Source organism: Saccostrea cucullata, unplaced genomic scaffold (genome assembly GCF_032062105.1).
Source record: "Saccostrea cucullata isolate Sc308-1 unplaced genomic scaffold, CSIRO_AGI_Scuc_v1 ctg1114, whole genome shotgun sequence".
Classification (NCBI taxonomy): domain Eukaryota; kingdom Metazoa; phylum Mollusca; class Bivalvia; order Ostreida; family Ostreidae; genus Saccostrea; species Saccostrea cuccullata.
Window position 1 is genome coordinate 181,777 of NW_026927494.1, and position 57,573 is coordinate 239,349.

At 34.2% G+C, this 57,573-nt stretch overlaps 3 long non-coding RNA genes across 5 annotated transcripts; 2 read left to right on the forward strand and 1 right to left on the reverse strand.

The window, feature by feature from the left end:
• Window positions 1-6,636: 6,636 nt before the first annotated feature.
• On the reverse strand, window positions 6,637-10,346 carry LOC134274649 (uncharacterized). Of its 3 annotated transcripts, none has more exons than XR_009993661.1 (4): window positions 10,178-10,346; window positions 9,629-9,732; window positions 9,050-9,483; window positions 6,637-7,014 (listed from the first exon to the last, which is right to left on the reverse strand). It is a non-coding gene; the product is annotated as an uncharacterized LOC134274649 (long non-coding RNA). The 3 variants fall into 3 exon arrangements; XR_009993660.1 differs by having other exon boundaries at window positions 6,638-7,014; window positions 9,050-9,475; window positions 9,637-9,732; XR_009993662.1 differs by lacking the exon at window positions 6,637-7,014 and having other exon boundaries at window positions 9,474-9,490.
• Window positions 10,347-10,559: 213 nt separating this feature from the next.
• LOC134274655 (uncharacterized) lies at window positions 10,560-19,412 on the forward strand. Its single transcript, XR_009993664.1, has 5 exons — window positions 10,560-11,101; window positions 11,364-11,670; window positions 12,023-12,045; window positions 18,989-19,053; window positions 19,316-19,412. It is a non-coding gene; the product is annotated as an uncharacterized LOC134274655 (long non-coding RNA).
• A 10-nt stretch (window positions 19,413-19,422) lies between these two features.
• Window positions 19,423-23,340, forward strand: LOC134274654 (uncharacterized). Its single transcript, XR_009993663.1, has 6 exons — window positions 19,423-19,523; window positions 19,614-19,751; window positions 21,705-21,810; window positions 21,917-22,022; window positions 22,251-22,389; window positions 22,688-23,340. It is a non-coding gene; the product is annotated as an uncharacterized LOC134274654 (long non-coding RNA).
• Window positions 23,341-57,573: the final 34,233 nt, after the last annotated feature.

The following is a 57,573-nucleotide window of genomic DNA, read 5'->3' on the forward strand; positions in this document are numbered from 1 at the left end:
TTTTTTATGCACACAGATGCAACTCTACTCCTTATACATTTTGTGTTCTTATTTCAAAATAACTTTTGAGTATACAAGAAGTCTACACAAGATACATAATTTGTATAATGTTTTTTTTTTTATTTCAATGAGCACTATTAAAGGTACCTTAAAAAATAGAAATATAAGGTAACTGTAAATTTCATTAGAATTCTTTTCCTCTAAATTTTAATGTGATTGAATTCTTAACAAGAAAAATAAATCAAGGATCATTGTCTAAATGCTTATGCAGTTTTCAAGTCCAAATAGCTAATTTTTCCCTTAATTTGATATTTAATTAATACAAACCAATAGAGATACAGTTTTGACTTCTGATTATCATGTTTATTAGGTAAATTTTAATGCAACATTTTGGTTAAGTGGTAAAGCCGCCAGTTTATCCTTGATTTCATTTTACAGAGAGCTGCAAGACTTTAAAAATCATTCAATTATAAATGTGTATCACTATGGGGTTCTGTAGTATTTATGGAAAATCAAGAAAAAGTCTTACATGAAGAACATGAAGAATTTTCCATGCAATACGTGTTGTTGAAAGTTCATTGATATTAAATGGTCTGTAATAGAAGTTATATGACTGAATTGTAAGTGAAATAAACTGCATATTTTCAAATAAGACATTGTGTGATAACAAAACATTTATTTTTCCTTTAACATGTTTAAATTGAATTATTCATTACTCTAGTCTAATATAAGTAATTGGACATTGAAAGCTGATTTCATTATTATTTAAGAATGCTTAAGAATCAATTAATTACAATGGAATGAATACTAAGATACTGAATGGTCATAAAAAAGATGAAAAGGTAGTTCAAATATGAGGGAATGGCCACTGACATATGAATGAATAGTCACTGTCTTACTGAAACAGGACAAAATTGTTACTATGAATCTAGTTAGAAATAAACGCAAGTTGATCAGAAGTCAATTTAATATTATGTTAAATAATTTATAATGAAAATGGATAATCTAGAACAATTATGCACCAATATGCAAGTTTTTAGCCCCACCCAACCCCCCGATGCCATAATTTACAGAAACCTGAATATGTACTACCTCAAAATACTACATTAGTTTATATTTGTGCTCCAGTGGTTCATGAGAAAAAGTTTAAAACATGCTACAAAACTATCTAAATTGAAAAAACTCTGTGGTCCATTTTTTGAACAACCTTGAATTCAATTCATTAAAATATACTTTGTGGCTAGTTTAGTTGAAATTGACAACCAGTTGTTATGTAAAAAGCTTACAGATTAACAGACAGATGGACCCCAGAACAAATGTATCTGAAAGCTCAGATAGATGAGCTAAATATAAAAAAAAAATAAATTACCGTTTGTAATGCATTGATAATTATTGTTGTTCACTATGCTAATATTTTAAAATGCCTGGAGTCAGGACAAGAAACCCTGCATGTCATTCTACCATTTGGAAACTCCCCTTTCAGATCATACTTCAGGCCCAACATTTCCTGATCCTGTACGTCTATCGTTAATACGTCCGTTCTATAATATAAAGATAAAGATATAATATTTAAGTAATATACATAAAATCTAGAAAAATAAATTCTGAAATAAAAAGCAGAGCACTAATGCTGTCAACAAAATTATGAAACCCATCGAATTGCAGCCCCAGTCCCTACAGTAGTGTTTACAATAAAAAATTAATATAACCTCCTTACACTTCTGTACTGGATATCTTGCAATACTGTTGTTCAGCAGAGCCACAACCCTCTCGTACAGCAAGAATCTAACCCCACTCGTTTTGGCATCTCGAATTGAGAACCATGACCCAGGGGATGAATATAGATTCTAAATAATACAAGAGGCCCATGGGCCACATAGCTCACCTGAGAAGCTTTTACAATTCTGTCCTTTACTAGATTTACCTCTTGTTATACATATTGTGACCCCACCCTACCACACTGATCATAATTTAGACAATTTAAAATCTAAACTACCCCAGGATGCTTCCATATAAGTTTCAGCTTTTCTGGCCCAGTTGTTATTCAGGAGAAGATTTTCAAAGACGTTTCCTATATATTTCTATGTAAAACATTGATTCCCCACTATGGTCCTGCCCAATCCCCGGGGGTTATGATTTGAACAATTTATAATCTACACTATCCAAAGATACTTTCACATAAGTTTCAGCTTTTCTGTTACAGTGGTTCTTGAGAGGAAGATTTTCAAAGATTTTTCCTAAATATTTTAATGTAAAACTTTGATTCCCCATTGTGGCCCCGCCCAATCCCCAGGGGTTATGATTTGAACAATTTATAATCTACACTATCCAAAGATACTTTCACATAAGTTTCAGCTTTTCTGTTACAGTGGTTCTTGAGAGGAAGATTTTCAAAGATTTTTCCTAAATATTTTAATGTAAAACTTTTGATTCCCCATTGTGGCCCCGCCCAATCCCCAGGGGTTATGATTTAAACAATTTAGATTCTACACTATCCAAAGATGCTTCCACATAAATTTCAGCTTTTCTGGCACATTGGTTCTCGAGAGGAAGATTTTCAAAGATGTTTCCTATATATTTCTATGTAAAACTTTGATACCCCATTGTAGCCCCGCCCTATCCCTGAGGGTTATGATTTAAACAATTTATAATCTACACTATCCAAAGATGCTTCCACATAAGTTTCAGCTTTTCTGGCACATTGGTTCTCGAGAAGAAGATTTTCAAAGATGTTTCCTATATATTTCTATGTAAAACTTTGATACCCCATTGTGGCCCCGCCCTATCCCTGAGGGTTATGATTTGAACAATTTAGAATCTACACTATCCAAAGATGCTTCCACATAAGTTTCAGCTTTTCTGGCACAGTGGTTCTTGAGAAGAAGATTTTCAAAGATTTTTTCCTTTATATTTCTATGTAATTCTTTGATTCCCCATTGTGGCCCCTTGTAATCCCCGGGGGTTATGATTTGAACAATTTAGAATCTACATTACCCCAGGATGCTTCCACATAAGTTTTAGCTTTTCTGGCCCAGTGGTTCTTTAGAAGATTTTTTAATGATCCCACCCTATTTTTGTCTTTTCTTGATTATCTCCCCTTGCGAGGGGGATATGTCCCTCCATTTTAACCATTTAAATTCCCTTTCACCCAAGGATGCTTTTACCAAGTTTGGTCAAAATTGGCCCAGTGGTTCTTGAGAAGAAGTCGAAAATGTGAAAAGTTTACGGACAGACGGACGGACGACGGACACAATGTGATCAGAAAAGCTCACTTGAGCCTTCGGCTCAGGTGAGCTAAAAATCTTGTAAGAACACGACTGACAAGGGAAGTAAAATATTTAAACCACAATAATACCCCAATCCTGCAGTATTGGCAGCTAATCCCGCAGTATTAGCCTAATATTGTACTTTCACCAATTTACAGGCCAATCCGCAGCTCATATAAGAACTCGAAGCATATTCTAGTAAAAACTCATGGAGAATACCTTTGCTGCTGTACAGGCATGGCTGTTGTCAAGCCAAAATATATGCAATAAAAATAAATAACATGTACTCAGGAGACACAAAAAGTTTTTGGTGTAAAATAACTATTTAATTAAATATATACCAGTTAACGGTTCAATTTCTTTTTCAGCGTGACAGCTGTACACAAAGTTTTATCTTCTTAATAACATGAAAAAGTCACAGTTGGTAAATGATAACCCGGTCTACTTGTTTCAGCAGTGTTTGAATGCGACATGTTGCCGTCTCGTCTGTAATTTGCAAATTGTCAATTGAAAAAAATATTGAAGTTTGTATCCTCTGTCCAGATAGAAGAGCAAGTAACATGACCAGTTTCCATGATAACAATTTCAAATAAATTCCATTTAGGTTTATATCCATCCACTTTTATACTAATGATACATACCAAACTTCAGTATATTGTGGTAAAGAAGTTTTGTAATTGAATATACTTTTCAAAATCTTTTTACAACAGGGTTCTTCACCAATTAACAGATTTTCGTTATTAGCCAAAGTAACTGTATTTGAAAGAGCACTTTAATCCGTGTTAAGGTTTCGTCAAAGGTCAACATGTCTAAAAATCATTTTTACAATTGCTCCAAAAGTATGTGTGTTATGAAGTCAAAACGTATACATTTTGTAAATATTTCACTGATTAATAGATAGAAAGTATTACTTGATTACAAATATTTTTAGAAAGATATTTTTTGAGAGAAATTGCATCAGAAAATGTGCATATTTTTAAAAAATGCACCTGCTTTATTCTGTCCTTTTGATGAAAACCAACATTGTAGAAATAATATATGTTTATCATTGAAGGGCAAGTTGGACGTGAATGGTCTTACAGAAAGTTATTGAAAGCATGACATGTATAAAGACAAGACCCCTATAGAATCCGCCATTTGCAGTGTACTTTCACTTTCAAGTCTTAACATTTGGACAAAATAAACATGGAAAACAACTTTCCAGAGGATATCCAAGTCCAACTTGCCCTTCATTGATAAACATATTTTGTTTCCGCAATGATGGTTTTCACTAAGGGCACGGAATTGATTAGGTGTATTTTTTAAGAATATATGCATTTTTAAGAAGAATTTTTCTCAATTTTTCTCAATTAATATTATGCCAAGTATTTTTTTTATCAAGTGATACTTTCTTTCTGTTAATCAATAAATAATTTATAATCTGTAAAAGTTTTAACTTTATACCTTACATAATTTTGGGGCTATTGTAAAAATAAATTTTTGGACATGTTGACCTTTGACGAAATCTTAATGCCAGAATTACCCACACCTTTGTCCGAAAGTTCCGTAAGAAAGACCAAAATGTATGTTAAATTTCCAACAAAAAAAAACCGGATTAATCATAGAAAACTGACCATCTCCGTAAAGAACTTTGTACTGTTTAGATGTAGATGATCTCCATGATAAAAAGTTATTTTGGTGACGTTTTTCTGAATTGTCTATTTTTAACCGATCTTCAGTTCAGTATATCTACCTTGTCCCATATCTTGTTATGTTGCTCGGAATTCGGAATCTCGACAATGTTTTTCTTTAGTGAACATACAACGGATGTGCAATGAGCATATTCATGACTGTTGAATAATAATGCTGAGTTGGCAATTATGGTAAAACACTCTCATTTGGTTGTGGAATGACCTTGACAGTGATGAAGTATAACCAACATATAAGCGTATGCCAGGAAATATTAGTGTACATTATTGAAAAAAAAATATCCCCATCTCCTGAAAGTGAACGCGTCATAAAAACAAGTTCAAACAAAACAGTTAAAAGAAGGATATGGAAATAACGAACAGTATTCAATCACGTCCATTAAACAAATGTACAAAATAAGAGCAGAGCAAACACGGACCTCCGAAACATCAGAGGTGGGATCAGGTGCCATGGAGGAGTGAGCATCCCCTGCCGACCGGTCACACCAAGATACTTGGGAAGTTTTCAAAGAATGATTCGAACAGTTAGAGGAATTCAGATGCGTGGTGTCATTAGAGGACAGTGTTTCCTTGCTTTATAGTTTGTAACTCTGGAGCCATGCCGAATTCACTAGAAATGCACCAAGCGGAGTCACATTACAATGGCAGATGCAACGCAATCCTATTTCAGTAAGTGTTTTTAAATTTAGAGAAATATTCAGCTCTGCAATCTTTAATGAAACGCAATCCCGACATTTTAATTGAAAAAAAAAATTCAAAATACATGTATATGGAAACATAGCTGATTCATGTTAATCTCTTGCCTGAAGGAGACGAGGATTTTCACAAATTCAGGAACAGATCGAACATTGGACGTAGGACGCACCAACAAACATAGATGCCCTCACGAATAAAAAAGACATATTTGAATTCAATTGTCGTCAAGTCTCGGTATCAAGTTTTTATTCAGCTAGATATGATCTGAACATGATTAAAGAGAACATCACCTTCGAATGCACAAAACAAATTGCATCACGATGAGGAAAAATAAAATGTGCAATCAGCAACAACAAAAATTTCGTAAATTTGAAAATGCAGTTATCCATTTAAGATTAAGTGAATTGTAATTTTCTTTTCAAAAACAAAAAAAGTATCTTACTTTTAGTTTCTTTATGTCGGCAGATTAAGGCTGAATGACATTTTCAAGATCCAAAATTTCTTTTTAAGTTCTCTTCTGTCTGTTGTTGGACCTTGATTTTGCTTTCACTGCGTGAAAATTTGGCTTTACAAAACAAGTAAAGATAATGTAAATTTATTATTTACAATGCCTTTAATTGGCTTTTCTGAAAAAAGTCAAAGTTGGAAAAGGTAACCTTTACATTAACTTTACATGCACTTAAATATGATGTAATGTCCCACATTGTCTTGACTTTACAAAAAAGTAAAGTTAATATTTACAACCATTAAACACAGTATTTAGGATATATTAAATCTGATAATTAGAGACCTTAAATTTAATTAAATACCATCTTTAATAACCACAATCTGATAATTACAAACCTTAAATTTAATTAAATACCATCTTTGATAACCACAAAAGTTAATAATTTCCGTTTTCCATTCCAGTGAATGAAGCCTTATTCAAATTATGAATAAATTTTTTCTTCCAAATTGATAAGTTGCGGAAATGTAAACATCATAATAAATATACATATTAAGAAAAAGCTGATTTTAACTTTGTTTATTACAATACAAAACATTATTTTTTACAAACAAAAGATCAAAAGCATCAAGATTCTTGGCAGTATATGTTGCACACATCCTATCCTGCAAATTACATACATATCAAAGACAGAGTACATTTCACAAATATGTTTTTTTTTTTGTATGTGACATGTTTTATAATAAAACCAACTGTACATTCTTGAATTTAAAGTTGTGAATCAACATAAAACTATGTCCTCTTTCTTGTGGATATTGGATTTAGTGGAAATCAACAACTGTCAAAATGCTTTTGTCACACCTCCCTTTTCAGAGTTCAAAACTTTTCTCCCCATGCAGGCATTTTCCTAATGCCTTTCCTAAAAGAAAAAAAAAAGTATTTTTTTCAGTGCCATGCATAAATATGAATATTTTCAACGGCGTCTGTGTTATCAGAATTCACAATACCATGATTAATAAAAATAAAAACAAGGCATAACCTTACTGATAAATAAACAGTTCATACATGACCTTTAACCTCAAAAAGCAAAAAAATGTAAATTTATTAATTTAATAAGATGAGTGGAACTCTTGTTATTGCCATATTATATGAAGAATCAATGGATTATGTCATGTATCCCTTATCACAAAAATCCTATAAATTACAATTAGAGAAATATGTTTTTTTAACGGTACTACACAAAAACAAAGATCAAATCCCTGAAATATTGAGAAATCATAGGTTTCCTGACTACTCAGTTGTCAGTTTACAAAGAGAACAATATAGTGCTACATACCGTATAAGTAAAATTTTTATCGAGGATTTAATTTTGGCATTATTAGCGAGGGTGTTGAGATCACTAAAATTAAATATCGCTAAAAATTAATTGCGTTTTATTTGTTATAGTTTCTTAAATGTGCATTTTAAAGTCGCTAAAATAGCATTTCGCTAAAAACAAGCAAATTCAAAGAATTGTGGTCCCCCGCTTTCGGTGTCTTTGTCGGTGAGATGTTATTTTGTATGACATTTTGTGTAATATGAACATCCTATCATATGTCATTTATTTAGAAAGTTACATTGAAGTTGATTTTTTTTTGAAGGATGAAAACCCAAATACTGACCGTATTAAAAAGTTATGGCCAAAGTAAAAAGTTTTTTTTTTAAAAATAAGTCAACTCCAAGGTAAAGATCAAAGGGTCAAAGTTGTTGATATCCAATGCAAGATTTTCTCACAAGGATTACATATGTGAAGTATGAGAGCCCTAGTGCTAACCGTTCAAAAGTTATGGTCAAGGTTATAGTTTTTTCCATAAGTACGTAAATCTTTAAGGTCAAGGTCAAAAGGTCAAAGTTGTTGATATCCAATGAAAGGACTTGCCACAAAGAATACATATATGAAATATAAAAGTCATAGTATCTACCGTTCAAAAGTTGTGACCAAAGTTATAGTTTTTTTAAAAAGTAGTTAAAACTCCAATGTCAAGGTCAAAGGGTCAAAGATGTTGGTATCCAAAGAAAGGTCTTCTCAAAAGGATTACATATGTGAAGTTCTAAAGCCTTAGTCCTCACCGTTCAAAAGTTATAGTCAAGGTTAAAGTTTTTTTCATAAGTACGTAAATCTCCAAGTTCAAGGTCAAAAGGTCAAGGTTGTTGGTATCCAATGAAATGTTTTTCCACAAGAAATACATATGTGAAATAAAAAGATCCTAGTATCTACTGTTAAAAAGTTGTGCCCAAGGTAAAATTTTTTTTAAAAGTAGTTAAAACTCCAGGGTCAAGGTCAAAGGGTCAAAGTTCTAAGTATCCAATGAAAGGTCTTCTCACAAGGATTACATATGTGAAGTTCTAAAGCCTTAGTCCTCACCGTTCAAAAGTTTTGTTCAAGGTTAAAGTTTTTTCATAAGTACGTAATTCTCCAAGGTCAAGGTCAAAAGGTCAAGGTTGTTGTTATCCAATAAAAGGTCTTGCCACAAACAATATATATGTGAAATATGAAAGTCCTAGTGCCTACTATTCAAAAGTTATGGCCAAAGTAAAAGTTTGGAATTTTTGTGTAAAAGTGGGTCAAACTCCAAGGTCAAGGTCAAAAGGTCAAATTTGGTGACACCCAAAGAAAGGTCTTGTCACAAGGAATACACATGTGAAATATGAAAGTCATAGCTCCAGTAAATCAAAAGTTATGGGCAAGGTTAAAGTTTTTGTGACGGACAGACTGACAGACGGACAGACTGACGGACAGACGAATGAGATTTAATGTCCCCTCGCTTTCGCGAAAGCAGGGGACAATAAATTACCAGTTTTAAAGGACAAATCGTAAAATTTGCATCTCGCTAAAATTTCCACTTATACGGTATTTAGTTTAGCTGTACATGTATACAGAATGATACTGAAGTAATGGTTTAGGATATATATACCTTTTTCCCCAATCGCATGTTTCAGCTCATGAACTTTTTCCTGATATGGAACAGTAAAAGGACTTTAGGTGAGAGTCCTTCAAATTGAAGATGACAATCATGCTGAAATAGAATTCATACCGTGATTAACATTTTGTACATATGGACAAATATAGTCAATATTTTTACACCAAAATTATGAGTTTGAAGCAAACTGCTGCACTTGGTCACCAGAGAATGAATTGATTTTGAAAATTAATACACAGTGTAATCACAAATAATAGCTATGAATTGACAAACACCCTTATGTTATTTTTTATCAAGAATAATCTAAATTTAGTTCTAAACAATACTTGCCATTTATAATATGATAGTTGAGAACCCGCCTCTTCTTCATGACAGATCTTTTAATTTTCTCATGGTAGGCTGAGTAGCTTGAGAGGTAGGCTGAGTAGCTTGAGACTATACAAAGGAAATTGAACATTTTTTTTTTACAAATATATGACGATATTGACTCCCGAGCAAGTCAAGCACTAAATAATGTAAATGTTTGTTCAAGTAACAGATTTCATGAAATTTATTATTAAAATGTGCTTGTACCATAGAACACTGGGATCCTCAATCTGGGTAATCATGTTTTGTTGTCTTCTTCGCCCCGTCTTGATGTTTTCCCTTCAACAATCTGCATACTGAATTCACTATACCTGTGTTTTAAGAAAATGGACACAGTTTAAAATAAAAATGATATAAATAAAAATAAATAAACTCTCAAAGTTGAGAGTTTATGTATATAGGTGTAGTACTTTTCTTAAAACATTATTTTTCTTGCCTGATCAGAATCTTTATTAAAGCAACTTTTAGAGTGAAGTTAACATGGTTAATGTAGATACAAATTTTTAATAAATTATTTTACATTTTTCAATCCGGAAGACAAGCCCCTATGATTCATACACCTAGGCTTTACAGAATAAAGTGACGCACATAAACATTTAATACCCAAATTATCAAAAGTACTTATCTAATATACTAGCAGAAAATAACAAACAAAGCGTCGTTTTCCGTGACTTTGATTAGTTTCATTCTTTCACAACATGCATAATGTACTGATCTGAAAGTGAAAGTAAAAACGGCTGGAAATCGTAAACAAACCTTTAGAGCATGCCAACCCGGGAGTTCGAGCAGTTGTCAAGGCAAGAATCTTCTTAAATCTAGATGAAGTGTCAAAAAATTACCACTGGTTTCAAACTTTGTCAAAATAACGATGCAGACCCGCTCAACTTGATTTGAAATGATTGGCTATTCAACCGAATACACAGTGCCATATGTAATAATGGGTTATTTGTTATATTTTAAACTGTAAATAAATTAAATATGAAATAACTTAATAAACAAACTTACTGCTAAAAATAAATAATGAATTTAAACTTAAACTCCATTTGATAATTAAATTTATTAAACTTACTTCACACTGCATGGTAGCTAGTACTTATTTTAGATTTAGAGTTATGTTTTCCTAGTTAGAACTCTTTAGTTCATTCAGGTATTTTCAGGAGAACCAGTCTAGGTCAAGTATAGTCGATTGGCTATTCTTGTTATGGAGAGTTTTTATTGGTAGGTCATTGAGGTCAAATTCCTTAGTGAGTTTTCCTTTGTTATTTTAAATTCACTTTGAATCTAGCCATAAGCCAGAGCGCTAGCTTATTATACTATTGTCTGATTTACATAGTTTGATATATTTCTGTGACTGGACATTAGACCTGATTACAGTAAGTTCTTTATTTTCCTTTACTAACATTTTGAATGAATGAGTATGAATGAAATATAGTATTTGATGAGTTAATGAAAATGTGTAAAATCATATAGTAAATGGTTTAAATGAATAGATCTGTTTTTAAAGTTACACTGATATAAGAAATATGCTTTATGATGAGATCTGACCTTAAGGAATATGTAAATATTGTATATATTATAAGATTTAGTCAATACAACCATATGTTGTATAATATAGGTCAGATATAATGGTTTGGACGTGACGCCCTGATTTTTTAGAGGACAGCCTAGGTCCACAACTTGGTATTTAATTATATTATTACATATTTTTGAGAACTGTAAATATTTTTGGTAAATAAGATATAGATTTACTTGAGTTTATATGCATATGTGGAAATATGGTGAAATAAGAGTTATTTCCCTTTTGTAACATCCATGAAGTGATAATGAGTAAATTAATAGAAATATCAGTGTAATATAGATTTTATGCTAATGAAGTAATTTGTGATAAATGTATACTTATGTTAATGTTATGAAATATTTATTATGTTTACATGTTTTGTAGGGTTGTTTATCCATCTATATATTTATTGTCATCAATTAAAAGAACCCACATCCCGAACTGAGTTTTCATTTCAATTACTTGGGAAAACCCGGTTACAAAATTTGGCGCCCAACAATGGTGTTTGAATATCCCGCCGGAAGATGACGTCACAGCGCTTACCGGAAGATGCCGGAAGTTACCCTTCTTTATAAACATTAGGCCTCATGTCGCCTCATACAGTGTTGTGATTGTGTTATATAATTCATTGGACTGAAGTGGATGGTTCCATGGACATACAATGTAAGACTTCGCTACCAAACTACGTGTGGTAAGAAAGCAGAGACAAACATTGCAATATTGCATAAATATTTGACTTATTTATAACAATTGTTGACATATAAACCACGTGGTTATCCGAACAGCTGATTTTCCATTTTTAAGTAGTACTACGAACAGCTGATTGTAGTTGGTATTTGAGCGCTCACATTCACAATCATATTGTTTGTTATTTTGTTCTCAATTATTCCAGGCCTGTGTGTGTTTATTTAATACTCTATCATGTCTTTTTCATAGATTTTTTTTACAATGATATAAAATTAGAAGTTGGTGAAAGAGTGGAAGGAAGAATAGTAGATAAATAATACCTATTTTCTCCATTGACCTTGACCTTTACATTACAGAACAGGCAGTTGTACAGTTGTTGGTAAGCATTTCATTGGTTTAGCATTACTGTTGGTTTACATTTTCAGTTCTATTTTTTTTTGTATATTATTTAGGTTTATTGAAGTCTAGATAAGACTTGGTTAGTTTAGCAATTTAGTTTAGTTAGTTGATTACTAACCTCTGCACTTAATTTAATTTAAAAAAAAAAATTAAAAAGGTCTTAAATAAACAGATAAACAAGACAAACAAATAAATTAAACAAATAAACAGTAATAAAGCTGGTTTAAAAGAGTAAATCAATAAATTAAAATTAGATTCAATTGATTTAAAATAAATTAATTAAAAAAAAAAAATAAAGTTTATTAGAATTTCATATTCAGAATAAATTGTAAATCATGTAAAACAGGGTTATAAATAAAAGGTATAAATCAATTACAACAAATTAAAAAATAATAATAATAAAAAGATAATTAAAAGGGTAGACTCCAGGTATAGTCTGTCTGTCAAAAGCATTTGGTTGTGTGTCTGTCTGTGTTAGACTTGAAATCATGGTGTAAAATTTAGACAATTAAGTTTCCTTTCCGGGAAAACGAATTGTAATAACAGTTTGTTTTCATCACTGTTCAGCGGAACATTTGTCGCGTTTGTTTTCATTAAGTCGTGCGGTTTCCTTTGAATTTGACGCGCAAAATTTTTTTTTTTTACTGTGCATATATATTTTTTTTTCCATCTTCATGAAATCTTGTGAATGAATGCATTCAGTTTCCGGAATTTATTTGCACTACTGTCTGTCATAAATATATTCAACCTGTTTATTGCAAACAAAGAAATTACAACCATGTTTCAAGAAAAAAGGAAGTTGATTCTATGACAAAAACATTCACGGATCTTGGTCTACAACCAAAAGCAGGAACACCAGAGGAATTTAAGAAATGGCTATTTGACTACGCAACAGCAGTGAAACCGAAAGTGAAATCTGAAGTATCAACACATGGTGCAACTAGTGCAGAAGCAACACCTCATCATTATGCCTTAGAAAAATTTCCAAGATTACCTTCATTCAGTGGACAAAAAGGAGAAACAAACTTTGATATATGGAAATACGAAGTCCAGTGTTTACAGAAAGAAAACTATTCAGATTCTGTAATTAACCAAGCCATAAGGAGATCGGTCAAGGGGGAAGCTGCTCGAACTGTTATGGTTTTAGGACCTGATGCAAACATTTCGGATATTTTGACGAAATTCGAAAGTGTTTATGGGACTATTCATAGCAAAGCTACAGTACTTTCCAAATTCTACAGTGCTAGACAGCAGGAGGATGAAAGTGTAGCTGCATGGGGCTGTAGATTAGAGGACCTTTTGAATCAAGTTATAATTCAAGGACTCGTACAAGCTTCAGCAAGGAATGAAATGTTGAAAAACATGTTCCATGAAGGACTCAAAGCAGAATTAAAGGATGCTACCGGATTTATGTTTGACAAAATCCCAAACTTTGATGAATTAAGACATGAAATTAGGATTAAGGAAGAAGAGCTGAATCTGAGAAAGAGATCAAGGAAAACCGAGAGAACACAGGCTATTGCTACAAGTGATGATTTTCAAGAGATTAAAGCAATGATCCAAAATCTAAACAGAAATGAAAAGAAAAGTTTACTCAGCTGATAATGACCAAGGATACCAACAACAGAGGTCAAGTCAATATGCATCACAACGTTTTAGGGGAGCTAGGAACAGTGTTCAACCAACAACTTACAACACAATGAGGCCACCACAAGACACTTTTCAAAGAGGCCCTGTAGTTTGTTATCGTTGTGGGCAAGAAGGACATGTCAAGTGTGGATGTCGTGTACTCTTAGACCATAACAGGAGATCTTTAAACATGAGGAGGCCTATGGCGCGACGCGGCAGATAGGTCTGATTAATCAACAACGTCATAATTTGGTAGGAGAGCCATGGATTTTGATTAGGATTGAAGATGTGGAAACGCATGCACTTTTGGACACTGGTTCAACAGTTTCTACCATGGCACAAAGTTTTTATGAGGAACATTTTGCTGATAGACCTATTCAGAACATAGAGGAATTATTTGAATTGAAATGTGCAGATGGCAGTATTTTACCATACCGAGGATGCATCGAGGTGAAATTACATGCAGAAGGCTTAGGAGATGGGAAACAACATAAGGGACTTTTCCTGATTGTTGATGACACGGATTATCATTCGTCAGTGCCAATTCTTCTTGGAACGAACGTTCTTAAGGCCTTGATAGAAGATGCTAAAGCAGAACTTGGTGAAAGATTTCTACAGCGAGCAAAACTCCAGACAAATTGGTATCTCACATTTAGATGCATTAGTTTGAGGGAGAGATTCTTAAGGAAACAGGATCAAAGACTTGCTGTTATAAGATCTGCTCACAGGGAACCTGTTATCATTCCACCCAACACTACGGTGAATATTGAAGGGTTTATGGACAAGAGGTTTCCATATAACAACACCAGTGCCATTATACAGCCGATCAACAATTCAAGAACAATAGCAGATCTAGATGTTACACCAACTGCCATCATCTATGATTACCAAAGCAGAGACTCACTACCAATCATAATAAGCAACATCACAACGCAGACAATTAAAATTCCTCCTCGGACAATAATAGCGGAAATTCAGCCAGTTACCATTGAAAGATTAGATGAAAATGAAGAGGAAAAGAAAGAAGCATTACAGAATATAGATACTTTGAATATATCAACAGGAAATTTGACGAAGGAACAGTATGAGGAAGTGCGGAACTTACTTGCCAGAAACAAAGACATCTTTGCATGGAGTCCAACTGATATCGGATGCGTTACGACGGTCAAGCATAACATCGAGCTGACTGATGATACACCATTTAAACAGCGAGCCAGAAAGATTCCACCAGCTATGTTTAAAGAAGTTCGAGATCACCTGACACAACTTTTAGATGCAGGCATAATACGACCATCGAAATCCCCATTCTCTAGTAACATCGTATTAGTTAGGAAGAAGAACAACGAGCTGAGAATGTGCGTGGATTACCGGAAGTTAAACAGCATTACTAAGAAGGATGCATATGCCTTGCCTAGGATCGAGGAAATTTTGGAAAACTTAGCTGGAAATAGATACTTTACAGTGCTTGATGCCAAGTCAGGGTACCACCAAGTAGAGATTAGAGAGGATCACAAGGAAAAGACAGCTTTTACTGTAGGTGCTTTAGGGTTTTATGAATTCAACAGAATGCCTTTCGGCTTGTCCAATGCACCCGCCACCTACCAGAGGTTGATGGAAGAGTGTTTGGGAGATCTGCACTTAAATATCTGCTTCATTTTCTTGGATGACCTTATCATTTTCTCAAAGACACTAGAGGAACATCTGGAAAGATTACAGCTTGTGTTCAACAAACTTTAACAAGCAGGATTGAAACTTTCCCCTAAGAAATGCAGCTTTTGTCAAGAGAGGGTTAAATACGTCGGCCATATTGTATCCGAAAAGGGAATTGAAACAGATCCTGAGAAAACAGAAAAAGTACTCAACTGGCCAAAACCGAAAACACCAGAAGAAGTTAGGAGATTTATAGGTTTTATTGGATATTATCGACGATTCATCCCAGATTTCAGTAAATTGTCAAGACCATTAACATCATTATTTCCAAGTCCAACCAGGAAAAAGGGTAAAACAACACAGCAGAAATGGAAATGGGGAGAAGAAGAAGAAAATGCATTTGAGAAACTGAAACAACATCTAGCCAAGCCACCAGTTCTTGGATTTCCAAACTTCCAGGAACCTTTTGAGCTACATGTTGATGCGAGTCATCAGGGATTAGGAGCTGTTTTATATCAACAACAAGGTAAGTACAAAAGAGTCATCAGTTATGCCAGTAGAAGTTTAAGCAGATCAGAGAAGAACTACCCAGCACACAAGTTGGAGTTTCTTGGATTAAAATGGGCAGTAACAGAGAAATTCCATGATTATTTATATGGACGCAAAACAACAGTATATACAGACAACAATCCGCTTACCTATGTTTTGACGTCAGCAAAGTTGGATTCAACAGGGCACAGATGGCTGGCAGCTCTATCGAACTTTGACTTGGAAATTATTTACAGACCAGGTAGGAACAACTCTGACGCAGACGGACTGTCTAGACTGACTGACAAAACAGACTCATCAGGTATGAGTATAATAATACCTAGTACAGTCAAAGCCATTTGCCAGACCATCCAGAAACAGCCGTATATTGAGAGCCTGGTAATAGATAACAACCTGCAAGAATTTGACGACACAGAAGTACCAAAAGTTTTTGACCATCAGATGAATTGGGCCAAATTACAAGATGAAGATGAGACTCTGAAAGTTTGGAAAAAATATGTAAGGAGTGGAAAGAGACCAAGAGCAGGAGAATTATCACAGAAACTTATGCCTCATGTTTTGTTTAGAAATTTTGACCATCTCTTCATTGACAACAACATTTTGTATAAAGAGACCAAGATTGATGATGAAGTTAAACATCTCCTTGTAATTCCAGTCCAACAAACCAGTTTCATTCTTAAGGAGATTCACAACAGACTAGGACATCCAGGAAGAGACAGAACAGTTTCATTGTTGAAAGATAGATTCTTCTGGCCAGGAATGCTGCAAGATGTAGAAGACTGGTTGAAGTCATGCAGCAGATGTGTACAGAGAAAATCTCAGACGAATCAAAGAGCACCACTAGTTAATATCACCACCACCTATCCATTAGAGCTAGTGTGCATGGATTATCTCACGTTAGAACAATCAACAGGAGGCTACCAACATATTCTCGTCATAACCGATCATTTTACCCGTTACGTTCAAGCAGTCCCTACCAGAAATATGACAGCGAAGACAACAGCAGAAGCTTTATTTAGAAATTTCATTAATCATTATGGATTTCCTTTCAGACTTCATTCGGATCAGGGGGCAAATTTTACAGGTAAGATTATTAATGAACTTTGCAAAATTTCAGGTATTCAGAAGTCCAGAACGACACCGTACCATCCCATGGATTATTTAAATTTAATCCCACACAAATCAGAGTTTAGGGCAACGGTATGACAGAGCGTTTTAACAGAACCCTTTTTGACATGCTTGGTACTTTAGAACCACATCAGAAAAAGAAATGGAAAGAGTTTGTTGCACCTCTTGTTCATGCGTATAATTCGACACGACATGAAAGTACTGGACAGACTCCGTATTTTCTCATGTTTGGAAGACACCCCAGACTACCTATTGATCTGGCATTCGACATTAACCAGAAGGACTATGGGAACCTTAACAGTTATGTCAAGAATCTTAGAGAACGAATGAAAGAGGCCTATAAGATTGCCAAGGAATCAGCAGACAAAGCCAGACATAAGCAGAAGAAAGGGTATGATTTAAGATCTAGAGCATCAAACATACAGGTAGGAGATAGAGTCTTAGTGAAGATAGTTTCTTTTGACGGAAAGCATAAGATAGCAGACAGGTGGGAAGAGCAACCATATATTGTGAAAGAACAACCTAACAGAGATATACCAGTTTATGTAGTTGAGAAAGAAAATGGAAAAGACAAACAGAGGGTGTTACACAGGAATTTATTGTTACCAATAGGGTACTTAGACAATGATTCTGACAATCATCCACAAACCATACAACGACCAAAGCCGAGACCAAGACCAATACCTACACCAAGGTCAAGACAGAAAAAACAGATACCAAAGGAAGATGCAGAGAGTGACTCAGAGAGTGAGATTTCATACCAGCTGGTAAGACTTCCTAATAATGTTGAAACCAACATTACTACGGATGGAGGTACGCAAGAGATAGTTGAGACAAATGAGCTGCCACTGGGAGAGACTGAGGAATCCGGACCTCAGGGGGAGGTATCAGAAGAATCTGACACTCCACCAGTCGCAGAGGATGATGATCATGTGCAACAACATGATGAAGATGTTAGCGAAGAAGCTGCTGCTGCCGCTTATGATGATGATGATGATGATGATGACACAGTAGAACCAGTTACTCTCAGAAGAAGTACAAGAGAACGACAAAAACCAAAGTATCTGTCAGATTACCAATGCCAAACCATAAATCAAGATTGGAAGGATAAGGTAATTATGATACAGAATCTTATGGCAATGTCAGACAAGAGGTATGAAAGTGTTTTTATCAATTTGATTGCTGATATCATGAAGACATAAATGCAATCATTATTTTAATCATGTTTTTAAATTTCAGAACGAAATGACGGGGACGTCAATTTTTTCAACAGGGGGGAGTTTGTAATAATGGGTTATTTGTTATATTTCAAACTGTAAATAAATTAAATATGAAATAACTTAATAAACAAACTTACTGCTAAAAATAAATAATGAATTTAAACTTAAACTCCATTTGATAAATAAATTTATTAAACTTACTTCACACTGCATGGTAGCTAGTACTTATTTTAGATTTAGAGTTATGTTTTCCTAGTTAGAACTCTTTAGTTCATTCAGGTATTTTCAGGAGAACCAGTCTAGGTCAAGTATAGTCGATTGGCTATTCTTGTTATGGAGAGTTTTTATTGGTAGGTCATTGAGGTCAAATTCCTTAGTGAGTTTTCCTTTGTTATTTTAAATTCACTTTGAATCTAGCCATAAGCCAGAGCGCTAGCTTATTATACTATTGTCTGATTTACATAGTTTGATATATTTCTGTGACTGGACATTAGACCTGATTACAGTAAGTTCTTTATTTTCCTTTACTAACATTTTGAATGAATGAGTATGAATGAAATATAGTATTTGATGAGTTAATGAAAATGTGTAAAATCATATAGTAAATGGTTTAAATGAATAGATCTGTTTTTAAAGTTACACTGATATAAGAAATATGCTTTATGATGAGATCTGACCTTAAGGAATATGTAAATATTGTATATATTATAAGATTTAGTCAATACAACCATATGTTGTATAATATAGGTCAGATATAATGGTTTGGACGTGACGCCCTGATTTATTAGAGGACAGCCTAGGTCCACAACTTGGTATTTAATTATATTATTACATATTTTTGAGAACTGTAAATATTTTTGGTAAATAAGATATAGATTTACTTGAGTTTATATGCATATGTGGAAATATGGTGAAATAAGAGTTATTTCACTTTTGTAACATCCATGAAGTGATAATGAGTAAATTAATAGAAATATCAGTGTAATATAGATTTTATGCTAATGAAGTAATTTGTGATAAATGTATACTTATGTTAATGTTATGAAATATTTATTATGTTTACATGTTTTGTAGGGTTGTTTATCCATCTATATATTTATTGTCATCAATTAAAAGAACCCACATCCCGAACTGAGTTTTCATTTCAATTACTTGGGAAAACCCGGTTACACATATTTGGGTTACTGTTCAGAGTAGATCGTTCGTTTTACATTCGAGAAGAGTTCACATATTACTTGAATGAAGAGGATAACATAATACTGAGCTGAAAATTGTGTGTAAAGTATGTTTTAAGTGTAGTTTACAATACAGGCTGTAAATGTGCTGGAGATTGTATTGATGTTGAAGCTTGTAAACAAACCAATAAACGTAGGACTTATTCACGGCAATGTATGGGAACCAGAGCAGGGAACCAGTCTAGAAGGCAAAGAAAATTCCGCCAAGTAAACAACAAAGAAAGGGATTTGGGATGTTGTCAGTTGTATACATTATGTGGGCCGGTGACTGCAAGGTAATACATGTGTCTTATTTGTTAAGCATAATTCGTTTCATTTTATTATGGAAATTTATCCGTCCCAACCAGTGGCGTAGCATCGTTTTTGAAAGCGGGGGGGGGGGGGGGGGGGCAGAGAAATTTTTTTTACTTACCTAAAAAAGTTGACAAGCAAAGAAAAAAAAAGGTTAAGGTTGCCCAAAGTCGAAAATCCTATTTCGTGGTGGTGGTGGTGGTGGGGGGGGGGGGTAGGTAAACTTTTTCTCAGTGACAACAAACAATCATGCTTTGAATTAACACTTCCTATAGTGTAAGTTAGGTTTGGAAAAAAAGTGGGGTGGCCAGGCCCCCCCCCCCCCACTGGCCCCCACGGATACTACGCCCCTGCCAACACTGGCAGGAATAGATAAGATAAGATAGATAAGATATGTTTTATTACTAATTCAGTGCCCAAATGAGCATAAAGAGTACAAACTTACAAGAGAAAGGCCTAATATATAGTTGATAGAAAAAAGGAAACAAAACAAAACATTTAGACATACATGATTAACCTATACAAACATGTACATAAAATAGACATATGACTTTTCAATGTATACATATATATCATATTGTGGAATGAGGCATTAGTATTTAGGCCTAATGGCAATAATTAATGTACATGCATTTTTGAGTTTATGATGTTTATAAGACAGATAGATAAAAAAATAAAAAATGCAAAGTACATTAGTAGTAGAGACTGAAGTACACATGAATTGAATAATTATGTATATCCTAACATTTTTACTTTTATCATTTTTTAATGAGATTTTTTCTCTTCATAAAAGATTTGGATAAAAAGTCACATAGTTTAAATAATATACTGTGATCTTCATTTGCCATAATCCATAAAATTTTTTGATTGTTGGACAGGGTGTTGAAATTTTTATAATTGTCACTTAAAAAGTTAAATAAAACTTTCCTTTCTTCATTATATAAAGAACAATTTGTAAGGAAATGGATTTCATCTTCAATACAATTTGAATTACAAAGAGTACATGTCCGTTGACTTCTTTCTAGAGGGATCTTTTTCCCATTAATATCTTTTGTATATTCTTATCTACCACGTTCAATTCTTAGTTCATGTGCACTTATTCTGAATTTACACAGTATTTTCCTCTGTTCAAAAGACTTTAAAGATAATAAATATTTCTCAATGGCAAAAGTATTCTTCAACAAAAAATATTTATCAAGTTTACCATGAATTTGACCCTCATCATGTATTTTAAGCCAATATTGGTAAAAATGCTTTTTGATAAGTTTTTTCAGTAGTCCTTTAAATGTGGTCATATTTAACTGTTTACAAATGGGTAAATTAAGGTCTAGTTTTTTACATAAAAATTTGACAGTGTCATACCAGTTATTGATGTCAGACTGACTAAGATTTTTGCACTCTTTATATGCACAATATAGTAAAGATGATTCCGACATATTTTCTAATCTATGCCAATAAGATAGTAAACTAATAATGATGGAACAAAACATGGGTAATCTGCCAAGTTCAGATAGAATAGCAATATTTGTACTCTTTTTACCAACACCAAGAATAAATTTACAAAATTTGATATTCAATTTCTCTGCATCCCAATCTTTGTATATAGTGTAAATGTCTTTGTTTTTTTCAATGTTACATTTAGATAACATGCCCCAACCTTCACAGCTGTATAATGATATTGGTTTGATTAGATGGTCAAAGAGGTGTAGCTGAGTTTTTATAGATGGTTCTGATGATTTCAAATCTTTGTGCACTTTGATGGAGGCTTTCAAAGCTTTTTTAAATAATGTTTCTTTTGCTTCTTTAAAGGAGCCGGATGAACATGAACATGAAATATAACTAATCTGACTTCAAAATTCCTTGCTCTGTTCCCCCCAGTACATGTAACACTTCGCTTTCATTTTTTTTTTAATTTTCATTGTATACTTTTTTTTTAGAAGCAAGGAATGTGGAGCTAATGCATGCTGCTAAGGATGGAAAGGTCTTGTGTTTATTGGTTGTTCCTGAGACACCAGTCACAGTTGTACCTTATTTCCATTTTAGGTAATGTCTTTTGAGTTTTTTTAAGTAGATGGAACAATGCATTTTTTCATTCAATATAAAGCTTTGCTCTCATTTTAAAAAAAATTTTCATTGTATATTTTTGTAGAAGCAAGGAATGTGGAGATAATGCATGCTGCTAAGGATGGAAAGGTCTTGTGTTTATTGGTTGTGCCTGAGACACCAGTCACAGTTGTACCTTATTTCCATTTTAGGTAATGTCTTTTGAGTTTTTTTATGTAGAGGGAACAATGCATTTTTCATTCAATATAAATGTAAAATTATAGAGATAACTTTTTTTTCAACATTGTTGGATACTCACTACATGATTTTATCTAAAGAAAAGTATTTAAATATTTCCTCACATTTTTTAAAGAGGCCAGGTATGGTGAAGAGATAATTCATTTTTTATTCAATATCTTATTTTCCATGCATTTGTACAGGGAGTCTATACAACATGTATACACTTGAGAGGTGAGCGTCAGATTTAATTTTGAAGATGGATGACTTTCAGATGTTGTGATGAAGATTGTTGAAAGAGATTATCAACATAGAACCAATCCATATGAATGTGCAAGTCAGGTGAGGATTGGACTTCAACATTTAATCATGAGATGTTTATATACTGCTAAGCTTAGTGAAAGCACACCATAAACATTTTAAGTATCTCGGTAAGTTTCATGGATATTACAGATGTATCACTATCATATGTTTGACATTGAGTTGCTTTGTCTAAATTTCCATTATGTTTAGTTATACATGTTTTAAGTTACTTAAGTATGTCTTCAAAAGCTTGTGCTTTAATTTCAATAGAAGTAATGAAAACCTATTTAAAAATTGTATTGTTTTTCTTTATAATTTTGAAAATTATTATTATTAGGACTTTTACAACACCTGAGTACCCAGATGACTGTTGAACTAATTGGTGAACAAGAAAAGATGTCAGAGAGGGGAATCCAATACAGATGTCATGATCAAGAAAATGTACTGTTATCAATGATATGATCAAGAATTTGTAAACTTGTAGCGATTTAGAATATCTTATCTGTAATATAACTCTTCAATACTTAATTGTTCACACATTATCATCTTATCTATATATGAATCGCCCCCTCTTATATAACCCCCTGCTTATCATAATGACCTGTGTATTGATTCCTGATCTTAAGGATCTTATAATTTGCTCCTGATTGTCAGGAGCGGATCTTGAGTACATGTATATATATATAGTGCGACAGAATTTTAGAATATGATAGGAAGATGGAAATATAGAAGACTTAGTAGATAGAACTGTTAGAGATAGATAAAGTTACTTACTTACTTGGAATATTACCTAATATTTCTTGGATTTATATGTACATATCATTATTTAACTTGGATTTTATTTTTAGTGAATTATTTTTCCTGAATGTTTCTACTTGTGATGTGCTGTGTAAATAAACTGTAGACTAGAATTTCGGCATCTATTTTCAAGATATGAGGAACAATGATAAATTGATTTATTCATGCAAACTGACATTATGAAATGTGTTATAAGACTGCCCGATTCGGCGCTACAAACTAACAGTAAACTAGGAAATATCTTGGAGATTTATAGATGAACATGAAAGCATTCATGGTTTTAAATGTTATTCATTCAGAGTTTTTGCACAAATTCAATTTTCAGTACAGTTATTTAAACTGGGTGTGTGATTTTCAGTACAGTTATGTAAAATGAATATGTTACATGTACTTATTTTGATTGTCAGTTTCTCAACAGGACATAATTGTAATTTATTTATTTGCAGAACAAAACACACAGAACTTTTTTTTCTCTTTGTGCATCATACACGTTTTACACCATCTTGGTTACATATTTTACATTTATGACGTGTAAATCGAGCAAACACTGAAAATACGTGAAGCTGGATACATATGCAAACATGCATCTACCATAACCTATTACATATTTTCCAAGGTGTGTGAAGTCGAGCACATACATGAAAATGTGTGAAGCTGGACACATACACAAATACACATGCATCTGCCACAACCTATTACATATTTTCCAAAGCGTGTGAAGTCGAGCACATACATGAAAATGTGTGAAGCTGGACACATATGCAAACACACAAGCATCTACCACAGCCTATTACATATTTTCCAAGGCGTGTGAAGTCGAGCACATACATGAAAATGTGTGAAGCTGGACACATATGCAAACACACCAACATTTACCACAGACATAAAAACATAGTCTAAACTAAATCAGGCACAGACAGGCACACGGGGTGAAGCTGGACTCGTACATGATCTCATGCATTTTGCAAACTGCATCCCCGCATCTATTCTAATAGATTTTTCACCATATTTTGTGTTTGTGAATATGTAAAATGTATCATTTTGCTTTACAAGTTGAAGATGTTATTAGCCTGTGTATAATAATCGCAAATCAAATAGCCTTTTATGTAATTTTTTCCACATTTTTAATTCAATTTAAACTGCAAAGTTTATTTTATATATGTACATGCACCATAAAGAATAAATATTGAACCAGTATTATATTTTAAAGTGAAATGGGACCTCCATTTCATAAGCAGAAATGTGAAATTTATACTTGTCATCTGTATTTCTTTTTTTCATTTTTTTCTCACATGTATCTGAATGTTTAAAGGAAAACAAAAGTCTAAGATAGCTCAATATAATGTTTATATTCAAGGTTACAACTGGATATTGTTTGTGCTGTATATCTGACTCATCATATTATGAGAAGCAAAAATACAGAATATTTTAGATCATTTTTGATTGGAAAAAGAAAAATATCAGTATGCCAATTTTTCCCATTGTTATATTTTTAATTACTTTATCATTAATATCAATGTACATACATGTATTAAAAATCTATGCCATCCAATTCAGAGAGTTGTAGGCAATCCTGGTGCAGATAATATTTTTTTCCTGTGTTTTGAGTATAGTGGGAATACATTGTATGCGAGGAATGATTATTAATGGTTTTGGTTGTATAATTGGCGTGGCCAAAGGAAAGCCAATGAGAAATATTCAGTAATATGTTCATATCACTCTAAGCCAGTGCTCTTCAATACACACACATTTTTTTTTTGCTTTATATATATCATATTTGTATAAATATACTGGTAATGGAAATAACAAAACTGTTCAAATGTATTTTAATTTTGATTTTTTCATACATGCAAATATTATAGGATGTTTGTGCATTTTTAACTATTGCACCGAATGCACGTCCGGCATTCTCCTTTGAGACATTATTTACATAGCGACGGACACAGATTTTCCATAGTTAACCATCTATGGTTTTTGCCTGGGCGGTTTTTAATGTCAGTGATAGGGATACAATTTATTAAATGTAAAATATTTTGCAAATGCATTGCAGTGCTTTATTGTTTCACATTCAATGTAATGTATGTTAAATATTTATGTTTTGTTACATGTATCAAAATAAACGCCAGCTGCCCCAACTAAGCTAACCTGGCTTACATCATAGGTGTTGTATTATTTGAGGTGTAGTCTGTCAAATAATGATGAGTCGAGTGTTGGAATCTGTAGATGACTATTTCTAATACTAATTTCAACTGGAAATGGATACAAGATAATTAAAAAAATATATGATATTTATCTTAAAATTCTAGGTACTGACTAGATTAGATTCTTTAAACTAACTGTGAAAATCCAAAGAATAAGTGTATCAAACAATAGTCAGCATTCAAATAAGACTTTTATAAAATATGTATATTTAATGAACTTTAATATGGCATTAAAGGTGAAAGGTTATATTTAATTATCTTTTCATGTAAGTAAAGGTTACCTTTTCACCTTTACTTTTTGTAAAGTTAATACAAAGATGACCTTGCTTTTTGGAGCACCTTTAATGAAATTTACTTCACAAGTAAAGTTTTGTAAAGGTGTTTTTTCAAGCAGTGTTTCTAGCACATCTCTGTGGTTAGGATGGATATCCTTCGTTTCACTCTGATCTGACACAGGGCTTCCTTCTTTGATGACACACAAAATTAAAACAATAATTAATTTGCTAAATTTTGAAAACTGCAACAATAAAGAAATCATTTAAATCGAGGTGGAAGAATACAATGTTCGTGTTTTCATGAGTTCATTCGCAGTTGGACATCAAATGACGAATTGTAATATTTTACAAGTCAATCGAAGACATTTCAATGGGGGCGAGAAGATGGTTTTCCGGTGTTTAATTTATGGATTTCAAATTGTAATTTATGTGACAGAGCTCTATGACGGGTCCGGAGTTTTGCAGATAACCAGTGGCCGGGGTGAATCCGTCACCAGGTGCAGTCAGAACGACAGACGGGGAGGCAGGAGAGCCAGTCCCTATACTCTCCCCCTAGCCATAGAGCCCCTACCACTGCCACCAGCAAGCCCATCTTCACAACCATCCCTCGATGACAGACTAAATATCAAGTTTGGTATTTCGCCTCCAGCCTTTCCCGGACGGGGACCTTTCATTACACCGCCATCATAACCACCCCCTCCACCGTCGATATCTCCGCTCCCACCAACATCACCAACTAGGTACCTGTTCTCTCGTCACCTATCATTAATGGTGGTGTGGGGACGGAGAACATTAAGCAACGCAACGTTTGCTGGTACGAGGATGTGACGACGTATTACCTCATACAACATCTGTCAACAATGCAGGAATTGGCCAGCTTGTGGAAGGTAAATTCAATTTGCAGATTTTTCCCCCCTTTTTTTTATTTAGTTTAATTTTTAAGGTCTTCCGTTTCAGACGGAAGACCTTATAGTGATTCTACTGTTTTTTCTTATTATTATTCTTATTATTATTTTTTTCCCCAAATCTTGTCGGCAGGATTTCTCAGAGATGGCTGGACGGATTTTCCTGAAATTTTCAGGGATGATGGAGAATGAAAATACCCCGAGACGTTTTTTTCATTTTCTCAAAATTCACTTCCGGTCGCCAGATATGTCCGATTTCCGCTTTTTAAAAAAATATTTAATCCGAGTGAGATCTCAGAAACGGTAAGAGATTAAGGCACCAAACTTACAGGGATGATAGATCTTGATAAGTAGGCAAATCCAATTGGGTTAAGATCGTCCGCCGTCACTTCCGGTCGTCACAGGAAGTGTTTTTAAATATCGAAAATTTCAACTTTTCTTTTTATGCGCCCGGATCGATAGATCCCGGGCGTATATTGTTTTTGTCCTGTCTGTTTGTCTGTTTATCTGTTTGTCTGTTTATCTGTTTGTCTGTTGTCAACTTTAACCTTGGCCATAACTTTTGAACAATAACAGATAGAGACTTTATATTTGGTATGCATACTCCAATATTAAAGTCCTTTCAAATGACATCAAGGTCAATGACCTTGTGACCTTGATTGTGACCTATATGCTAAAAATAGCTTTTCCCACTATTTGTCATAACTTTTTAACCATAGGAGATAGGGACTTGATATTTGGTATGCATACTCCTCTAATAAAGCCCATTCAGTTGACAACAAGGTCAATGATCTTGTGACCTTGACTGTGACCTATATGCTAAAAATAGCTTTTTACACTTTTTGCCATAACTTTTGAACCATAGGAGATAGGAACCTCATATTTGGGATGCATACTCCACTGATTAAGATCTTTCAAATGACACCATGTTCAATGATTTTGTGACCTTGACCTTGACCTAGATGCTAAAAATAGCTTTTTACACTTTTTGCCATAACTTTTTAACCATAGGAGATAGTAACTTCATATTTAGGATGCATCCTCCACTGATTAAATTCTTTCAAATGACACCATGGTCAATGACCTTGACTATGACCTATATGCTAAAAATAGCTTTTACACTTTTTGCCATAACTTTTAAACCCATAGTAGATAGGGACTTCATATCTGGGATGCATACTCCACTGATTAAGTTCATTCAAATGACACCACGGTCAGTGACCTTGTGACCTTGACTGTGACCAATATGCTAAAAATAAATTTTTTGAACTTTGTTTCCGCCGGGCGCATAGTGCTTCACAAACACATCTTGTTTGAAAGTTTTTTAGCATCAGATTATAGCATCTTACTCGTAGTTTCGAAATAGGTCAGTCCCACCGGAAACAAAAACGACAACTTCCGGTTATTAGAGAAAAACTGCATATTTTCAGTATTTTTCTTTCCCATAAATATTTTTTATAGATGAAGTTTTCGAAATGATTTTTAGAAGTGTTATTCAGACTGCAAATGACTACAGTAACGTCAAATATCATTGGAAAATTCACTTCCGGTCGCGTGATTTCCTGTCCTCAAAATGAATAGTTCTTAAAGCTATATCTCTGAAACGGTAAGAGATGTAGACACCAAACTTTTAGGAGTATTATATCTTGACGAAAAGGGAAAAACATTTGGGTTAAGATTGTCCGCCGTCACTTCCGGTCGTCACAGGAAGTGGTCAAAATATCGGAAATTTCATCTTTTCTTTTGTGGAACATTTATTGCATCACATTAAAGTGCTATTTTTGTAGTTTCAAAATATATCAGCTCCACCGGAAACAAAAATGACAACTTCCGGTTATAAGAGAAAAACTAAATAATTTGAATATTTTTTTTCCAATATATATTTTTTATAGATAAAGTGTTTGCAACTGTTTTGGATATGTTATTTCAGACTGCAAATGTCTACAGTAACATCAACTATTTTTTAAAAATTCACTTCCGGTTGCGTGTGATTTCCTGTCCTCAAAATGAGAAATTATTATAGTTAAATCTCTGAAACAGTAAGAGATTAAGACACCAAACTTTGACAAGTTGTATATCCTGATGAGTTAGCAATTCCATGGTGGATAAGATCTTCTGTCGTCACTTCCAGTCGTCACAGGCAGTGATCAAAGAAGTCAAAAAATTCAACTTTTCCTTATGGAAACTTTTTTTATCACACAATAGCATCTTATTTGTAGTTTTGAAAAAAGTCAGTAACACCGAAAACAAAGAACACAACTTCCGGTTATAAGAGAAAAGCTTTATAATTTGAGTATTTTTCTTTCCAGTAAATATTTTTTATAGATGCAGTATTTGTAATGATTTTTGGATATGTTATTAAGACTGTAACTGTCTTAAGTAACGCCAACTATCTTTAAAAAATTCACTTCCGGTTGCGTGATTTCCTGTCCTCAAAATGAGAAATTATCATAACTAGATCTCGTAAACGTTAAGAGATTAAGAAACCAAACTTTTACAAGTGGTAGATCTTGATGTGTTGGCAAAACTAGTCAGGAAAAGATTGTCCACCGTCACTTTCGGTTGTCACAGGAAATGAACAAATGAATAAAAACTTTTCTTATGGAATCTTTCTTATTAATACATTATAGCATCTTTTTTGTAGTTTTGAAATATGTCAGTCCCACTGGAAACAAAATGGACAACTTCCTCTTATGAAAGAAAAACTGCATAAATTTAGTATTATACTTATACCATAAATATTTTTGATTAGAAGAGCATTAGAAATGATTTTAGGACATGTTATTTAGACTGAAATATCTAGAGTAACCTCAAATATCTTTTCAAAAATTTACTTCCGGTCACATGATTATTTGTCCTCAAAATGAGAAGATAATATTATGAGATCTCTTAAACTGTAACAGATCAAGACACTTAACTTGTATGAATAAAACAACATGAAGATAGGGCAAAAAATATAGGGTAAAATGCGTACGCCGTTCCTTCTGGTCGTCACAGGAAGTGATAAAAAATTGAAAATGATTTTTGTACATGTTATTAAGACTATAATTGTCTAAAGTAAAGTGAAGAATCTTGGTAAGTTACACTTCCTGCTGTTTGTTTTCCTACAATCATTAAAAATATTATATGCCTTTTTAACATAGATTAAAGCTCATTCATGTAGATAAATAGAGGAGAACGGAAGACCTTCTTTGTTGCTGTAGCAACAAGAGTTTCTAGTTTTAAATATACGATTTTTATTTTTATGATGAATTTATTTTGAATTTCAATCCAGTGAACGATAAAATGTTTTACAGTTTTAATTGTAGATGCATCAGGATGTTAGTTAACCAAGGGATGTCCTCTCCGATTTGTCGGTTCAGAGAATCAAGCCTTTCCCCCACAAGAAGAATAGGAAGAGGAACTGAGTGGGTGTCAGTAACAGCGGGTCAAAACTAGGGCTAATACCATCAGGCCAAGTCTTAAACCCACGGACCTTTTAAGGGTCACCTATAAAAAAGCCAGTCAATTCGTCTTTCATAAAGATTGATTGTTAAATTACCAATTCCGTCTTTTTCAAGTAAAATATCAAAAAATGAAAAATGTGTCATACTCTTTGGTTTCTTTTATCTTAAGCTCACCAGGATATATCATATGGACACAAAAATGGAAATTATTTCAAATTACCATTTATGTTAAATTTATATTTTAAGCTGTAAAATATTTTTGTAGTTTTATTTGTTTGTATGACAAATTCCAATGTTTGTCATAAATAAGTAAAATTTATAAAAATAAATACCAAATATTTTTTAAAGAAATTTTTGAATTCATATTTTATTATATTACTAAAATACAAGTAAATTTTAATTACCTCAAAAGTCGTTAACGGCATTGATGAATAACACGCTTGGATATTAAAATTATTCGTTGGTTGAATGAACTGGTGGTGTAGACTGCATCTGGAGCAACTGTCTGTTCAAAGGGTAAGGAGGGCTGTCCTCTCATCCATACAGTTTTGAAACCCCGCCTTTTGAGACAATTCGAGACAATAGGTATGTCTCCGACTTAAATTTATAAAATTTATAACTTATAAACACGTGAGAGAGAGAGAGAAGAAAGAAAGAGTAATTTACTTACACTCTTCACTCTCACCGGCGAGAGTGAAATCCTGATGTCATTGTTATGATGTAGACCTTAGGCTTAAATAAGTCATATCTTAGAGTCTCTCATGATCAAATAAAAACAAATGTGAAATGGGTAAAGTTCATCCTGAATTTATTGTTTATTATTTCTTTACCGTTGTTTAAAATCTATGTTTTAAAAAGATGTATAGTTAATTTAAAAAAAAAAAATCCGCGAGCAAGGCATGCAAATTGATTATACATTTTAATATTTAAAAGTCACATTCTGTTTGTGAATTTAGTACTCAGAATTAAATATTTATTGAAAGATAACAAATCATGACAAGCAAAAGTTTTTGGCACACCCCCCCCCCCCCTCCCAATAAAAAAAGGAAAAATGGTTATAAGAAATGACTTAGATTAAGAAAAAGTACATCTGTGAAAAATATATGGTTTGTGGGTTTTTTTCATCTGCACCAATATTGACTGAAAGTATTTCCATCTTTAAATTTATACCTAATAGAACAACATCTTTTGAACGAATGCTTTCCAATATGTGAGAAAATAATTAGTTCATCTTCATGGCCAGCTGTTGAAATCAGGGAGACCTTGTCTGACAGTAGCTTCACTTCACTGTTCCGTGTGTCATCAAATGGATAATTTATAATTTCCTATATAGTAACAAATTGTTAAATATGGTCAACATTTCTAGGCTAACCGTGACTTCAACTACAAGATATTCACTTTCTTAAAAAAGTCCCTACTCTGTCTATTATTTTCTTTTGGTACTCTGATCCTAATTTATTTTGCATTTTTAGCAAGAACAGCCTTCCCCCCTCTGATTCTTGTAGATGGCTAATCACTGCCAGTATTGTAATGCTTTTGTTACGTCCAATCCGCCCAGCAGGACTGTTTAAGTTCTCTATTTCAATTAATGTTTTTCAGTGTGGCTAAAAAACATTTAAAATTAAGAAAGGAATGATAATAAAAACTAAGTTAATGAATAATTCAGCAAATGAAAAAATAGAAGTACAGGATATTTTCCCCTGACGGCAAGTGTGGAAAACCTTCGGGTGTTTTGTGTCGATATCAAAACACACTATGTTTTAATAACTCCCATTGATATTTTAAAATACAATTTCACAATTTTAATAGTTTTGTGGTGAAGAGTCCTAAGTATTTGATTATCATAGTATGTTTTAGAAGCTACGTCGTCTTCTGTCCCGTCCATGGCATTAGAGATTCCGCACTTCTTGAATGCTCAATGATCATCCCTCTGGGTCCATTCCTCTAAAGTCCACTCTCAAATGGTTGCTAGTTCTTGCTTTCTTCCCAGACCATCCTTTGTTGCCCGCTGATCATCCAGTTATTCCATTTCCTCGGAGGTCTGCCTTCATAGGTTTTTTGATGCTCACGTTTAGGGGATGGAGAATGTTTGTCATGCCACCGGAGATGATCGCTAATGTCGTTTTCTTCTCTTTAAGGCTCCTGTTGGTCCTTGCTTCAGAGGAACAGGTTTTTCCCCCCAATTGGTGTTCACCCAGTACTGAATTTGCAGAATTATCAAATGTATACTGAAGCAAATAAAATATGCCAATATGGATATATAGGTTTGATTGATTGTTCTTTTTTTATGTGTATAGATGATTCTTTAAATATGGAATATTTATCACACTGTAATGATGATTAAATGTCTTTGTAAAAGCCAGACCTCATAAATGTTCGATTTCACATGCTGAATACTATCATTTAGTAACAAAAAGTTATTAAATAAAATTTTATTTTCCGGGATGCGAACCCTGGCCCTCTCACATAAGAAGCGAGAGACATACCTCTAGACCACGGAGCCGCATTATCATGGCGAAAATTAATTACAAATATTAAGTCACATACATGTATATATTCACGTTCGATATATTGTCAAAGTTTTACACAATGCAATGTTGTCTAATTTAACCTTTATTAAACAGTTCTAATATATGTAATAAGATCATTAAGTCCACCAAGAACCTGTTTGATACGTAACAACTCTCCTTCATGCCTGTGCTAAATATAACGACATGTAATACAATCAATGCTAATTAAACAAACGTGGCGGGACACTTTGAGAGGGATGAGAGAGGTCCTAGGGATTTTTGTATAAAATTACATTGCAAAAGCTATACATCCTATTGAAATATCGCTCGAAAGCGATAGTGTTACACACAGAATGTATATATCTATGACCTTTAAGTTTGACCTTTTGACCTCAAAATAAATAGGGGTCTTCCTTAAGCCGCAGGGAGTTATGTAAAATTCTATTGCAAAAGCTCAAAGGTTTCTCGAGATATCGCGCGGAAACGAAAGTGTTATAACAGAGAGAATTTGCGAATTTATGACCGTGACTTTTTGACCTCAAAATCAATAGGGGTTTTCCTTAAGCCACAAAGTCATGTTATGTACAATTGTATTGCAAAAGCTCAAAGGGTTCTCGAGATATTGCGCGGAAACAAAATTGTTATAACAAAGAGAATTTGCAAATTTATGACTTTGACCTTTTGACCTCAAAATCAATAGGGGGTCTTAAATCCATAGTCCATAGGGAGTTGCTATGCAAAGTTTCATTGCAAAAGCTCAAAGAGTTCTCGAGATATCGTGTAGATACGAAAGCGTTACAGACAGAAAGAAAGACGGACGGATGTACAGACCCAAATTAATATCCTTCACTTTTCAAGCAGGGGACGAAAATGTCCAAAGTAACGTTCCAAGATATCTCATTACCGACAAACTTAAACAAAAATTTATGAAAATTCTTTACTTACCAAAGAAAGTTGAGGAGAGAATAGATTTGAATAGAACTTTTAGGAAATCATGTAACTTTAAGCATATTTAAGAAGTTTTGAAAAAGAATGAAGGACTGCTTGTTGTTGCAAGAATAGAATCGCAATCACAGTATATTCTTGCCTTGTGAGTATTGCCAAAAAATCTGTGGTTGCACAACAGAACTTGTCCAATTCATGTATTAAAAAAACCCAGAAATATAGAAACAAGAGGTATTTAAGAAAGAAAAATCTAATAATGCTGTGAGAAGGTGATATGTTTTTTTTTTTTTTTTTTTTTTTTTTTTTTTTTATACAATGGATTGATATTTTGATGTTTCAGAAGTGAAAATGTTAAACAGGATGCGAAATGATGGTGTGGTTATAAATGATTCCTTCATTAAGAAGTATACTCCATTACGAGTAGATTCTCTAGAAAGCTAAGAAGATCAGGAAATTGTTTACATGCACCGGATCTCGCAATGCTGTCGAACACTGGGACGCTTGATTATTGAGTGCAAAAAAAATAATTCCAGTGCAATGGTTACTTTAGTTAGAATTGTGTCACCACATTATTTTGATTTAGTTATTTCTTCAACTCAATCATTGTCTGTTTCTGGAAAAAAAATTTACAATTTCACTTGGAAGTTCTATTGGGGACATTCTCGGACATATAATACAAATGAAGACTGGAGAAGCGCTTAGATCCAATGATGAAAAGAGAAGCCAGGAGGCCAGTGATTTTCAGAAACTTTCCGAATCTGAATGCAATTACAGAGTGATTGCAGTATGCACAAGAAGAAAAAATGTAGCCAAACTACATGTAACTTGATCTAGACTTAGTCGCTTCAACGTAAGAAGAGCGAGCTGAAGTGTACGACTTGCAAGTATAAGATTACCAATGCCGTCCTGCCTGGATGAGGGAACAAAATGGGGAATTTGATATAGCCTGAACATCAGCATATAAAATTTTGACCAACTGATAAAATTTGTACCCCCCCCCCCCATCAGCTTACTACATGTGTTCTTTTGAACATTAAAGGCTTGGAGGTCTCTTTTACCAAAAGTTTACAATTCTGGAGCTTGGGTATAAACAATCTGAGATCCCCACTTCTCCATTCTTTGTAATAACTGTCTTCAGATTTTATGACTTAGACTCTAAAATGAAGCTAAGCATACAAAAATGAGACCCTTTGACAGGTCAATATAATGGCTATGGTACTCGGGTGACCATCATGGCCTGTAGGTAGTTTATTACACAACTAATTGTGCCACGTACGTTTACGTATGTTAAATGTATGTGACACGTCGTGACTTCACGTACATTTTCAATGAAAAAGAACCACCACATACGTTATACGTACGTTTTCACACGTGTGAATATCATGCGTGTCACATGTTAAACATACGTATTGCCACCATACGTTACACATATATTGCACACGTACGTTACTCATACGTTTCACATATGAATAACGTACGTGCAACATGTGTGTAACATATGTTTCTTAAAACATGTTTAATGGGTTTATTATTTGCACTGCTCATATTGTAAATGTATAATTTTTCAAACCATGGTTAAACACAGGTTTTGAACATTTTTTTCACATATTGTAAACGTTGGCGAAACAAAATTTACGTGCAATTTAAATATTCAATTCATGCATTCGACATAATTTCCCTCAAAGGCTTCTTTTCTTCTCATCTATTGAATGATCCACTTTCTGGTTATTCTTCACTTGAAATTTCCTGATCTTATTAAGCCAAATTTAATGTAAAGTATGTTAACATCAATTCCTTTTTCTCCAGTTCTCTTTTATCTGTAAAGAAAATATTAAATGCATGGAATAAATAAGGGAAAACTGATCAGTATAAGTTACAGATAAAGGAGTGTGTGTATGAAATTGAAGATATTCTGAAAACTAACATTCATTTTAGTGTTATACTCCACGATGTTGTAGAGACGTTATTGGTAGGGTCAGTAGAATGTGTTGATGCCCCAAATTTTTTGCTTGACTTGTTCAGTGAGGTAGAAGAAAAATTTTTAGACTACACAATTGATCAAATATATATTCCAACTGAATATTTTATCTGTGTGTCAAAGTTTTGACTCCTACATGGTTTATATGGACTAGGAAACCTCGGACGTTTTTCGGATGTTCAACGGACGTTCAACGGAGTAGAAATGGACGAAGACATGATAAATGTCTTTAATTACCTAAAATGTAAAGTATACCCTCCAAATGTATGTAAGGACACAAAACGAAAAATCAGATCGATGAGTAAAGCATACGAAATAAAAAATGAAATATTGTACTGGAAAAACCAGAAGGGGGAGTTAAGACAAGTGGTCATTAATTTGTCAGAGAGAAAAGGGATCTTGGAAGACAAGCATGACAAAAACGGCCATTTTGGCCGGGAAAAAACACTGTGGGCCATATCAGAGATGTACTTTTAGAAAAATTTGTCAGGAGACGTTGAAGAATATGTCAATTCATGCTTGAAATGTCAAGAGGGAGGAGCTTTTAAATAGTCGGTTGCAGAACTTTTCCCCATTTCGATTGTTAAACCTTGGTATCACGTAGGAATGGACCTCATAACCATGCCAAAGTCGTCATCCGGAAATTGTTACATCCTAACATTAATGGACTATTTTACAAAATGGCCCGAAGCAGCCGCAATTTCAAATAAACGAGCAGAAACTATAGCATTTTAACTCTTAAAGATTTGCCAAAGAATGGGGTTTCCCACAGTCTACTCTAGTGACCAAGGGAGAGAATTTGTTAATCTAACTTTACAAAAACTAATCAACCAGTACTCTGGATCACAAAGATTGTCGTCGGCTTACCATTACCATCCCCAGACTAATGGTTTAATTGAGAAATTCAACAGGACTCTGCAGGAGTCGCTAGTTAAATAAGCAGCGCAGATTTGTGTGATTGGGACGAACATATTGATGATGTTTTGTTTGCCTACAGATCAACCAAGATATCATTTTAAATTTACATTTAAATTTTGTTTATAATTTTACTAGACTAGTGATAACTCATTCGAATAGATGAAGATCAAAGAATACATGGTGCACATAAGTACTCTGAAGTTGACATCAAGAAGATGCTTGAGTTTCTGATTGACAATATCTATGTGGTTTTTGGAGACCAGGTATTCCAACAATCTATTGGAATTCCCATGGGTACAAATTGCGCTCCGTTATTAGCAGACTTATTTTTATATTCATATGAAGCAGAATTTATGCAAAATCTTTTGTGTGAAAAGAAAAAAAAAACACTTGCTGTGGCCTTCAACTCGACATTTAGATATATCGACGACGTATTGTCAATTAATAATGATAATTTCCATTCCTACGTCGACACGATATATCCTGGTGAGCTTGAAATAAAAGATACCACAGAGTCCAATACTTCTGCTTCATACTTGGATATTTTACTTGAAAAAGACACAAATGGTAATCTAACAACCAAGCTATATGATAAACGTGATGACTTTAACTTTTCTATCGTCAACTTCCCTTACTTATGCAGCAATATACCCTCATCACCTGCATACGGAGTATTTATATCTCAGTTGATTCGATACGCAAGAGCATGCTCTACGTGTGAACAATTTCTTAAACGAGGTAAATTATTGACAAGCAAGTTGATGAAACAAGAATATCAACAGTCTCGTTTAAAGTCATAATTTCGTAAATTATATGGTCGATACAATGACCTTGTCAGCAAATACATTTTATCATTTAGACAAATGCTGACTGACGTTTTACATACCAATTGTAAGTCCATTATTTATACACTGAATTGACTACGGATTTTTTCCGTTATTTCCTGATTATGACAATGAGCACACGGCGGGTGTGACCGGTCAGCAGGGGATGCTCACTCCTCCATGGCACCTGATCCCACCTCTGATGTTTCGGAGGTCCGTGTTTGCTCTGCTCTTGTTTTGTATATTTGTTTAATGGACGTTGAGATTGAATACTGTTCGTTATTTCCATATCCTTATGGAACAAAATGGTTTCCTATAATTTGTTCGGCTGCACTTATAAGCACTCCAAAGTCAAATATGCTTTTAATGTAATTTTGGCTTAAACCTAGGGGGCGACAAATTTTAGAAGACTGTTTACTTTCAGAATATTTAAATAATTTTACCAACTGTCAGTACTTTCAGTACTTTGATTTAAGCTTTGGAACTGTGCTTTTTAACAATATTAAAGCAAATTAATCTACATATTTTATTTAATTGTTTATAGCACAAAACGACAAAATATTCGCCATTTGAGGCAATATTTGGACGGAATGCGTTTCCACAAAGAGAACAACAATCTGAAAGCGAGTATACTACGGATAATACTGAACCAGCTTTTGAAGAGGTGATCGAAAAGCTCCAAAACACAAGAGACAGCATTAACGAAAAGATAAAAGAAAATGTTGAACTATCCCAGACAATTCCATGAAGGAACAAAGGTATTTGTATTTAACACCCACAAATCAACAAGAAAGGGTGGTAAAAAGAATGTTAGGACCGTACATTGTTAACAGTGTTCTAAGCAAAGGGTGCGTTAAATTGAGAAATCTTAAAGGTTCTCTCATTAAGCGTTCTTACAATGTGAAGTGTGTTGACGGAAAAGAAAAAAACAAAACTTCGTCTTAATGCTAACAACCATGGAGATATTGATCAGAAGATATCAAACAGTATCGGAGGGATAGAACGTGACGCTAATGACAAAGTCACAAATGATGTTGAAGAAACCGTTGATGTTGATGAAAAGAAAACAGATGATGGTGACAAAGAGGCTTCTGGGGATGACGACAGTGTCAAGGAAGCAGATGCTGATGTTGCTGCTGATGATGTTTCTTGGAATGGCAAAAGGGTTGAGGAGGAGGTACTTGTATCTGGAAGCTTTGAATTAAAAAATACGTTTTTCCAGTTGATGCTACTTGGCAAGAAAACCAAATTTCAAAGCATAACGTTAATGTGTCTTTGAGAAAAAGACACCGTGGAAAAATAAATAAAAACCTTTAGCAAATCATTGTCCATTAAAAGTTATGGAAGTCAGAGGAGACGGCAACTGTTTTTAGCTCTACTGGTCAGAGACCAGAAGAGCTTATGCGATAGTAATGCGTCCGTCGTCCGTCCGTCTGTCTGTCTGTCTGTCTGTAAACAATTTTTTAAAACGCTAGTCCTCCTACAGTTTTGGTCTGATTTCAATATAACTTGGCACACAAGTAAACTACACTAAGATACATATAATAGTGCATTGGTTTTTAATTTCGATGAACATTGTTACTAAAAATAGAATTTTCTGTGAAATTCCTTTGAAACGGTACTCCTTCTACAGTTTTGGTCTGATTGGCACACAAGTAAACTACACTAAGATACATATAATAGTGCATTGGTTTTTAATTTCGATGAACATTGTTACTAAAAATAGAATTTTCTGTGAAATTCCTTTGAAACGGTACTCCTTCTACAGTTTTGGTCTGATTTCAAAATAACTTGACACACAAGTAGACTACACTAAGATACATAGAATAGTGCATCAGTTTTTTATTTTAATGAACGGTGTTGCCATGGTAACTAAAATAGAATTTTCTGTGAAATTCCTTAAAATGCTACTCCTTCCACAGTTTTGGTCTGATTTCAATATAACTTGGCACACAAGTAGACTACACTAAGATACATTGAATACTGCATCAGTTTTTGATTTTTATGAACAGTGTTACCATGGTTAATAAAAATAGAATTATCTGTTAAATTCATTTAAAACGCTACTCATTCTACAGTTTTAGTTTGATTTTGAAATAAGTTGGCACACAAGTAGACTACACAAAGATACATAAAATAGTGAAATGGTTTTTTGATAAGTATAAACCAGTAGAGCTACAGTCTAGACAGAGACTTCTGGTTTCAGATGTATTAGTTATGCTCTTACAGGATGCCAGGCCCAGCATAAAGCCATACGAAACTCTGTCGTGAAATGGATGAAAACCAATTCGGAGAAAGTGGAACGGTACCCGCTATATTGACTGCTCTAACATGATTATAAACGGAACATGGGTAACAGAAGCCAAAATTCTAGCGACAGCAGCTTTGTGGAATACTGACATTCAAATCTATTGTCAGTACGGCAAATCTATGCGATGGGTAAAATATTCAAGCGAAACCCTTGGAAACTTAAAATTCACAAATATGTGTATATACTTTAGAAATTTCCACCCTCACGATTTTATAGGTTCAGAGTACAAAAACTGCATTTATTTTCATTCAATATACTTTAAACTTTCAATTTATTGCAAAAAATGTATAGGTCAACATATTATTTAAGACACAAAACATAAATAAATAGAAGTGTATGTCAAGATAAAAAAAATTGTACATTTTCTGTAAACAGTATTGAGAAAAATATGTAAAAACTTGTTAAAATGCATAATTCTAATGCTGAGTGTTTCTAAATACTTCCTACTTTAAAGATAGTTTTGAATTGTGAATATCAGGTAAACTATTTTACAAAAAAGCAAATGCCTGGATATAAAGACTTTAGAAGGAGTTATTGCCGTTGTAAACATTTTTTAGAGATTAAATAATTGATTAAATATAGAAAATATGTACTTTTTAAATTCTTTAACTAAACAATATTTATCATTACACCTATTGTAAAGCATTCTTCCAAGAGATATTTCTCTATGAGGTATGAATTTAAACTAATTACAGTTTTTGCAAAAACCTATGACATCATAGGAGGGTGGAATTACCTTAACCAAAGAAAGTGGAGTTCATTTCAACTATGTAGAAGATATTTAAATAACAATTAAAATTCCCGACAAAGACATAGAATTTAGTTGAGATTGATTGATTGATTTCATATTGTTTAACGCCAAGTCGGCAATATTTAGTTGAGAACAGATGCACAAACACACATAAAAGTGGCTGGATTATTTTCAGAATTGAAGAACTATGAATATCAATTTATGTTTCGTTTAATACATATATGGCAAATTGATTTTGATAGTTTTTGTTATCAGTTTTGCACTGTTTGGACTTTGCATTTTATTACAGTTTTGATCTAGCAAGTGTGTTAAAAATGCTTTACTTGCTGTGAAATGTATTTGCGATGCTGATAAGTAATCAGTAATCTAATAAATTTTGATATTCTTTTATTTCTGTCATTTTTTTTTTTTTTACAAATGATATGATTAACCGACTTTAACATTGTTTTATTTGCGAGAAAAAAAATCATAAATTCATCTGCTTCCTCTTAATTTTTTAAGCTTTAGTTTAAATTCAGTTAAGGCAGATGATGTTACAATCTTCAAGCACTGCGTTTAATTAAAAATAAAAGAATCAAGAGCATAATTTATAAAAACTGGCCTTGTTGTGAAAACTATATAGTTGCTTTGTTTAACGGAAACAAAAATCAACGTAAAACATGGTGTACTTGTACGTGCGTTTAAGTGCGTGTTCTTTGAAAGACCAATTAATTTCTAACAATTAATATACCAATTTTTTATGCCAAAATTAAATGTAATACAAATTTGTTTTTCATCATTTTAGGATATCATATATAATTTATATAATATATAATTTGCAACAAAAAAAAAAAACAATCAACAAAACAAAATCAAACAAATATCAATTTTATATGCACTGCTTGCTTTTAAACATTATTACTTTCATCAGTACAAAACATGTATTTTACATTTTCACTATTTACTTAAAATATAAAACAACGATTTGATTTTTATTTCTATGTAGATATATGTAAATATTCTCTTCTTTATTCATAAAATAAAATGTCTATGAATATCAAGTGAAAAGTTTTAATTTTATACAAATTCAAGTGCCAACAATTTATTGTACACATCTTCCCAATATTACGGCCTAATACCTTTGACGCTTGCGTCAATATGGTTTTCTTGCATGCTTTGTTACGGTATTTAAGGTGTTTTCGGCGTTTTATTTCAATTAGTTAGGGATAAGCCACATGGCACGTCAACTTCAAGGTGCTTTCATTTAGCACACGTGTGCTGAGCGAGCACTTTATGATATTATAAGTTAGGATGTAAGAGTTTATATAAATAAGATTTGTTCACTTTCCAAGTCCAACCTGATAGGGAATCAAAGTTTTATATAGAAATATATCGGAAAAATCTTTGAAAATCTTCTTCTCAAGAACCACTGGGCCAGAAAAAGTGAAGCTTATGTAGAAGCATTCTGGGGTAGTGTAAATTTTAAATCATAGGAATCATGACCCCCGGGGGAAGGGCGGGGCCATTTTAATGAATCAAAGTTTTACATGGAAATATATAGGAAAAATCTTTGAAACTCTTCTGCTCAGGAACCACTGGGTCAAAAAAGCTGAAACATATGTGCCCATAGAAAGGATCATGGGGTAGTGTAGATTTCAAAATGTCTAAATTATGATCAGTGGGGTGGGGTGGGGATGCATTATGTATAACAAGGGGGAAATCTTGTAAAGAACAGAATGGTCAAAGCTTCTCAGGTGAGCGATGTGGCCCATGGACCTCTTGTTTCCTTTGTTTTAAACATCCTTAAATTTTCTAGTCCTTTTCATTACAATATCATTTTTTTCAGACCATCCAGTATTCACCAGCGCCTGTAGAGACTCGAAGAAAGTCTGGAGGCGCTGAGAAAGGAGGTGGCAGGGAGGAGAATCCTCCGGAAGTTAAATGTTTGCCATTTTTGTGAAAATTAAAATGTTTTAAGTTTCAACCTGCCTTTTTACTTTTCAATTCTCTGAACGATTGAAACAGACTGTAACAATTGTACTCAAAATTTTCAAAAGAACCACTGACACAATAATACAAAAATTACAAATAATTCAAATATTTATATTTCGTTTATTAAATACATAAATTCAGAAAAAATCAGCATGTTTATGAAAAAAATATCTTTACAAATACAAATCAATATGACAGTCTGATGGGTGGCGCCTCTGCCTGGTTGAGCGTCTGAGTGGCGCTGATTGAGGCGCTGGCATGACTGGGGGAGGTGTGGGGGCTCGCACGAGTACTTCACGTCCTCTTCTCTTTACACAAACCGTTAGAATGATCACTAAAAAAAAAGTTAATCACACTTGAAATCCCGCATGACAACTGCATCGAATTCTGTAAGGGATTGAGATTCAAGATCCACCCGTCTCCTCTGGCACCTTCTTTTAACCATACAAACGATCATCCCCATGAATATAAGTATCACTACACCCGTCCCTCCAAGGATAACATATATCCAAGGTGTGTCTAAATAAACAAAGGGTGGCTTTAGAAACAACTTTTATGTAATAGTAATTTAAATAATCCTTTATACTATTTATTAAAATTTATTTATTTTTCAATTCAAAACTTACTGAAGGTAAAAGCTGCCAATTGAACAGTTCTTAGGGTGGTCATTGCTATGTCTTTGGGTTCACTGATGTCCTGCACGTTCTGAAAAAAAGAGATAGAAACATAAATTTCAATTTTAATTTACTTTTTTTTTTATTTTGTTAAAATAACATCGATTAAATTGAAAATTCTTAACGATATATTTCCCTTACAAGTTTTTTTTTTGAGAATTAAAATTATTGTTTTTTATGACATAGATAACAAAATTAAATATATATATATACCGTATAACTGGTTTTTAATGCGGGTGCAAATTTTTGCAATTTGATCCTGAAATAGGTATATTTATTTTTTGCGATTTTAATTTTTGCGATTTCACTTTGACAATAAAGTCTATATTTATTGAACAATATTACTAGATTGAATTTTATTCTCTATCTCTCAAAGTTTTGATTGCGCTTGTATACACGCCAATCAAGCGTAAAATAGATACGGTCTGGACTTACCTGGAAACAGTGAAGGCCTTGGGCTGTTAATTGGGTGTTTACATAGATGACACTATACCTGTGGGTCGTCCGTGTGTTGTTATCATAATTAATGGGTTATTATTCACAGGGTAAATTAGAAACAAAGTCACAATTATTTTGAATTGAAACCGAGACGATAATTCTTTGAAATTAATTTATAGAAGTTCGTTTCAGTAAGTTCCCCACAGACTATGAACTTTCATTTATGATTATAAAGAGTTTATATAATCCCAGTATGGGAAATATTACACAAGAAATTATTTTCTCAAGGACAGAATACCGGTTAAGAAAAATATGGTAAACACTGGTGAAGGACCCGATCAAGCCGCGGAATAGCCAAATTTGAGTCCATAATTTTTTTTAAATGACCGAGATTGTCCTGTGAAGCATATTTTCTCACATTAAATTTTGATACAATAGCCTAACAAAGTGCATCTATTTATAATAATTCATGCAAAACAATGATATTATATTGTTTACTAAAGTGTTTCTACTCTATTTTGGGTATTTAAGTTGAATATTTAGACTTAAATTAATTCATATACAACAAAATCTAGGATAGGTAAAATTTCAGTATTAAACATTTCGGGGTATAAACTCCGAGAGGCTATAGCGGAAAAGTGAACATGTTGACATATAATTTTTCTTGTATCTATCCATTGCTGGGATGTATGTCTATCTTATAAAAGCAAATTTTTAAAGATTGAGCACATTTAGTGCCGAGTATAGAACTACCTTAAAATCCAGCATCTAAAGCAAGATTGAAAGTTTTCATCCCTTGATGCATCATTTGTGCAACTGGTTTATATAAGCCTTATAGTTTCTTGGTGATAGACTTGCACCCATAACTTTTACGAGGTCTATTATCTGAAAAATGTATGTCGAATTCAGCATCTGAAGCAAGTCCATTAGTGTGCATCCTAAGATGTATCATCCATGCAAGTTTGGTCAACATAGGGCTTAAAGTTACTTGCAAATGGAACCTGTATAAAAAAATTAACCTTTCCACTAATCCAGAAAATGTAGGTCAGATTCAGCATCCGAAGCCAGCCTAGTAGAATGCACCCTTAGATGTACCATCCATGCAAGTTTGGTCATTAAAGGGCTCAAAGTTACTTGGAAATGAATCCTGCACCATAAACTTTAACCTGTTTACTCGTCCAGAAAATGTAGGTCAGATTCAGCATCCGAAGCAAGTCTGGTAGTATGCATCCTAAGATGCACCATCCATGCAATTTAGTCGTTATAGGGTTCATAGTACATGTACCTTGGAAGAAGGATATGGAAATAACGAACAGTATTCAATCTCAACGTCCATTAAACATATATACAAAATAAGAGCAGAGCAAACACGGACCTCCGAAACATCAGAGGTGGGATCAGGTGCCATGGAGGAGTGAGCATCCCCTGCCGACCGGTCACACCCGCCGTTTGCTCGTTGTCATAATCAGGAAATAACGGAAGAAATCCGTGGTCAATTCAGTGTATAAATAATGGACTAACAATTTGTATGAAACCTGCACCAAAAATTTAACCTGTTCACTCAACCGGAAAATGTAGGTCAGATTCAGCATCCGAAGCAGGCCTTGTAATATGCATCCTAAGATGTACCATCCATGCAAGTTTGGTCATAATATGTCTCATAGTAACTTGGAAATGAAACCTGCACCAAAAACTTTAACCTGTTCACTCAACCGTAAAATGTAGGTCAGATTCAGCATCCGAAGCAAGTCTAGTAGAATACATCCTAAGATGTACAATCCACGCAAGTTTGGTCATTATAGGGCTCAAAGTATCTTCGAAATGAAACCTGCACCAAAAAACTTTAACCTGTACACTCAACCGGAAAATGTAGGTCAGATTCAGCATCCGAAGCAAGGCTGGTAGTATGCATCCTAAGATGTATCATCCATGTTCGTTTGGTCATTATATGCCTCACAGTAACTTGGAAATGAAACCTGCACCAAAAACTTTAACCTGTTCACTCAACCGGAAAATGTAGGTCAGATTCAGCATCCGAAGCATATGTCTAGTAGAATATATCCTAAGATGTATCATCCATGCAAGTTAAGTCATTATAGGACTCATAGTATCTTAGAAATCAAACCTGCACCAAAAGCATTAACCTGTTCACTCAACCGGAAAGTGTAGGTCAGATTCAGCATCCGAAGCAAGTCTACAAGAATACATCCTAAGATGTACCATCCATGCAAGTTTGGTCATTATAGGGCTCAAAGTATCTTCGAAATGAAACCTTCACAATAAACTTTAACCTGTTCACTCAACCGGAAAAAGTAGGTCAGATTCAGCATCCGAAGCAAAGCTGGTAGTATGCATCCTAAGATGTATCATCCATGTAAGTTTGGTCATTATATGTCTCAAAGTAACTTGGAAATGAAACCTACACCAAAAACTGCACCAAAAATGTTAACCTGCACCAAAAACATTGACCTGGTCATTCCTTTGCTGAAATTGCAGCATCTGAAACTTTGATTGTTACAATGAAACACACTAGCAACATCTTCCATGCATGTCTAATCAATATAGGACATAGAAGTACTTAAAAAGAAAACTGCTCCAAAAAACTTAACCTTAACCCGGGACGCCGACGCCGAGAGTATCACATAAGCTCCCCCCAACTTCGTTGAGGTGAGCTAAACAAGAGGCCCATGGGCCTTATAGGTCACCTGAGCATTATGAAACAACTTTCCAGTGATTGAATTTGATTCATGTTTTAAGCCAGATGCTATGGCATTCACAATTTTGAAAGAGGCACCATTCATCATCATAACAATACACTTCGCAGTTGCTTAGTTTGTTTACTTAATACCCAGATGCAGGGTAAGGGAACACAAAATGCATTTCAACTAATCAGTAATATTCAGCAATAATCAGTAGTGCCCCTACCATACATGAACCCTGACCCTTAGGCCTTGATATTTGATCAATACCAAGGAGCAGATTTCAAACTTTTCATCATTTCCAGTATATAAGTACAACCCCCCCCCCCCCTCTATGGTACCCCTGACCCTGAGGCCTTGAAATTCACAATTGTGGAAGATATGGGCCCTTGTCCATCATAACTATATTGGTAGTTGATCTGCTTAATACCCTGGAGCAGAGAAGAAGATTTTCAAAGAATTCATGTATTTTCACTATATAATCAATAGAGCCCCGCCCTAACACCAAAACCCCTGACCCTGGGGCCATAAAATTCACAATTTTGTTAGAAGCACTCTTGCTCATCATAACTATGTACTTAGTTTGTATATTTAATACCCAGGAGCAGAGAAGAAGATTTTCGAAGAATTCATGCATTTTCACTATATAATCAATAGAGCCCAGCCCTAACACCAGAATCCCTGACCCTGGGGCTATAAAATTCTCAATTTTGGTAGAGGCACCTTTAGCTCATCATAACTATGCACCTAGTAAGTTTATTTAATACATGGGAGCAGAGAAGAAGATTTTCAAAGAATTCATGTACTTTCACTATATAATCAATAGAGCCCCGCCCTAACACCAAAACCCCTGACCCTGGGGCCATAAAATTCACAACTTTGGCAGAGGCACTCTTGCTCATCATAACTATGTACTTAGTTAGTTTATTTAATACCCAGGAGCAGAGAAGAAGATTTTCAAAAAATTCATGTATTTTCACTATATAATCAATAGAGCCCCGCCCTAACACCAGAACCCCTGACCTTGGGGCCATAAAATTCACAATTTTGGTAGAGGCACTCTTGTTTATCTTAACTATGTACTTAGTTGGTTTATTGAATACCCAGGAGCAGAGAAGAAGATTTTCAAAGAAATAATGCATTTTCACTACCTACTTATTCAGCCCCGCCCTAGCACTAGAACCCCTGACCCCAGGGCCATGAATTTCACAATTTTGGTAGAGGACTCATTGCTGATTACAATCATGCAAACAGTTTGTCTGCCTGATGTCCAGAAGTAAAGAAGAAGATTTTTAAAGATTGCACTAATTTTAGTGGTTTTGGCCCCACCCCAAAGGCCCCAGGGGGGCAGGGATCATGAAATTCACAATTTTTGTTCCCCTTCACCCATAGATGCTTTATGCCAAATTTGGTTGAAATTGGTTCAGTGGTTACAGAGAAGAAGCTGAAAATGTTCAAATGTTAACGCACAACGCACGACGACGGACGAAAACAGATAGCAATAGGTCACCTGAGTTTACTCAGGTGACCTAAAAATGATTTCAGATTTTCATTAAAGCAACTTCCCTGTGAGGCACCATTTTAATATTTTTGAGGTATTTTCTAATATCAAAAAAGAAATTCTTGATATCAATAATTTGAATTCTTGATATCCGAAAATTTGTGATATCAAAATCTCAAATTTTTGATATCAGAAAATCTTTTTTGATATCAAGAATTCGAATTTCTGATATCAAGAAATCACTTTATATCAAGAAATCTTTATTTTTAGCTCACCTGAGCCGAATTTTTCCGTCGTCTGTCGTTGTTGTCGTAATCTTTTCACATTTTATCTTCTTCTCAAGAACTACTGGGCCAATTTCAACCAAACTTTGCACAAATATCCTTTGGTGAAGGGAATTCAAGTTTGTTCAAATGAAGGGCCATGCCCTTTTCCAAGGGGAGATAGTCATGATTTAGAGAAAAATTATTGGCATTTTTAAAAAATCTTCTCCTCAAGAACCACTGGGCCAGGAAAGATGAAACTCATGTGGAATCATCCTCAGGTAGAGTAGATTCAAGTTTGTTCAAGTCATGACCCCCGGGGGTAGGGCGGGGCCAAAATGACCGATCAAAGTTTTACATAGGAATATATAGGAAAATCTTTAAAAATCTTCTCAATTGAAATTATCCTCAGGTAGTGTAGATTCAAGTTTGTTCAAGTCATGACCCAGGGGTAAGGGGTGTTGCCAAAATGTCCGACCAAAGTTTAGAAATATATAGAGAAACGTTTTTAAATCTTCTTTTCAAGTACTTCAAAGCCAGGATTAGTAATATTTGTATGGAATCATCCTCAGGTAATGTAGATTCTAGTTCGTTCAAATTATGATCCCCTTGGGGGTTAAAATCCAACCCCCCAACTTAAATTAACTTTCAGTTCTGATCTTATATGTGTTTTTTTCCTAGCTGATGTGCTCAGGTGAGCGCTGTGGCCCCTGGGCCTCTTGTTTTTAATTTTATATGAAGAAAGGAAGTTTTCATTCTTGATATAAAATATTCGAATTCTTGATATCAAAAAATATATGTCATTCATTGTTTGATATGATATCACAAATTCAAATTTCTGATATTAAAAAAAATATTTTTTTTTTGTTATCAAGAATTCGAATTTTTCATATCAGAAAATATTTTTTTGATATTGAGAATTCAAAATAATTGATATCAAGAATTTCTTTTTTGATATCAGAAAGGCCTCAAAAATATGAAAACGGCGCATCATAGAAATCAATTGTTTGATATCAAAATTTCGAATTTTTTATTCAAAAATTACGTTTTTGATTTCATAAACCCCGAGGATTTTTTATATCAAAAATTGTTTTCTGATATCCTAAAATGAATTTTTTGATATAAAGAAAATCACTCAAATTTCTGATATCACAATATGGTTTTTTGATATCAAAAAATACCTTTAAAATTAAAAAACGACGCCCCATACTTCCCTGCTTTGATAATGGTCATGTAAGAATTTGCCTGTACCTCATGTGCATGCAATGTGAATTTTCATTATTATACGCTCGGTTTCACTGATTTTCAGTTCACGCTTTAAAAATCCTTTGTAAGAAGCTGTCTGATTTATTTACATGATCAGACTCTGTTGGTTTTGGCGGTTTTTCGTAATTTCCTTGAAAATAATGCCTGAGAGGATTAATTTTAACTCTTTACAATATTGGTGATGGACAAAAAGTCGGACTACCGGACCGTCGGACTATCGAACTACTGGGTTGTCAGACCGTCAGACTACTGGGTTATTGGACCGTCGGACTACTGGATTCTCGGACCAGTGGGTTATCGGACTACTGCGTTGTCGGACTATCGGGCCTTCGGACTACTGGGTTGTCGGACTATGGGATCGTCGGACTACTGCGTTGTCGGACTATCGGAATACTGGGTTGTCGGACTACTGCGTTGTCGGACGATCGGACCGTCGGAATACTTGGCAGACTTTATTGGAGCAGAGTCCGTTTGCGTTGTCTTTTATACAGCAATGAAATAGGTCGAAAATTTGTTGTACTGGATAGTGATGACTTAGACCTTCATAATGTGTTCCAGTATTTGCTGACTTCAGATTCTGTAGAAAGAGTCGTAAAAGCTGACTTCAGATTCTGAAGAAAGAGTCGTAAAAGCCCATCAAGTGGTAAATTATGATTTTGTGCAACAAGTTTTGAATAGAGAATGAACATGACAAACATGGCAATTTTAGTTAAATTTCTTACTGCCGAAGACCTTTGTTCTGTATGTGTAGATCCACATTCTATTAGAAGTATTTCAAGATTGAAAACTACATTAGAAGAAAATTCAAATCCATCAACAGCAGCAGATGATATGATAAATTTAAGAGCTTTTTTAAACGATGACAACAACAATTACACCGACTACAGACAAAAGCTGACAAATGTTGATCTAGCTGCAGATCTGTAGCTCTCCGAAAAAAATATATTGATAGACCGGAGAGCTACAGTGCCACCCATTAAAAAAAAAATGTATAATTATTGCGCACAAAAAAGTGCGCTCGGTTCTCGATTTATTTCTCCATGTTTTCAAAATGTGATCTCAAAATGTTACTATCCGTATGTTCCTTATAAATTCTTCCACTGTTTCCACAAGCAAATGTTGTAAGTAGTCCTCATGACCCTGATATTGCAATCATAGAACATTTCGCTTATTTAAACTGCCATTTTGGTTTCAAAGATAATTCGGTCCAATATGCTTCGTTCAGATGTCAACTTCGAGAAAACTTGATAGAGGATATGGAATTTTTTAAATTCTTCCTTTTTTGCAATTGAGGTAAGAATTTATAAGAATTAATCAAGAACTGAGCGCACTTTTTTGTGCAATAAATATACAGTTTTTTCAATGGGTGGCACTGTAGCTCTCCGGTCTATCAATATATTTTTTCGAAGAGCTACAGATCTGCAGCTAATGTTGATCAGAAAAGCTCTCTTGAGCCTTCGGTTCAGTTGAGCTAAAAAGCTCATGAGCCTTTTGTATTTTTTTTCAGAACTTCCTAAAGTTTTAGGCTGTGCTGATGAGACACAGATCAGGATTTTAACACCAACTGAAAATGAAGAAGACTTTGTCAACAGAAAAGGATTTCACAGTCTTAATGTTCAGGTATTATGCAGTGTATATGTTACAGTAAATATGTGGAATCAGGAATTTTATGTATTACCTGAATTTTAGGAAATACATGAAATTCCTATTCCGCTTAGAAAATACTTGTATTTACTGCTTTCAGTCAGAGAATCATGTATTCTTACTGATTGATTTAAAGCGCAATGTAATCCAGTTTAGGTCAGAAAAATGTGTAATATTGGCTAAAATGTTTTAACTTAAGAATAAATACATGAATTTTCTTAGCTTTTCAGTAATTACTTGTATTTCCTAAATCGAACAGTAAATAATGTATTTACTGAATGGTTTAGGAAATACATGAAATTCCCGATTTCACATATTTACTGTAACATATACATATTGATTTGGAAATTATTTGAAAACAATATTTACGTATAATTATAACTATGATGTGGACACATATTTATTTGATTCTTTAAATGAGAATGAAAACAATAATTCTGTGTGTAACTTAATTTAATATTATGAGGTTCAACTCAATTTAATAAGTTACTAATTGTCACCCCACCCATTGCAAAGTGGTTGCCAGGATGGATCATACACTGATAAGCAGTCAAGGTTTACTGTTCCTGTATTTCTATACTTAGTAATTACAATGACATAATAATGAGTGAAAGTTCTAACATCTTCAAATCACTTTTGGACTCGTTTACTGGATTTTCAAGATCATTTAGTGTAAATAATGAACTTTCAAATGAATCTGTAAAACTAGATCTAGATGCATCAGATTTCCTCCAAGTAAAGGAAAATCAGAGGAGTATCACAATAACGTTTAATGGGGACACGTACCCTTTCATCTTGGATGTACTACAAAGTGGACTAGTTCTGTTTAAAAACTGCGAGAAAAGAAGACATGGATCTATATATAAATCTCGAGATGAATCTGTCACAGTCACCATTTATGATAATAAATACCCTTCACATCCATGGAGATTCATATCTCTCGTGGAGTACACACAGCCTAATAAATAACTAATCAATTTTAAACTCACCATAGACTTCCCACAAATATCGAATGAAAGATTTGAAGGCCGCCTCCTCCCTCACCCTCCTATTTGATCCCTCCTCACTGAATTCAACATGGAGGAGGTGTAGCATTTTGTTCACAGTCATTGTGTCCGAAGAAGACTGCATGGACAGGTATTTTACTGTTCTCTTTTCTTTTATCATCTACAACAATCAAAAGATAATTATTGGTAATTTTAAGTTTGAGTTGTATTGTACCTGTATTTATTTTAATGAACGTTCGTAAAATATATTTAAAAAATTAGTACTATGAAATAGAAGATATATTTGAACAGTGAAAAATTTACTCCTAAAATTCACAAATATATTTTATTTCTCTGCAATGTATGTAAATCTGTATCTGAATGGAAATGTACTTTAGATGTATATTTAGAGGAATAAATAAAATATTATTTAAAATCACCCGATTGACTCCTTCTCTCTGGAGAACTTTTACAAACTGTGTCCTCTCTTCAGAATCAGGGAGGCCCAGCACAGACATCAGTTGGCTGAAAAAAGGACCTCCCTGGATAGCACTCTATCCTACAAACATTGACAGAAGATTATTTACAAACGGGCATCATTAAAAAATAGCAATATCATTTGCACTAAAAATGTTCTAGCACTTCTCTCTTCTCTTAGATCCATAAAATATTCATGATTTAGTACTTATGAAAAACCCAGCAAGGGAAATTTGTCCCGTTTGGACAGTTCTAGTTGGTAATGGAGATTCACTGAGTTCTTTGGATTTTTCTTTTGGGCATTTTTTTAATTGGTGATGAATGAAAGATGAAGGAGAGCTGACAGGTGATGGCAAGGAATACGCCGAGGATGGCGGTGATGAAATCACGGGTTTTCTGGTCTTAAGAATTTTGCAATCCTTTGTCCTTAAACATAACAGCAGAGCATCGTTGCATCAGGTAATGGCATGGAACAGGGTGATGATGATGGGGATTTGTACACGTTTTGCTGTTGTTACTTGAGATTTTCGAGGAAGCGTTGGTGAACATTGAACATAGTTTCCTTGACAGGTGGCTTAGGCGTTGATTTGCTTTTCTGACTGAATTGAAAGCTGAAGTTGATATCCCCCTGTTATCCGATGGTACAACGGGAACAAAGTGATTTGATGTCCACTGCTTGTTTTTCTTCAGAGTAAATCTACTTGCCCACATCATCTTAATAGGGACTTCACTGGTGGGGTTCTCTTGTGATATCTTGAAGTTAACTCACGAAACGCAAGATCCTCGGCAATTCACACACGTATATATTATGTCCATAGACACGTTGATTATGTTTGATAAGGCTAATATGATTCCAATACAAGAATATTGTCTTGGTCGGGCACAATTCTTCAGAGCAATTTCGAACGAGGAAGAGAAACAGCTAAAACTTGCTCGATCCTTGTGTTGAACAATGTTATCCTTGTTCAGGAACATTTCCTGGTAGGTCTTATAACGAAGCTCTTTGGCCAGTCCTCTCCATTTCACATGATTTGAAGAGGCAGGCACCGTCCTCAGTTGATTTTATGGCTTTGTGGTTAAGTCATTTTTTTCCGTGTTGGGGAATATAGCAGATTAAATACATCAGAAAATTGCTTAACTTTCAACCTGATCAGGAACACTAACAATTTAGGATAATAAGCTTTTCGGCAATTGTATGCATTGATGTTTCATATTTACTTTTGTGTTTCTGGCTTCTGCGTCTCTGTTTTTTGTGCTTTTCAGCTTTTATTATGTCTGTGTCTACAGCAACAGTTGTCTTCTCATCACTGCTTATCACTCCTCCTATTCTGCTATCAGAAACCTCTGACGACTGGGCTTTTTGAATAAAGTGGGGAAACTCTGAGTACTCCGGCTATAAAAGTTCCCATAAATATCATCATGTTACCAGAGACATGTAAAACCATGTATATGTCTCTGGTGTTGCCATGTATATATACACATACGAGGGGTGTTTGAAAAGTTCGCGGACACGATCTATTGTGAGCGCGCTATTTCCACGAAACAAGTCAAACTTTCCAGATATAATCTTGAACTTTTTCCAATCAAAATACAAGAATTTGGTGCTCTACGGTGATAACTGAAAAATATACGGCATTTTTATTTTGATAAATCTTGCTTCACGAAGCATGCTACATTTTGGTACGTTTACATAAGAAAGACTCTGTATTAAAATTAAAAATTGCACAATTGTTGTGCCAAGAGATTTATGATATTTTACCTGTCGCTCAAGTATGCAGGAAACGTCACTGGGAGAAATTTTGAACTAAATTGGAGGATATATGACTGTTTTATAGCCGTTTATAAATGATCAACGCGGTAAAACACAGCCAAGAATCGGAACGTCTATGAGCGTCATGGAGCACTGCACTACGTAAAAATTATGCGTGCAGACAGGAAAATGTATAAAAAGAGATAAAAATGTTCAAGATGCTGCCGGAAATATCCTACACAAACAAAGAACAAGTTTTCAAATGGTAGTAGCTTCATAAGAATGGAAGGATTAACATTTTGAATGATTAACTTCATCGATACTTCAATACCCCGCTATCGAATGGACGTTGCGTTGCGCCTGTATGGTTTTGCATAGTTTCCATACCTGATCGATTGACTTCATTGACTTTTTAAAGTAAGAGAAAATGCATTTCCACTTTATACCCAGTTGTGCACCTCACGCCAAAGGAACCACTGACCCAGGGGCCATATATTTCAAAATATATTTTCAAAATTTTGCAAATTTTTATCATAAAATGGTTGATTAATACCAAACAGCAGATTTCAAGACATTAATTTATTTTCAGACTATGTAACCCCCCCCCCCCCTTTGACCCAGGAGGCATAAAAAAACCCTTTGCTAGATGCTAGATCATAAATATATATACTTGGATCATTGGCATAAAACCGAGAAGCAAAGGAAAATATTTTCAAAGAATTAAAGCATTTTCACTATATAATCAATAGAGCCCCACCCTAACAACAGAACCCCTGATTCTGGGGCCATAAAATTCACAATTTTATAGGAGGCACTCTTGCTCATCATAACTATGTACTTACTTAGTTTATTTAATACCCAGAAGCAGAGAAGAAGATTTTTAAAGAATAAATGGATTTTCACTATATAATCAATAGAGCCCCGCCCTTACACCAGAACCCCTGACCCTGGGGCCATAAAATTCACAATTTTGGAAAAGGCAGTCATGGTCATCATAACTATGTGCTTAGTTAGTTTTTTTACTACTCAGAAGCAAAGAAGAAGATTTCCAAAGAATAAGTGCATTTTCACTATATAATCAATAGAGCCCCCCCCCCCCCCCAGCACTAGAACCCCCTGACCCTGGGGCCATAAAATTCACAAATCTGGAAGAGGCACTCTTGCTCATGATAACTGTGTACTTAGTTAGTTTATTTAATACCCAGGAGCACAGAAGAAGATTTTCAAAGAAATAATGCATTTTCACTATACAATCTATATAGCCCTGCCCTAGCACTAGGGGCCATAAATTTCACAATTTTGGTAGAAGACTCAATGCTCATTACAATCATGCCAACAGTTTGCCTGCTTGATGTCCAAGAGTAAAAAAGAAGATTTTTAAATAATGCAATAATTTTAGTGGTTTTGGCCACACCACTCAAGCCCCAGGGGGGTGGGGACAATGAAATTCACAGTTTTTGTTCCCCTTCACCCATAGAGACTGTATGCCAAATTTGGTTGAAATTGGTTCAGTGGTTTCAGAGAAGCTGAAAATGTTCAAATGTTAACACACGACACAACGCACGACGACGAACGAAAACAGATAGCAATAGGTCACCTGAGTTACTCACGTGTCCTAAAAAGTTTATGACCGACAAGGACAACGATGACAACAACGGACAAATTTCATCAGAAAAGCTCAATTGAGCCTTTGGCTCACGTGAGCTAAAATGATTTTACATGTACTAGAATCCAACAAAGTTCAATACATATTTACAACTTTTTGAAATATGTATTGAAACTTAGAAGGTAAGAAAAGATTGTCCTATAAATTATCATGTCTAAGAAAGACAAAATGGCAGGGAACTCTACATTTATAACCCCAGGCTCGATATACAACTTATTGAAGACATACAGATTTCCTTCGACATAAGACAAAAAAAAATGTGTGAAAAATTACTTTGATACCTGCATTTTACCAAGGCAATTACCACACCAATCCTCTAGACAATTTGTGTTCTGTAAAGATATTTTGTTTATTATAGAAATTAGTGTTGTCACGATGATTGCCTGACGTCACGGCGTCAGGCTGTATAAGGATTGATAATTGCTTGATCCGAAACTAATAGATCAAACCCAGAGAGCTAGATTTTGTGCAAGCTGATTTACATTGGAAATCTTTTACCTGCATTTTAAAAGAAACAATTTTCAGGGAAACAATGATTTTACTGATGCAAAATAATGCAGTATTTATTTGTTTACTCTGTTTGCATGAAACAGATTATTCCATGTGATTTACCGTTTCAACGTGTCCGTGTATCTTTTTTTCTGCATTTCTATACTACTGGATCAGTCCATTTATTTTCTACAAAAGGGGTGAATCGCTCTTTTCGCGCCAAATGTCACGAGTAAGTGATCTTCACGCCTTTTCTTGGATTGTTCTATTGTATGAATAGGGGTGCTAATTAACTTCCATGGAATTAAATAAAGTTTGATATTGTAACCTCCATCTTCTTAGGATTCAGAAATTCTGTCTACAAATTTTATCTTATTCCTTAAAACAACATATGAATCGTATGTATCAGAATATGGACATGCAAAACAAATTTCTCTAATTTGTTTCCCCTCTATTGGTTTACTCCAAATTTTAATGGACTAGTCCAATCACCACAAACTATCGCTGCAGTTCAACCAGATTCCAGAGGATTTGACGAAAGAAATTACCTATGCGAAATCTTGGATTTCTTTTCCACATAGGTCTTAATGTTGGTTTTTACCTATTTCGATCTCAAAAAGTTATAGTACCCACCTTTCAGAAAAAAAGATCACTGAACACAAACTACTACTGTTTACTAATTGGAGAAAATACTTTCCTACAACATATGTATTTAGTTATATCGATTCTCTAAAATGTTCACAATGAATGATTTGACAACAGATTTCAGAATAGGTGTAGCTTTAAATTTAGATCCAGGGGTAGATCAATCTACTTGCAGAAAAGTTAATCGCATCATCTCGGGTCTTTTCGTCAGAGGTCGAAAAAACAAACTCGAATGTATCGACATCATGGGATGTTAAAAAATTTCTACATTTCATGTTCATAGTGAAAACGGAGTTAGATGTCCCTTCTATAGTATATTTTAGATAATACCATTACATTGAATAAAGTTAACTCCATATTCCACAGATATTAGGTCTATATACATCGCACATACTTTTATTTCAAATTTTGTGAAAAAGGGGGGGGGGTTCATGGCGTATAAATTAACAATACATTTGTGGTCTTCTTCCCTAGATAAGACCCAAGGAGTGGGACCGAGGAGTAGCGACTGGCAGAAAACCCACATACACAGAGGCGTTTTCACAAACTTAAAAGTGGGGGGCTCAACTTCAGAAATTCTTTGACAAGCAAAATAAAAGGAAATCTCCAAACACGAAAATCCTATTTCGTGTGTGTGTGTGTGGGTGGGGGGGGGGGGGAGGGGGGCTAGACCTAAGAAGCAATGTTCAATGACTAAATGGCTATACTAAGTTTATATCTGGAAAAAATGGGGGGGGGGGGGGGCTTAGCCCCACCTATCCCCCGGTTCCGACACCTATGAGCAATATTAAATAATTAAAATTCCGAAGGTTTGCCTAAACGTACTTTGTGACTATGTGTTAAGGTTTCGTCAAAGGTCAACATGTCTAAAAAATTATTTTTTACAATTGCT